The sequence below is a fragment of the Hordeum vulgare genome, chromosome 2H, assembly GCF_904849725.1.
Source record: "Hordeum vulgare subsp. vulgare chromosome 2H, MorexV3_pseudomolecules_assembly, whole genome shotgun sequence".
NCBI lineage: Eukaryota > Viridiplantae > Streptophyta > Magnoliopsida > Poales > Poaceae > Hordeum > Hordeum vulgare.
This window is the reverse complement of record NC_058519.1, coordinates 292,336,776-292,408,864: the sequence shown is the minus strand read 5'-3', so window position 1 is coordinate 292,408,864 and position 72,089 is coordinate 292,336,776.

Genomic DNA, 72,089 nt, shown 5'->3' with positions numbered 1-72,089 from the left:
AAAAATGTGCTTTTGATATTTTTGATCAAGCAAATAAAAAGTAGAACAAGTGAATGACAATTTGTATGAAGGATCCTGATGAGAATTTAATGATGTATCCCCGGCAACGGCACGAGAAATTCGTCCTCCTACTTGTAAATTGTGTTAGGTTTTTCCTTGAAGAGGAGGGGAGATGCAGTATAGTACAGATAAGTATTTCCCTCAGTGAGAACCGAGGTTATCAAACCAATAGGAGAACCAAGCAAACTCTCATTGTCAACACCTACACACACAGGACCAAACACTTGCTCCCAACGTGGGCAAGAGGATTGTCAAGCCCCTTGAACTCGCTACTTGTAAGGATTAATACCGATTGATAGATGATATAAATAAAAAAATTAAATAAATTTCAGCAAGGTAAATTGAGTTCTTAACAATAAGATTAAGTAGTCTCAGTAGCCATAGTTTTCGCTCGAGGCTTCTCCCCAAAATTTTAGATAGGGGAAAAAACTTACTATTGGGCAGTTGACAGAATAGTGTATAGTTATGACATGTGATTCACGACAATCATTATGTGTATATAGGCCTCACGTCCATAAACAAGTAGACCGATCATGTCCGAATCTACTACTATTACTCAACTTCAAGAGCGCTTCTATGCTTGCCTCTCTAGGTATTAAGTTCATTACAAACAGAATAATGCTTGGCGCAAGATGACATGATGTAGACAAAGTAAGAAAAACAATATGTTCGAACATCGTCATTTTATCCTTAGTAGCAACAATAAAATATGTGTCTTGTCCCCTTATGTCATTAGGATAAAGAACACTACAAGATTGAACCTACTACAAAGCACCACGCCCATTGAATATAAATTAATCTAGTTGGCCAAACCAAACGGATAGATCGGAAAGAAATATGAAGCTATAATAGTCATGCATAATAGAATTTAGAAAATACTTAGTTACTTTCAATGAACAATTTGATCATAAACCCATAATTCTTGGGATCCCAACAAACACACCGCAAAAAAGGATTACATCAGGATCACCGCGGGAATCGCGCCAAAAATTGTATTGAAGATCATAGAGAGAGAGAGAGAGAGAGAACATGTCCATGGAGGCATCAAGGTTGGTGTAGATGGCCTCCGTGATTGATTCCCCCTATGGTATGGCACCAAAAAAGGTCTATGCATGGGATCACAGCGGAACAGAGATTTACGACGGACGAAAAAGTGTTTCTGGTGAATCTTTATTGTTTTTTTTGATTTTAGAGAATTTATGGAGGTAGAATTAGGTCAGACGGAGCCACGAGGGGCCACAAGGCATTAGGGCGCGCCCTGTTGCCTTGTCGTCTCCTCGTTTCACTTCTGGTCTCCTCCCGAAGCTCCTAGCGTCTCTTTTGTCTAGAAAAAAAATCATCAAAAAGTTTCACAGCATTTGGACTTTGTTTCATACTAATTGCATGGAAAACCAAAAACAAGTAGAAAATAACAACTCCAACTAGGCATTGGATTAATAGGTTAGTTCCCAACAATGATATGAAATAGCATATTATTGCATATAAAGTATCTAAGATTGATAATATAATAGCATGGAACAATAAAAAATTGGCGTTACACTGGATACATATGAGCATGTAACGACCAAGATGCGGTCCTTTCCGATCTGGGGGTCGAGGCCCCCGAATAGGAAAGAAGCGCATCTAAGCGTTTCGCAAGCAAGTAACATAGCACAAATAATAATAAAAGTAGACAATTCGGGATTCAACTATCTTCTTTTTAATAACTCAGAGTACATCACAGATACAATCAAGGTAGTTCCTTTACGGACTACAAAACATGGAAATGCTATGCTACCCTGCCTGCAGGCCCACGATCACGACCACGCCTCAGTCCTCTGGATAGTTCAAGTAGAGGCGGTCTGTCTCCTCGTCGTACTGCCACGCCAGTTGGGTGCCGTCGGGATCATCTTTCTCTGGGGTACCTGTACCTGCTCGGAGTTTCGGAGGAATCCATAAGCCACGGGGACTCAGCAATCTAAGACCTTGGTGCCAGAACTAGTCATGTTATTAGGTAGGGTAAGGGTGAAGTGTTTAAGGCTGCAGCATCCTAGGCTTGATTAAGTGGCTAACTTACGCAGAGTAATTATGAAGGTGGTCTACACTAGCAGTCGGGACTACTTGATCACTAAGTGATCCTGAACACCTACCTACAGCATTCATAAGCCCACTGTGTTCCCGATCGAAGAGAGATCTCCGAAGGGACAGTCACGGTTACACACACAGTTGGCAATTTTATTTGTTTTTGTTTAAGTTCCCTAATACCGGAAGTTAACTAAATATTACAAGTTGCCACATAACCGCGGGCACGGCTTTCCGAAAGATTAAACCCTGCAGGGGTGCTCCAACTAGTCCATCACAAACGAACACAGGCCGCAAAGGCATCCTCTATCACGAATCTCGTGATCTCGTCGGATTCCTTAGAGGAAAACCTCAACTCTGTGGAGAACCAAAGCTTCACTGGGATTCCTATACGCAAGATATACAGCTAAGGTAAGGCAAGGCTAGCAGGACCTCCCGACGTGTCGACGACGCTGATAAGAGCCGCGTATCTCAGTCTCAGGACACGCTGGATGAGCGATGGTTACCACGCCAAAACACCGAGTTGCCCCGGGGAGCGTAATAAGCTGCTCTGGGTTGGACCAACACTCATGAGGAGCACTGGCCTGGGTTGATGATTAAAGTCCTCGAGGTAGCTACTCCCTATGCAGATTATTATTAAGTTATTAGCAAATTAACACCAATGTTGGGTCCTGCCGGACAAGCCTTAGCACTACGCGATCTATGAAGGGGGTCCCCATGACAACCCCGAACGTGTTAGGAGCGATCATTATGGAATCAAACACCGGTAACCGGTAACTAAGGCGGCAATAACGGAACAAAACACCCGGCAAAAGGCTAGGCCTTCCGTCATTTACCAAGTATATAGGTGCATTAATTAAATAACAGCATTTAAGATAATGATATCAAGCTCATGTTATCACATGAGGCAAAGCACCTGCATCTAGCAACGCTAATATTAGTAGCTGAGCAAAGGCTACTTAGCCATACAAGTCATGCTGGGAAGGGATCAGTGTAATGGGCTCATGGCATAACAAGAGGCAATTTAATTCAGTGGTAGGCAGCAAGCAATATGACATGGAAACAAAAACTAGCATAACAAGTCTAGAGATGGAATCAAGGTCATATCATCTTGCCTGTGATAACCTCAGCTTGGAATGGTTCTGGTTCGTCCTGCACGTACTCTCCTGACTCCACGTATTCGTTCTCCGATCCCGGTGCTACCCAACATAAGAATAACAGCCAATGAACAGAAGCACCACAAGATGCAAGAATCACATGATGCATGAGATGAAAAATGGGCATGCATCACTAATTCTATCACTAGCACAAGCAAAATAAACTACTGCAAGTTTCTGGGCAGAACTGTACACTAGGCTATTTTGACATGCATGAGAATGACATGAACAGATGCGGCTCGTGAAAACGATGCAAAACCATATAAAGAACATTGCAAAAGGACCTACGGATCAACGGGAACCAACGAAACAAGATATGAAGCTCTATGTGGAAGATTCAACACCACACTCACAATTGGCACAAATCTGGTATTCCCAGGTTTACAAGACATATAACAACCCAACATGAATGGATTGGAGCAAGGAATAACACCACAACATCAACTAAGCACACACATTGATCAAAATGACTATACTACATAATCTGCCATAATCTGCATCTTAGCTCTTTGGGAGCTACATGCAACATAGCTACAGGCCACCAAATATGACAAATAATATATGTGGCTGTAGCCCACCAAGAACACTACAAGAACCAGCAAGAATCACAGCAAAAGGAATTAAACTATAGAAGATACAAGGCCTCAAACTTTCCCAAAACCATCAGATCTCAGGGACTTAGTGAAAATTCCTGCACCTGAGTTTCTGCCTTTGTTCTGAAGTTTTTTGACAGCAATCAAAACACAACCTACTGGACTCCACATGATTTGTAATTTTACAGGGAGCTTCACAAACATACCAGGTCCAAATTCCTAGCACTGAAATAAGGCTAGATCTCAACACAATGACCAGCACATCCTCATCTATAAGAGAAGAAAATGTTTCCAGAATCCCAGACTTAGTGAAATTTCAGATTTCTCTAAGCTGGAATTTTCAGCCACATGCCCACTTTGTCTAGGCATAGTTTGCACACACATAACACCAAGTGATAAATGACACCACTATGGTGTAGAGAAAAACCCCTACTACTATCACACAAAAACTCATGCCCTTGGGCTCCACCTATTCGATGGAATCAAGGATCAAACTTGCAACAAATCTGAATATGTCAACTCCACAAAATTTCCTAATGGCAAAACAAACTTCACCACTCGATTCCTTGGGAGATTCTACCCCAAAATCATCTATAATATGTGGACACTTACTTGGAACAAGTGACCACAAATTAAGGAAGAGGAAACTACTCCAAATCATGCCTAGTAATTAGTGCATCATTTCATGTAGTTCCTACTAAGACAACAACTACAAAAGTTGAGCTCATGTGCACAATGACAAAGTGACATGGGGGTCTGAACCCCATGTTTGTGTCATGCACATCAACAACACAAATACTTCTCACTAAGACACCCCCCCACACACAACACCATGCCCTCTCACATATGGACATGCGAAGGTGCATAGTTTGCAAAGGTGGGAAGTTCCACACACACACATATATCATCACCACAAACCCCATCACAAGCACTTAAACCCAAGAACAACATGAAGGGTAAAACTACTATGCAAGTAACATGGAAGCATCACCTCTCAAACACTTCTAGTAGGTACCACATGTGGTGTGCACTTACTACAAATAGATCTCCATACCTACACCATCATCATCACTCACAACTCCTATACACACATGCCTACTTGCAATTACACCACCAACATATAATAGCAAGACCACATGCACACACACATCACTTCTCACAAGAACACACACATAAATACAATCTGCACCTAGCTACACTAGCAGGAAAAAGAACTAAAAGGCCACTTTGTCTAAGAGTTAGAAAAATAGAAATAGAAAATAAAAGAAAAGACAAAAAAAATGCAACAGGGGCTCCTGGGAATCGAACCTAGAACCTCTGGTGACCAGCAACAACACCAAGCCACTACACTACTGCCACTTTGTCGACAGGGTAGGGGAAGTAAACAGGGTAACCTGTTCCTGTGGCCACTGTGCAGTTAATTCAACAAAACAAAAGTGTGCCGAGGGGGGATCGAACCCGCGCCCTCTCATCAGGCAGCCACACACTACTACCACTAGGCTACGGATCGACACTTGACAGGTAAGAGGGAGTAACTCTGAAGAGTATTCCCTTCTGCATATCTGCTGCCGACGGCTTGCCGGAAAAGGGGAGGTGCTCGCCGGCGTTGTGCCGCAAATCAAACTGCGGGTCCTAGATAGAAGGTTGCTGGGGCAACCAGGGTTCCATTTCTAGCGTTACTACGGCCCGAGGAGCCCTATGGCGACGGATCCACGGCGAGCGGAGGCTCCGGCGACAGAGGTGAAGCACGCGTCGATTCTACTGCTACTGCGCTCGGTCTGGGACAGGGAGGAGGGAGGAGGAGCACTACCTCACGTACGGGTCGAGGAGGTAGACGCCCGTAGAGGAAGTAGTGGAAGAAGCACGCGGAGTGGAGGAGCTCGTCGGGAAGTCGCTCCGCCGGGAAGAAGAGGAAGCAGGGGGGTGATGAAGACGATCCAGCGGTGGGAATGGACTCCTGGAGATGCCCTCGAGCTGCGGGAACCTTCGGCGAGGAAGAAGATGCCCCACGACGACGGCGACGTCGAGCTTCATGGATCAGCCATGGCGGAGCCGATCGCTTCTTACCTTGCTGCGATGAGAGAGAGAGGAGGGAGAAGGGATCTAGGTGGAGCGGCGGCGGAAGGGTAAACACTAGCCGAGGCGCGGACGCCAAGGCTCTTTATATGGCGAGAGGGGAAGCGAGGGGCGCGCGGTGGCCATGTGCTCATGCTCTCTCCGGTGGAACAGAGGGAACGGGAGAGAGAGGATCACAGGAGGGTCCCACTGCCTCGCTGGAAAGGAAGTTGATGACGAGCGCGCGTGCGACGGGCTCGCGAGGGGAAAAGGCTGATGGGCTGCTAAGTGGGAGTAAGCCCACTTAGGAGCGCTAGATAGAAGGAAAGAGGAACTCCCTCATTTCCTAATACAGAAAAACACAGAGAAGAAAAATAAAGCACAGACTAAAATACTGGGGATAAAATCAAACAAAAATATCCCCTCATCATAGAAAAATATGACCTATTTAAATAAAACAAAACAAGATTTTTAGGAGCAAGTAATTATTTCACAAAACAAAATTAGATGACTGTGTTTTGTATTTATTGCACCTGTTTAAAACAGTTTTAAAATCACCAAACTTGCACAACTAAACACCCACAATATCCGCTAACTAAAAGACATTTTTTCAATTAGCTTAGGAGCAAGTAAATATTTGAACTAGGGAATAAAGGGAGAGATGGGTTTTGCAAACCAACTATCACCACAGACACTACTACTACTCACCCCATCACATATGCACCAACATCACATGAAATCACAAGACACCACACTAAGATATGGCAAGGTATAGATGCAAGCAAAACAAGGCATGGTAAGAATGGTATGACATGGATGCATGCATGCAAAAGAACAAACACAAGGTGAACACATGAATTCATACATGCATAGATAGCTCTCATGACAATGTCAAGGTGGTCCCACATGGAAGGTTACAAAAAGGGAAAGCTTTACTCTTGAGGCACTACAAATTCTCCCACACTACAAAGAAGATCTCGACCTCGAGATCTAAGACTGAAAGAAATTGGGAAATTCGGAACGGAGGTGATCCTCGCGTTCCCACGTAGCCTCTTTATCAGAATGATGTGACCACTGCACTTTGAGAAACTTGACAGTCTTGTTACGGGTCTTGCGCTCAGTCGCCTCGAGAACCGCAACTGGATGCTCACGATAAGAAAGGTCAGGCAGAAGGTCGATATCTTGAAGATGCACAGTGCGCTCGGGGGTCTTGAAACACCTCCAAAGCTGAGAAACATGGAACACATCATGGACATTTGCAAAGGTTGACGGAAGCTCGAGCTGGCATGCAATGCCGCCCCTCTTCCCAACCACTCTGAACGGGCCAACGAAATGAGGCGCAAGCTTGTGTTTGATGCCAAAACACTGCATAGCCTTTATAGGCGACACCTTGAGATAGACAAAATCATCAAGCTCATACGAAATGTCACGGTGCTTGCTATCGTAATAGCTCTTCTGACGGGACTGCGCTGCCCTGAGGTTGTCGCGAATGATTCGACACATCTCCTTAGCTTCTTCTATCATGTCATTGCCAAAGATCTGACGCTCGCCTGTCTGGGACCAGTTGAGCGGAGTACAGCACTTACTGCCATAGAGAATTTCAAACGGAGCCTTGCCAGAACTAGCACTTGGAAAACTTGGCATACAACTTGTATTCTCTCAGTTTATCAAGCACCAACCTGAGATGTCTCTCATGTTCTTCCTCATCCTCAGAAAAGACCAGAATGTCGTCGAGATAGAGCAAGACAAATTCATTCTTGTATGGTGAGAAAATATAGTTCATCAATCGACAAAAAGTCGGAGGAGCATTAGCCTGACCAAAAGACATGACCGTATACTCATACGAGCCAAAACTAGTCCTGAAGGCCGTCTTCGGAATGTCTTCCTCGCGAATGCGAATCTGATGATAGCCCATTCTGAGATCAAGCTTGGAGAATACTTTAGCACCTTTCAACTGCTTGAACAACTCAGTTATGTTCGGAAGTGGATATTTGTTCTTGATTGTCTTCTTGTTCAATGGGCGGTAATCGACACACACCCGGTCCGAACCATCCTTCTTCTTGACAAATAGAACACCACATCCCCACGGAGACGAGCTTGCTCTGATCAAACCCAAACGCTCCTGCTCATCGAGTTGCCTCTTGAGTTCCTTCAACTCTTCTGGACCCAGCTTGTACGGCCGTTTGCACACTGGCTCTGTGCCTGGCTCAAGCTCAATGACGAACTCAACTTCACGGTGCGGAGGCATGCCTGGTAGCTCTTCAGGAAACACATCTTGATATTCGCAGACCACTGGAACTTGCTCAATAGGATTGATCTCACCCTTTTCATTCAAGGAGAACAAACAGATTGTATCATCGCGCGCCGCGAATATAATCACATCCTCCGAAGAGTGGGTAAGCTTGACTTCTTTAGCTTCACAATCAATTGACGCCTTGTTCATGGCCAACCAGTCCATACCAAGAATCAAGTCGATGTCGGAATTGCCCAAGACAATAGGAGACGCCAGAAAAGAATAACTGCCCATCTTGACAGAAGCATCCGGAACCCTCATGTACGAACTCATGCGCATGCCCGGAGAAACCACACAGAAGGGACTATCCAAATGAATTGCAGGAATATCATGCTTAGCTAAGAAAGGCTTGGAGATGAAGCAATGCGAAGCACCAGAATGAAATAGCACTTTAGCAGGAATATCATTGAGGAGGAGGTTACCCATGATCACATAAGAGGAGTTGTCTGCTTCAGCTGCATTCACCATGTTGACTCGAGCTGATCTGGGGTTGAATTTGACAAGAGCATTGCTTGGAGGTTTGCCTGGAGGAGGAGGCGGCAAACGGAGCTGAGAAGTACATTTGTTGGCATAGTGACCGTTCTGCCCACATTTGTGACAAGTGACATCTGCTGGCTGCCGAAACTGAGTCTGAGGAGGCCCTTGCTTCTGATGCTGGTATCTCTGCTGGAAGCCAGGGTTGGGTGGGTGGGAAGAACCACGTCCACCTGAGTGCTTCAGCTACTGTGAGTGCCGAGGAGGAGGAGGAGAAACCCAAAACTTCTGTTGCTTCTCAACCACCTGAGTCGAGGAAGAGCTGGAATCTCTGAAGCGCTTCTTGGAGTTCTCCACCCTGAGCAAGGCTGCCTCTGCTCGGAGAGTTAAGTTGTAGAACTTTTCAAACTCCTCAGGATCGTGCAAAGCAAGCGCTAACTGCAAGTCCTCCATTAAGCCACCCCTGAACTGATAGATCTTGCTCTTCTGATCCGGGACATCCTACAGCGCGTAACGGGCCAGCTCGTGGAACTCGACATTGTACTTGTACACAGAATTGCTGCCCTGCTTCAAACGCCTGAACTTCTCACGCATCTCCTCAACAAAACTGGAAGGGATGTAGTGGGACGTAAAGTCACGACAAAACTCGTCCCAAGACATCACCCTGCCACCTCTGGAGTCCTTAAGCTGCTGCCACCAAATAGAAGCCTGCCCCTTCAACTGAAATGTTGCAAACTTGACATAGTCCTCCGGACGCACATTGCTACACTCAAAATGCTTGTTCATATCATGGATCCAATCTTCCGCATCAAACGGCTGGTCGCAAGAAGTGAATGTCTTAGGCTGGTTTGACAGAAACTGACTCAGACTGGCGAAGTGATAGCCACCCTGCTAAAAATTGCCCTGCTGATGATTGGCTCTCTCCTGGATCAACTGCAACAGCATCTGAGTGTTTGCATTAGTTGCTGCCATCATCGCCTGCCAGGCCTCTGCAGGAGGAGGCGGCGGCGGCGGAGGAGGAGGAGGTGGAGGCGGCACATCCTCACGACCTGGGGTCTGACGAGTCGGTGGAGCCATCCTGAAGACGGACAACATATTAGTCCACAGAATAATTGAAGATATTGCTGAATCAAAAGACAGGAGTATCTGAACAGAATTTAGCATTGCACTCGAACAACATAGCAAGAGTGCATCCTCAAAGTAACAGACGACAAAATTCCGATAAGGACCACTGCAAACAAGTGTGAGCTAGCACTGCTCGGAACAAACATATGACCGAGATTTCCCCAAACCTCAATCAAGCGTCTGTAGGAAGATAGTCCTATAAGATACTACTAGATATCCCACCTATGAATTCCCGAAATAACTGGTCATGCAATCAGGTACACGGATACAAGGAGTATTTCACACAACTCCTAAACTAACCCGTCACCTGTATCACATCCTTGAACACACAACCAGCATCTCGGACCTTCATCTACAACAGATCCTCGTGATCACAACGATACAAAGTGTGGTAATACCCCCGAACAATCTACACCAGTACTGGGGACATCGGGGTCATCTCACCACTACCCATATTGAAGCAATAACGAACACCCTCCGTTCTTAGATACTCAGAAATCTGAATGATGGCGATGTGCGCGATAATCCCTGGAGCTCAACTCCCCTCATACTTAGAGCAGATAGGAGGCACCAGGACATGAATCCGTCACATCGAAATCATATAGATTTCACAAATACCCGCGTGATCCTAAAAAAAAATTGAGCGAGAAAAGGAGTAGAGTTAAAGATATCCTAAGACGGGAACCTCACCAGAGCATAGAAGAGGAGAAAATAAAGAATCCTACTCTCCGATATAACTAAGACTCAAAACATTTTCTAGACTCGACCCGGCCAAGTACGATCACACAAAGGCTCCTATGGTCGTAAGGCTCTGATTACCAACTTGTAATGACCAAGATGCGGTCCTTTCCGATCTGGGGGTCGAGGCCCCCGAATAGGAAAGAAGCGCATCTAAGCGTTTCGCAAGCAAGTAACATAGCACAAATAATAATAAAAGTAGACAATTCGGGATTCAACTGTCTTCTTATTAATAACTCAGAGTACATCACAGATACAATCAAGGTAGTTCCGCTATGGACTACAAAACATGGAAATGCTATGCTACCCTGCCTGCAGGCCCACGATCACGACCACGCCACAGTCCTCTGGATAGTTCACGTAGAGGCGGTTTGTCTCCTTGTCGTACTGCCACGCCAGCTGGGTGCCGTCGGGATCATCTGTCTCTGGGGTACCTATACCTGCTGGGAGTTTCGGAGGAATCCGTGAGCCACGGGGACTCAGCAATCTAAGACCTTGGTGCCAGAACTAGTCATGTTATTAGGTAGGGTAAGGGTGAAGTGTTTAAGGCTGCAGTATCCTAAGCTTGATTAAGTGGCTAACTTACGCAAAGTAATTATGAAGGTGGTCTACACTAGCGGTCGAGACTACTTGATCACTAAGTGATCCTGAACACCTACCTACGGCATTCATAACCCCACCGTGTTCCCGATCGAAGAGAGATCTTCGAAGGGACAGTCACGGTTACACACACAGTTGGCAATTTTATTAGTTTTTGTTTAAGTTCTCTAATACCGGAAGTTAACAAAATATTCCAAGTTGCCACATAACCGCGGGCACGGCTTTCCGAAAGATTAAACCCTGCAGGGGTGCTCCAACTAGTCCATCACAAACGAACACAGGCCGCAAAGGCATCCTCTATCACGAATATCGTGATCTCGTCGGATTCCTTAGAGGAAAACCTCAACTCTGGGGAGAACCAAAGCTTCACTGGGATTCCTATACGCAAGATATACCGCTAAGGTAAGGCAAGGCTAGCAGGACCTCCCGACGTGTCGACGATGCTGATAAGAGCCGCGTATCTCAGTCTCAGGACACGCCGGATGAGCGATGGTTACCACGCCAAAACACCGAGTTGCCCCGGGGAGTGTAATAAGCTGCTCTGGGTTGGACCAACACTCATGAGGAGCACTGGCCTGGGTTGTTGATTAAAGTCCTCGGGGTAGCTACTCCCTATGCAGATTATTATTAAGTTATTAGCAAATTAACACCAATGTTGGGTCCTGCCGGACAAGCCTTAGCACTACGCGATTTATCAAGGGGGTCCCCATAACAACCCCGAACGTGTTAGGAGCGATCATTATGGAATCAAACACCGGTAACCGGTAACTAAGGCGGCAATAACGGAACAAAACACCCGGCAAAAGGCTAGGCCATCCATCATTTACCAAGTATATAGGTGCATTAATTAAATAACAGCATTTAAGATAATGATATCAAGCTCATGTTATCACATGAGGCAAAGCACCTGCATCTAGCAACACTAATATTAGTAGCTGATCAAAGCCTACTTAGCCATTCAAGTCATGCTGGGAAGGGATCAGTGTAATGGGCTCATGGCATAACAAGAGGCAATTTAATTCAGTGGTAGGCAGCGAGCAATATGACATGGAAACGAAAACTAGCATAACAAGTCTAGAGATGGAATCAAGGTCATATCATCTTGCCTGTGATATCCTCAGCTTGGAATGGTTCTGGTTCGTCCTGCACGTACTCTCCTGACTCCACGTATTCGTTCTCTGATCCCGGTGCTACCCAACATGAGAATAACAGCCAATGAAAAGGAGCACCACAAGATGCAACAATCACATGATGCATGAGATGAAAAATGGGCATGCATCACTAATTCTATCACTAGCACAAGCAAAATAAACTACTGCAAGTTTCTGGGCAGAACTGTACACTAAGCTATTTTGACATGCATGAGAATGGCATGAACAGATGCGGCTCATGAAAACGATGCAAAACCATATAAAGAACATTGCAAACGGAGCTACGGATCAACGGGAATCAACGAAACAAGATATGAAGCTCTATGTGGAAGACTCAACACCACACTCACAATTGGCACAAATCTGGTATTCCCAGGTTGCCAAGACATATAACAACCCAACATGAATGGATTGGAGCAGGGAAGAACACCACAACATCAACTAAGTACACACATTGATCAAAATGACTATACTACATAATCTGCATCTTAGCTCTTTGGGAGCTACATACAACATAGCTACAGGCCACCAAATATGACAAATAATATATGTGGCTGTAGCCCACCAAGAACACTACAAGCACCAGCAAGAATAACAGCAAAAGGAATTAAACTCTAGAAGATACAAGGCCTCAAACTTTGCCGAAACCATCAGATCTCAGGGACTTAGTGAAAATTCCTGCACCTGAGTTTCTGTCTTTGTTCTGAAGTTGTTTGACAGCAATCAAAACACAACCCACTGGACTCCAAATGATTTGTAATTTGAGAGGGAGCTTCACAAACATACCACGTCCAAATTCCTAGCACTGAAATAAGGCTAGATCTCAACACAATGACCAGCACATCCTCATCTATAAGAGAAGAAAATGTTTCCAGAATCCCACACTTAGTGAAATTTCAGATTTCTCTAAGCTGGAATTTTCAGCCACATGCACACTTTGTCTAGGCATAGTTTGCACAGACATAACACCCAGTGATAAATGACACCACTATGGTGTAGAGCAAAACCCCTACTACTATCACACAAAAACTCATGCCCTTGGGCTCCACCTATTCGATGGAATCAAGGATCAAACTTGCAACAAATCTGAATATGTCAACTCCATAAAGTATCCTAATGGCAAAAAAAACTTCACCACTGGATTCCTTGGGAGATTCTACCCCAAAATCATCTATAGTATGTGGACACTTACTTGGAACAAGTGACCACAAATTAAGGAAGAGGAAACTACTCCAAATCATGCCTAGTAATTAGTGCATCATTTCATGTAGTTCCTACTAAGACAACAGCTACAAAAGTTGAGCTCATGTGAACAATGACAAAGTGACATGGGGGTTTGAACCCCATGTTTGTGTCATTCACATCAACAACACAAATATTTCTCACTAAGACACCCCCACACACACAACACCATGCCCTCTCACATATGGACATGTGAAGGTGCATAGTTTGCAAAGGTGGGAAGTTCCACACACACACATATATCATCACCACAAACCCCATCACAAGCACTTAAACCCAAGAACAACATGAAGGGGAAAACTACTATGCAAGTCACATGGAAGCATCACCTCTCAAACACTTCTAGTAGGTACCACATGTGGTGTGCACTTACTACAAATATATCTCCATACCTACACCATCATCATCACTCACAACTCCTATACACACATGCCTACTTGCAATTACACCACCAACATATAATAGCAAGACCACATACACACACACATCACTTCTCACAAGAACATACACATAAATACAATCTGCACCTAGCTACACTAGCTGTAAAAAGAACTAAAGGCCACTTTGTCTAAGAGTTAGAAAAATAGAAATAGAAAATAAAAGAAAAGACAAAAAAATGCAACAGGGGATCCTGGGAATCGAACCCAGAACCTGTGGTGACCAGCAAAAACACCAAGCCACTACACTACTGCCACTTTGTCGACAGGGTTGGGGAAGTAAACAGGGTAACCTGTTCCTGTGGCCATTGTGCAGTTAATTCAACAAAACAAAAGAGTGCCGAGGGGGGATCGAACCCGCGCCCTCTCATCAGGCATCCACACACTACTACCACTAGGCTACGGATCGACACTTGACATGTAAGAGGGAGTAACTCTGAAGAGTATTCCCTTCTGCATATCTGCTGCCGACGGCTTGCTAGAACAGGGGAGGTGCTCGCCGGCGTTGTGCCGCAAATCGAACTGTGGGTCCTAGATGGAAGGTTGCTGGGGCAACCAGGGTTCCATTTCTAGCATTACTACGGCCCGAGGAGCCCTACGACGACGGATCCACGGCGAGCGGCAGCTCCGGCGACAGAGGCGAAGCACGCATCGATTCTACTGCTATTGCGCTCGATCTGGGACAGGGAGGAGGGAGGAGGAGCACTACCTCATGTACGGGTCGAGGAGGTAGATGCCCATAGAGGAAGTAGTGGAAGAAGCGCGCGGAGTGGAGGAGCTCGTCGGGGAAGTCGCTCCGCCGGGAAGAAGAGGAAGCAGGGGGTGATGAAGATGATCCAGCAGTGGGAATGGACTCCTAGAAATGCCCTCGAGCTGCGGGAACCTTCAGCGAGGAAGAAGATGCCCCACGACAACGGCGACATCGAGCTTCACGGATCGGCCATGGCAGAGCGGATCGCTTCTTACCTTGCAGCGGCGAGAGAGAGAGGAGGGAGAAGGGATCTAGGTGGAGCGGCGGCGGAAGGGGAAACCCTAGCCTAGGCGCGGACGCCAAGGCTCTTTATAGGCGAGAGGGGAAGCGAGGGGCGCGCGGTGGCCATGTGCACGTTCTCTCTCCGGTGGAACAGAGGGAACGGGAGAGACAGGATGACAGGAGGGTCCCACTACCTCGCTGGAAAGGAGGTTGACGACGAGCGCGTGCGCGACAGGCTCGCGAGGGGAAAAGGCTGATGGGCCGCTAAGTGGGAGTAATCCCCCTTAGGAGCGCCACATAGAAGGAAAGAGGAACTCCCTCATTTCCTAATACGGAAAAACACAGAGAAGAAAAATAAAGCACAGACTAAAATACTAGGGATAAAATCAAACAAAAATATCCCCTAATCATACAAAAATATGACCTATTTAAATAAAACAAAACATGATTTTTAGGAGCAAGTAATTATTTCACAAAACATAATTAGATGACTCTGTTTTGTATTTATTGCACCTGTTTAAAACACTTTTAAAATCACCAAACTTGCACAACTAAACACCCACAATATCCCCTAACTAAAAGACATTTTTTAAATTAGCTTAGGAGCAAGTAAATATTTGAACTAGGGAATAAAGAGAGAGATGGGTTTTGCAAACCAACTATCACCACAAACACTACTACTACTCACCCCATCACATATGCACCAACATCACATGAAATCACAAGACACCACACTAAGACATGGCAAGGTATAGATGCAAGCAAAACAAGGCATGGTAAGAATGGTATGACATGGATTCATGCATGCAAAAGAAGAAACACAAGGTGAACACATGAATTCATACATGCATAGATAGCTGTCATGACAATGTCAAGGTGGTCCCACATGGAAGGTTACAAAAAGGGAAAGCTTTACACTTGGGGCACTACAGAGCATCCCCATGCTTAGTTCATGATCGTCCTCGAGTAGGTAAATGGTAAAACCCAAAAATTTGATGTGACATGCTACCCAACATGTAATACCTTTTAGGTATGATCGTTGGGAAACAATGAACTAATTGATATAAACATAATAATATACATAAACATAAGAAGCTTAAGCATTCATATTCAAAATATACGATCCTTAAAGAATGTTATTCCCTACTCGTTTTATCATATTAGGATGGCATCACTCCATCTTTGCCGCATAAGTGTAAGTCAAGAGCGACTCGTTGACAACTCACACAAGTGGATCGTACTACTAACGTGCTTCAGCATTTTCAACTTCACTCAACACATGAGTGTGAACCATGGATATAGCATATGGGTGGAATAGAGTATGGTTGTAGAGATCAAAAGGAGTCAAAGTGGAAATAAAGTCTCGCATCAACTAGGCAGGCCAACGGGCTATGGAGATACCCATCAATCGATATCAATGCGAAGAGTAGGGATTTCCATGCACTAGATGCACTAGTGTAGTATCGAAAGTATGTCTAGAAGGGGGGTGATTAGACTACTTGACAAGATAATGTTTTTGCCTTTACAAAATTTTACTTGAGAGGCAGCTACGACAGTTATGACAAGTCAAGTACACCCTACACATGCAATTCTAATAGTATAGCAGCGGAAAGTAAACATGCAAGTGTAAAGTAGAGGAGTAAGGTAGGGAGATCAAACTCATGAGGTTGACACGACGATTTTTGGCATGGTTCCGATAGGCGGCGCTATAGTACGTCCATGTTAGTGGAGACTTCAACCCACGGAGGGTAACGACTGTGGGAGTCCATGGAGGGCTCCACCCACACAGGGTCCACAAAGAAGCGGCCTTGTCTATCCCACCACAGCTTACGTCCACACATGACTAGCCTTACTCACGGTAGATCTTCACGAACTGGCGATCTCCTTGCCATTACAAACATCTTGGTTCAACTCCACAACACAAAGTAGGAGGCTCCCAAGAGACAGCTAACCAATCTAGGAGGCACTACCCTCCAAAAGGTAATAGATGGGGTAGATCGATGAACTCCTTGCTCTTGTTCTTCAAAAGATAGTCTCCTCAACACAAATCACTCTATCACAGAATATGCATGGGTAGGAGAGGTTGATTTGGTGGAAAGCAGTTTGGGGAGGCTACAGATCAAGTTTAAAATGATTGGATTGGAATATTTTGGTCTCAACACATGAGTAGGTGGTTCTCTCTCAGAAAATGGATCTGGAAATGAAGTGTGTGTTCTGACTGCTTATCCAACGGATGAGAGGTGGGTGAAGGGGTATATATAGGCAGCAGCCAAAATTGAACCGTTACACACAAAAGGGCAAACTCGGTGACACAAAAGTGGACAACTCGATGGTACCGACTAGTACTAAAACTGTGAACTTCTGAATCTCTGTTAGACCGATATATAGAACTTGGTTGCACCGAAAAGGTGACTAACGGTCAGATGGCCAAAATCGGTGGAACCGATACTCAAACTCAAAAATTCCGATTTTTTGTATCTTGGCAACAGAATGTTGGTCACACTGAACTCGGTAGCACCGATGCAGTTTTGGTTGCACCGATTTGGTGGGAATGGATAGGGTTGTGTCTCAGGTTCAAACTCGATGGGTCCGATGTGGAAATGTTGGTGACACCGAATTTGTGAATGTGGAACTTGACAGAGTGGATATGTGGGAAAAATGACTGAGTGTTTTGGCGGCTAACTTTGAACATTTGAGCAATCAGTTCATTTTACTACCTCACCCCTTTTCAATAGTATTGGCTTTCCTATGGACTCAAAAGTGATTTCTCACAAATGTAAAATGAAGGGTTTTCTAGCTTGAAGCTTGAGCCAATATTATTCCTTTCTTGCATCCACGGGTATCGCCACATAAACCTTAAGCCATAGCAGCTTTTGAACTTTTCTGAAATATACTTGGAAAACACATTAGTCCAATGATGCATATGTTGTGATCAATTATCAAAAGCACCCTATTGAGCAATTGTGCTTTCAGTCTCCCCCTTTTTGGTAATTGATGACAACATGTAGAGCAAAGCTTCGACAACATATATAATCAATGATTAGCATTGACGCTGTGAGACGTATGTGAAAAGAAAGAGCTCCCCCTAAATTTGTCCATTATTTAAAATTTGCGTTTGAGTGCAAATGCACACTCGATTAGGATCATGGGTTACTCTTCCATGTCACATACATCTTGGTGGTGCGTAAAAATAATAGCAATGCACTTGACACCAACAAGATAAGTGAGTGATCATCACAAGGATAGCTAAAAGATGATTTCATAGCATCACACAGGATAAAGCCTATGATAGATCACACAGATAGGATAAAGTCATCCAAAAACCAAAGTTTTTAAAACCAAACGAGAGCAAATAAAATCAAAAGCTCTCTCTCATGCGAAGTCAATGATCTATACATTTCTCCCCCTTTGGCAACAAGTTACGAAAAAGTTTAAAAGTATAGACCTACTCGTCTCTGTGGGAAGCTGATGATGGAGTTGAGAGAATAGCATCCGTGAAGGCTTCTGCTGAATGTCCTGGAGATGGAGGAGTTGATAGTGAAGGAGCTTGAGTTGGAGCTGGTGCTGAAGGTGCTGAAGATGTTTGTCTTGTCTCCTGAGCTGGAAAAGCAGCTGACCGAGGCCTGGTCCTGAACCTAGTAGTAGTGGGAGGAGGAGACTCATCCTCGTAATCATCATCATCTTCATCTTCATCTTCTTCCTATGAGCGTGGAATCTCCATAGAGTCAACTTCATGTTGAAGCTGTCTGACAATGGTGGTCAACTCAGTAACCTTCACATCCATGTTATGGAATTTTGTCTCCACAACTCTCTCAAGACTCTTCTGATTTTGCAAGATCTCTTGGATGTTCGTCTCCATGCCTTGAAGAGTGCTCACTAGAAATGTCATTTGCTCACCTTGAGTTTTGATCTATGGAAGTGGAGGTGGCCTATTTCTAGCGGCTTCAGCCTCTGCTTCCATTCTTGTTGCAGCTCAGTTGGGATCATTGTCATCCATCACAACCTCATTATCTTCAACTTCAGGCTGAAGAGGTAGATGGGGATGATCAAGTAGATATGCATGCTTGCCTAGATTGGCATTGATGAGCATATGGATGTAAGGTGCATATCCATAGGATCTCTTCTAATCCGTAGCAGTCCTTCGAATAGTCTCAACTATCAAATCCATCACTCGAAATCGGGTATGGGTATCAAGGAGGTGCAGGAAGTTGATAGAATATCCTCTAATCATCTTCTCATCTCCTGACTTATGCATGAGAGTGTATCACAGTATAGTGTTCGTCATAGGAATGCCAGCTTGAAGAAAGTATACTGAACCAAACTTGTGATTGGCCAAGTACTGGTGAAGAATGGTCTTGTACATGTTGGCCATGGAGTTGTGATTCTGCTTAGCTTTGGCATACACATCTACATCTCATCTTCCTGCTTGGGGACACCAATTATAGCATCCCATTCAGCAATTTTGGCTTCATACTTGTGACCATCACTCATCCAGACTAAAGATTCATCATAGAAGTGAACAATTGCATACAATTGCATGATTAGCTTGTCATTCCATGGGGTCATCTCTTTCCCAACAAGTTCTTTTATGTCAACTAGCCTGAAGTTCTCTTGAACATGTGGAAAGAAATTCTCTTTTTCCTTGATGTATGCCCAGTCGACATACCTCATATCACCGACAGCAGGACTCTTATCATACAAGACAGTCTCATAAAAATCTTGTTGTTCCTTGGTATGAAACCTTGGATCAATAGCAGTTCTTCTTCTGACAGCATATGGATCAATAGCTCTCCACTTTCTTAGTCTAGCATCCTTCCTCTTCTTCATATCTTCTGCTATAGGATGAGCATCATTGTGGAGTGGAAGGGTTGGTCTGAGCTTCCTGAGAATTGGAGCATTCTCATCTTCTTCTTCCTCTACAGCATGGGCACTGGATGTAGGGCCTTTGCTCTTAGCAAATGCGGGTATATCTTTGGTGGTCTTCCTGGAATCTGGAGCCTTCTTTGATTTAGCAGCAGGCTTAGGAGCAGACTTCATTGCATCACCCATCAGCTTCTTCTTCTTGGGAGGAACTGGGATCTCCTCAGGAGCTTCTTCCTCAGCTTCTTCTGGATCTTCAAACATAGAAGTCTTTCTGCCAACAAGATGGATAGTTCTCTTCCTGGGCCTTCTCACACCAGCCTTCTTTGCAGGTGCATCCTTGGAAAGTGCTTTGCCCTTCTTGGCATATTCAGGTGCTCTTAGATCAGCAGCACTAGAAGATATCTTCCTGACAACTTTCCTTGGAGGAGCCTTAGGAGGAGCTGAAGTTTCATATGGCATGACGTCTGAGTCCTGTTCATCAGAAACTATCTTCCTTCTTTGCCTGGTGGCTGCCTTGGGCAAGCCATAGGAACTGGGAGAACTTGGGTCTGAGGCAGTCTTCTCTGGACTAGTGCCTCAGTCCATCTCGACACTCTGCTCTCTAAATCATTCTGACTATCATCTGATCCTGACATAATGACAGACACGCTCAACGGCAAACAGCAGAACCTGTGAAGTGGATATAGGAAAGACAGAACGGATGAGCATCAAAAAATTCATATGTTTTGAAAATTTGAAGTTTGAAACTTAGGTTATGATCTTCTGTAGGATGTAAATCGGTGGCACCGAGTTGGCATTTTCGAAGTCACCGAGAAGGCTTACTCGCTTAAGAGAGACTTGGGAGTCATTTTCGGTGGCACCAAAAAGAGATACTCGGTCTCACCAAGTTGCTTCTGAGGAACCCTAGATCAAGAATCGGTGGAACCGATTTTGCGAACTCGGTCTCACCGAGTTGCATGTTGTGGCACATCAGATCCAAAATTTCTACTTCTCATATACTACGAGATTCATCTCGTGGAAGGAAGGGTTTGCACATGGTGGCTCGAAGAATAACTTTCCCAATGTGTAAGAATCATACGGGTAACGCAAAAGGAAACCGGATCCATACCCTAACTTGGTGGCGATCCGGCTACGACGACGACGGTAGAGCATATTGCGTCGCCCGCGGCGAATCCTAGAGGCGTAGGTGCTCGGGGAATCAAGGGCGATGACCTGGGGTCTCGGAGGCAGCGAGGGTTTGGTGAACGAAATGGTTTTGACGAAGTGATGTCAAAGATTCCCTCCTCGGATATATATACCCGTGCGTTGTCGGTGTCACCGAGATGGCAAAATCGGTGGCACCGAGTTCCTCAACTATCAGTAGATAGGGAAACTCAGTGTAACCGTGTTGGCGATTTCGGTGGTACTGAGATGGGAAAGCCTGGTCAACTTTGAAGAATCGATGGCGTCGAGTTTGTGGAGTTGGTCACACCGAGTTTTTCAAAGAGGTTTTGGAAGGCAGCCTTCGACGATACGGAACTCCGAGTGCGCCTTCACAGAGAGGGACCGACAAGTGCTTGTTCAAGTTTTGTGATGAAGCATGAATAGAACTTGAGATGAGATAGCATAGATAGCTAGAAAAGGGTCGTATGCATTCTTGTCCATCCAATTGGCAAAAGATAAATCAAAAGCCAAATAACAACAATTGGATGTCCTCGAATGATCAAATACATGCATACCAACATGCTCACACAAGAGGAATGATGAATTAAACATGGTGAACATGCACAAACATCCTAGCAGCTATCAAGCACTTGGGAGATGACGGAGTCATCTATATATGAGTATATTGACATAGGAGCCAAGTAAGAATACTTGATCATAGGTCTTACTCATCGTTAAGCACGAGCGGGGTTACCACTTTTACATAAGCATTAATGTGTTCATATCCTTAGGATATGCTTACACTCAAGACTTAGAGTAAAGCTCCCCCTTGATATGATATCCCCACTAAGAGGGATCAACTAACCTTGGGTTTTGTCATAGAAGACTTCAAGTAGGTGAAGTAGTGGTGATGCTCAATGTTGATGATGATCATCTTGAGTTGGGAGCAATCCTTGTTGTTTTCATACTCTTCTCACCTACATGGGTTAGTCCCAAAGCAAAAGGAACATATGCAAGAATATCTATGGATATGGAGTGAAGCACACATGGGATAATTTCCAAAGATGCATTAATTACCTTGTTCCTTGCTTACCTTTGAGGGAATGTGTGACTCCTTGAACTAATGCATATGGTTGAGGTTGATTGCATATAGTTCTTGCCAAAATGAATAAGAGTGAATTTCATTGGTAGAGTCACCCCTCAAGAACTTCTAGTTCTTCCTCTTGGGAATCCACACCAAATTGATAGGAATCCTTGGAGTTCTGGTAGCACTTGTTGAGGTAGAGCTAGTAGCATCCTTGGGAATCCACTTGGCCTTGGCTTGGGGTTCTTCTTGAAATAGGTCAATGTCATATTGAATCTTTCCCTTGCCTTTGCGGTCTTGTGGTAGAAGGCCATCTTGTGAGCTTGTTCCTTCGGAAGGAGTGGAATCACACTTCTCTTCTTGGGGAACAAACTTGGGAGTGGGATATCACCCATCTTCCCAAACATATCCGTTGACGTTGAAGTAGCCAACACCTTGTTTCTTCTGATGTCCTCCTTGCTTGCGCACAATTTCCTCAAATTGCTTACTTCTCGCAAGACTCTCGAAGACACCTCTCTCTATAATTTCTTTCAATAGATCATTTTCTTGCTGAAGTGTTACCTGGCTAAGAGAATCGTTAGTGGAATCAATAGAGGTACTAGCAACATCATTATTGGATTTAGCTTTAGCGTTGTTGTTACTAGATGAAGAAACTTTCTTGCCTTTGTTACTAGTGTTCCTAGGTTTAACTTGTGGAACATGGTTAGACAAGAATAATAATTTGGCTAGATAAGAAGAAGTCTTCTTCCAAAGATCATCATTGATTGCTTTTAAGAACTCATGCTCTTGCTCCAAGTTGAGCTTATCGAAGCGTAGCTTCTCATGGGTTCTTGCAAGCTCTCTAAGATCTTCTAGAGTAGTCTCATGAGCTAACTTCAGAGTTTTTAATTCTTGAGTTAGTCGTTCAGTTTGTTTCTTATCATCATCATTCGATTTCTCTTGACTAGCATGATAAATAGCAAGTTCATTTTCATTGTATTAACTAGTTTTATCTAGAAGCAAGTCATCTTCTCCTAACAAGTCATCCTCATCACTATTGAAATCAAGATACTCAGGATGTGATACCTTGGGGACTTTAGCCATGAAGCAGTTCCTAACTCCCTCATTTGGTCAATCAAATAAGTCGTAGGAGTTGGTAGAAACAAGCGATATCCCGACAACACCTTCATCTTGACTATAGTCGGAGTTGGAGTGATAGCTTCTCTTGGAGTGGTGATCAGACTCGGAGCCAAAGACCCACTCACCAACATGAGCTTGATGTGTTCTTCTTGAATTTCTCCTGGTGTATTTGTCCTTCTTCTCCGATTCCTTGCCTCTCCGTGAGTGTATTCGTTCATAGTGATCTTCTCTACTTATTATCTCTCTATTTGGTGACTCATCTCTGGAGGTTTGTCTTCGAGGTGACTCTTCTCTTTGTTTGTAGGGAGCTGAGCAATCATTTGAGTATTGTCTGGCTTCCCACAATTGTAGTAGTTTCGGTACCGACTAGACAAACGCTTCTCATCATGTCTTGAACTTGAGCTTCTATCTTTCCTCTACTCTTGTAGAACTTGTTGAATTTTCTGACCATGAGGTTTATCTCTTCATCAGTGACAAGATTGTATTTTGAAGAAGCGGGAGCATCACATGAAGCTTTATAAGCATCGCTTAACTTGTTGTGCATCTCATCTTTGTCCTTGAGTGACATCTCATGAGGAACAATCCTACCAATGACTTCAGTTGGCTTGCGATCTTTGTAATTTGGCATCATTTAGATCAATGTGCACACCGTGTTATACTTGCCATCAAGAGCTCTAAGTATCTTCTTGATGATGAACTTGTCGGTCATCTCTTCGCTTCCTAAGCCGGTAATCTCATTGGTGATGAGATCTAGCCTAGAGTACATTTCGGTGACTCCTTCACCATCCTTCATCTTGAACTTGTCAAGCTGACTTTGGAGCACATCCAACTTAGATACTCTGACAGAATCGGTACCTTCTTGCATATCAACCCAAGTATCCCAAATTTCTTTTGCATTCTCAAGACGACTGATTTTGTTGAATTCTTCAGGGCAAAGGCAGTTGAAGATCATATCACAAGCTTAAGCATTAAGTTGCAACATCTTCAGTTCATCAGTTGTCGCATCATGATCTGGTTCATGCCCTTCTCCAAATAAGTTACCTTGCACACCAACACATATAACAGCCCAAACATGAGAATTAAAGCCAAGTATATACATTTTCATTTTATGCTTCCAACTAACAAAATTAGTGCCATCGAAGTAAGGACCTCTATGATGATAATTTGTTTCACTAGATGCCATACTCTCCTAGGTTGCTAAACCAATATAATGGAGACCAAAGCTCTAATACCACTTGTAGGATCGAAAGTATGTCTAGACGGGGGTGATTAGACTACTTGACAAGATAATTTTTTTGCCTTTCTCCCAATTTTACTTAAGAGGCAGCTACGATAGTTCTAACAAGTCAAGTATACACTACACATGCACTTCTAATAGTATAGCAGCGAAAAGTAAAGATGCAAGTGTAAAGTAGAGGAGTAAGGTAGGGAGATCAAATGCATGAGGTTGACACGGTAATTTTTGGCATGGTTCTGATAGGTGGTGCTATCGTACGTCCATGTTAGTGGAGACTTCAACCCATGGAGGGTAACGGCTGCGAGAGTCCACGAAGGGCTCCACCCACGGAGGGTCCACAAAGAAGTGGCCTTGTCTATCCCACCACAGCTTACGTCCACGGAGGACTAGCCTTACTCACGGTAGATCTTCGTGAGGTAGGCGATCTCCTTGCCCTTACAAACATCTTGGTTCAACTCCACAACACGAAGTAGGAGGCTCCCACGCGACACCTAACCAATCTAGGAGGCACCACCCTCCAAAAGGTAATAGATGGGGTAGATTAATGAACTCCTTGCTCTTGTGCTTCTAAAGATAGTCTCCTCAACACAAATCACTCTCTCACAGAATATGCATGGGTAGGAGTGGTTGGTTTGGTGGAAAGCAGTTTGGGGAGGCTAGAGATCAAGTTTCAAATGATTGGATTGGAATATCTTGGTCTCAACACATGAGTAGGTGGTTCTCTCTCAGAAAATGTATCTGGAAATGAAGTTTGTTTTCTGAGTGCTTCTCCCACAAATGAGAGGTGGGTGAAGGGGTATATATAGGCAGCCGCCAAAATCCAACCGTCACACACAAAAGTGCAAACTCGATGACACCGACGTGGACAACTCGGTGGTACCGACTAGTACTAAAAGTGTGAACTTTTGAATCTCGGTGAGACCGATATATAGAACTCGGCGGCACCAAAAAGGTGACTAACGGTCATATGGCCAAAGTCGGTGGCACCGATTCTCAAACTCGGAAATTCCGATTTTGTGTATCTTGGCAACAGAATGTTGGTCACACTGAACTCGGTAGCACCGATGCTGTTTCGGTTGCACCAATTTGGTAGGAATGGCTAGGGTTCTGTGTGAGGTTCAAACTCTTTGGGTCCGATATGGAAATGTTGGTGACACCGAATTTGTGAATCTGGAACTTGACAGAGTGGATATGTGAGGAAAATGACTGAGTGTTTTGGTAGCTAACTTTGAGCATTTGAGCAATCAGTTCATTTTACTACATCACCCCCTTTTAATAGCATTGGCTTTCCTATGGACTCAAAACTGATTTCCCACAAATGTAAAATTAAGAGTCTTCTAGCTTGAAGCTTGAGCCAATATTATTCCTTTCTTGCATCATGGGGTATCTCCACATAAACCTTAAGCCATAATATATTTTGAACTTTTATGAAATATACTTGTAAAACACATTAGTCCAATGATGCATAAGTTGTGATCAATTATCAAAACCACCCTAGGGAGAAATTGTGCTTTCAACTAGAGCTATATTGTATGAAATCTCAATGGAAGCTAAGTGGGCATGAATACAACTTGCTCGCTCATGAAGACCTCGGGATTTCAAGAAATCCGTCATAAGAATATACAAGCGAAGTTCTATAACAAAAAAGTTCCCACTAGCATATGAAAGTGATGACTCAGAAGACTCTCTATATCAAGAACATGGTGCTACCTCTAAGCACAAGTGTGGAAAAATATAGTAACACTACCCTCCTCTCTTCTCTCTCATTTCATTTTTTTTCTTTTGTTATTCTTATTTCTTTCTCTTTTTATTGTTATATTTTTCATTGTGGGCTTTTCTATTTCGCCTCCCCTGTTTCTTTTTTATTTTTATTTTATTTTTGTTCGGAGTCTCATCCTGACTTGTGGGCGAATCATAGTCGTCATCATCCTTCCCTCGGTGGGACGATGCTCTAATAATGACGATCATCACACTTTTATTTACTTACAACTCGATATGAAAAATATATAAGATGGCTCTATATGAATGCCTCTCGCAGTGTACCAGGATGTCCAGTGATCTAGTGTAACATGTAGGTAATGATTAATGGTGGATGTTCCACAAATACTATGTCAGCTACATGACCATGCACAACAATATGATGATGAACACGCAAATCATGTGAAAGAATGGTGGAAGTTGCATGGAAATATATCTCGGAGTGGTTATGGAAATTCCACGATAGGTAGGTATGGTGGATGTTTTGATGAAGATATAAGATGGCTTATGTGCGACGAAGTATATCATATCACAGGGTTTGGATGCAGAGACGATGGTTGCGCGGACTCTGTGGGTGAGAATGGGCAATGCACGGTACCGACGAGGCTAGCAATTATGGATAGGTGAGAGTGCCTATATCCATGGATTCACATTAGTCATATAGATCTCACGTAGTTATTTTAAAGCCTTATCATCTCTCTTGAAGCAAAGTACTAATGCATGCCCCTAGGGAGGAGGTTGGTGGGAGTTGACTATCGTGCGCCCCCAAATCGAACAACATGATAGGATTTCAATCAAGTATAAGAATGCTCACACATCATAACCAATATTCAGATGAAATAAAAATGATAAGCTTTAATAGCAATATTTCTACTAACCAATGATCATCTACTCATGACCTTTCATATTACTACATCAATATAATGAACCCACATTTCTCTTTTATGATGAGCTACATGGAAGTTTTTATTGTATCCCCCTTGAATACCTATCTTTTTTGCACTACTATAATAACATGTGCACATTGCCATTCCCATTCCTAAGACTCTCAACAATATTTAAGTGACTCATGAGAGTACAATTATTTCTCTAAAATCTGTACACCACCATGCTCTAAAAGATATAAGTGAAGCACTAGAGCAACTACCTAGCTCAAGAGATATAAGTGAAGCATATAAAGTATTCTAACAAATTATGATGCGCATGTGTGTCTCTCAAATAGGTGTGTCCAGAAAACCATGATTGTGGCAAACTAAAACAAAATCAAACTATAATGCACGACCCTCCACGAAAAACTAATATCATGTGATGAATAAAAATATAGCTCCAAGTGACATACTGATAGAATAGTGACGAAAGACGGGATGCCATATCGGGCATCCCCAAGCTTAGACGCTTAGGTATTCCTTGAATATTACCTCGGGGCTCCTTGGGAATCCCCAATCTTAGGGTATTGTCGCTCCTTATTCCTTCATCCATCATTATCTCTCCAAAACTTGAAAACTTCAGCACAACAAACTCAATAGAAACCTCGTGAGACCCGTTAGTATAATAGGCAAATCATAAACTTTACATATTGTTATAAATTGATTATTCCTTAATTATTCCATAATGTACTGTGTTATAATTTTTCCATGGCTTATAATCCTGATATAATCCGTAGCATCATCAAAACAAGTAAACTATACAAGCAATGAAACATAATGTCTCTAAAACAGAACTATCTGAAATGATCATTACTAAAACCATACTTCTGTTAGTCCAAAAATTCTCAAAAAATAGGAAAACTTGGGAAATTGGCATACAAAATACTGTGTAGAAAATTCATAAAGAAAATATGTTCTAGTAAAATCATAGAAATTATGGAATGTATGTAAAAGTTTTGGTTTTTCCATAGGATCAATTCTACTATCATCCAAATGATCCCAAAGACTCTACTTGGAACAAACACTAATTAAAATGTAAAAACACAATCAGTATAGTATAAATAATCATGTAAACACACTAATAGGAAAGTTAAACAAAAAAATTAAGATAATTGTTGGGTTGCCTCCCAACAAGCGATATTGTTTTATGCCACCCAGCTAGGCATAGTGTCAAATGTTGGCATCCTTCATGTTCAATCCATAGGTGGACCTCATCATAGATTCATAAGGTGGTTTAATTATCTTTATAGGTAAGTTTTTCATCTATTTCTTTATTGGGAATTGGAATCTTATGTTTCCTTCCTGCGTATCAATAATAGTACCTATAGTTCGTAAGAAAGGTCTACCAAGTATTATTGGACAAGACGGATTGCATTCAATATCAAGCACAATGAAATATGCATGCACATAATTTCTATTAGCAATCATAAGCATATCATTTATTCTACCAAAAGGTTTCATAATAGTGGAATCCTCAAGATGCAAGTTAAGGGAACATTCATTCATATCGGTGAGACCTAGCACATCACATAGAGATTTGGGTATTGTAGAAACACTAGTACCAAGGTCACACAAAGCATTACATCAATAATCTTTAAGCTTGATTTTAATAGTAGGTTCACATTCATCATGCAATTTTATAGGTATTGAAACATCTAGTTCAGTTTTCTCCTCATGAGCTTTTTACCATAACTTGTACCATATGTTGAGTAAAAACGTTATTCGTTCATAAGCATTAGGTGAGATAATCATGGATTGCAACAAAGAAATACATTCAACTGAATAAAAACATTCATAAGTAAAGTCCTTGTAATCCAAAGTAGTGGGTACATAACTATGTAAGGTTTTGACCTCTCCAAACCCACTTTTTTCATTTTTATCATTGGGATCCTCACCTTTCGAAAAAGAGGGAACGCTTTTAGCTAAATTTGACTCATGTGTAGTCCCTTTATCATAAATTTTCATATTAGTAAATAAAGATTCAATAGGATAAACACCAATTATGTTAATATCTTCATCATGATTATGGTAAAAATCGGGTCGAAGATCCTTTTCTAGGAATTCTCGCTTGGCTCTCAACCTAGAGGTCCTCTCCTTACTTTCAGTCATAGATATTTGAATGGATTTTATGGAATCATTAATATCATGTTCACGTTGAAAAACTTGACTCTTAAGAGTATCCACATCAAGAGCAATCAAATCGATGTTTCTAGCAATATCGTCAACTTTATGTAGTTTTTCCTCTATGATGGTTTTGAAAATCTTTTGAGGATTAATTGCCACACCATGTTTTCACTTTATTTCTACTATAGTCTTTTCAAAATCTGAGTTTACTAAAACTTTTTCAGCAAGTGCTATGAGTTACATGATTACCATTGTTTGTGTGTATGCTTGCGTGAGTGGATCCAAAGACAATATTTTTATAACATGTTATTTCCAAAAAGATCCTTTTCTCATTTTGATTTATTCAAACCTTGCTTTGGGGGTTTGCACTACAAGTCCTTGACTCCAAGGGAGTGCCCTCACCCAAAGATTGTATTCTGATTTTGGCGCTATTATAACTCTCAAAAATCATAAAATGATTATTTTATAAAATAATTTCCTATTCTATTTGCATGTCCTTTTTTGAGGCCACAAATGATATTTCTGAATGGAATATTATTTTTCTGCCTTAGAAAAATCTGAGAAAATTTGGAGATACTCCAAGCACATATATTTTTCATACATAAGATTTTAAACCCCTATTTATGTTCAAAATATTTTAGCAAATCCTTGAAAACATATTATGTCTATTTTGACCTTTCGAAATATTTCCAAAGGAAATATTCTCAATAAATTCTTAGAAAATTCTAGCATGTTTCCCAAGCTATATTTGGTGATCGTGCCAAGTTTCACCTCATTCCAAGGTGATTTGATTCACCAAATATTCCTAAAACCTTCCCTGTCCAGGATCAAGTTGTAGCTAATCTACAAAGCAAAGTTTGTCCAAATGGCCTCAAACTTTGTAGCAGTGCTCAATACCCCAAATGAGGAGACCCTGCCAAGAATTGGATTTGTGGGGATTAATTTACCCACATTCTCTTCTAAAAAGATAGAATTGCCCATCTGGGGGTATTTTCAAGTTTACACTATCAAACTTGTCCAATGGAGCTCAAATTTGGTAAGCATCCTACTTTTTCCTAAAACCCAATACTGTTAACTTTCAACATCATTGGTGGAGGTTAGCTACCCCAAGCCCATATCAAACAGCTTGAGCCAGAATGGTCAAACGGCACTTAACACCCTCTACACCCACTCCCTTCCAATTAAACTCTTAGTGCAAACTGCCAGCACCACTCCTCAACTGTAGGCAAGTGGGCCCTCTATGGTTCCAAGGAGGTAGACCAAAATCCTCAATTTAGTCTCTGATTCAAGGCTGAAAGCTTCTCCTAAAGAATTTCCTTTGACCAGGAGTGGGTCCCTCGGCCCCCAAGCAGCTAAGGAGCATCTAAGCCAACCCTCGGACACGCCAGACAGGGCCAAAGCACCCCAGAGCGCGCTAGCATGCTGTGGCATGCCAAATCTACGCTCTCGCATGCTACAGGGCGCACCCGAGGAAAAGGAGGCCAGCCCCGGCCGGTTCTCACCTCCCCACGGTATCCCTCTGTGTCCCCAACAAACCTCCTGACTCAGGGCAGCCCTAGGGCCCCTTTTACCGCTCTCTACTCACTCAGGCGACGCGTGCCCACGCGCGCCCGATTCGCTTAGTCGTGCGCGGCCCCGCAACACGCGTGCATTGAGCCCCCCCCCCCCTCTCTCGCTGAGTCTCTAGGGTCTCAAACCACGTCTGTGAAACCGTGGTATCGACTATGAGCCAAATCTACGCTCTCGCATCCTACAGCCACGGCGAAACCACCGGCGCTCCCCCGCTCGGTGCACCATTTTTGGCCTATAAATAGGCCTCCCCCTTAACTCGAGCACCTCACACTGACCCTCAATCGAGCCCCTAGCCACTCCATTCGAGCAAAGAGAGCTCTCGTGCTCAAGATCGACTGAGGCCCCAACACTTTAGAGCTCCATCGATCTCGGTCTACAAGCCAGCTCTCACACTCCTCTCACCTCCTCCGTGACCGTAGTGAGCTCAGCGAGCCTCTCCACCTCTTCCCTGAGCGTTTCCCTGCCCGTAGCACCCATCTCCACCACCACCAGAATCACCTCCGCCGCGGCCACATCATCAACGGTGACCCAGGGCCTCCCTGTCGTTCATTCAACCACCACCAGGTAGGCGACGATGCCATGGTGTCGTTCCTACCATCACCTCGCCACGAGGGCATCGGAATCGCTGACGACGTGCCTCCCCTCCCCTCTATCCACAGGAGGAAGACAACCCCGACAAGCAAGCCCCTCATTTCGGTGGCCAGTCTCTCCCCCTCTCTCCTCTCTCTGCCGCTGACCTGATAGGCCCGCGCATCAGGTTTAAACCTGACGGCGCGCGCGCACCTGGGTTGCTGGCTGGTCGGTTGGCCAGCTGGGCCGGCCCAACCACTAGTCGAGCCAGGCCAGGGTTGATCCCTTTTCCTTTTATTTTAATTCTAATTATAAATAATTTTTGTAAATTTAAAAATTAAATCAAATTTAAATATTTTTCCACCACAATTCTTCTAAAAATGTGTAGAATTTATTAGTGCTGCTACAATAATTTTTGTAAAAACTTTTATACATGGCTTTGATTAAAATGCCTAGTTTAAATACTTTATCCCTTGTTAATTAGGTTTTAAAAATACATTTTTGCATCAAAACTAGAGACAAACATTTTTAAAACTATAGTTAAGATTTATCAGAATAGGTTAACATTTTTAAAGTGAGATTGTGCTCTGTTTTTGAATGTGCTTCTTATTATTATTACTATTATTACAACTATAGATTCCGCGTTCGACGAAGGACTTGGGCCCGAAGATCCCGAAGACCCCGGATACCTAGTTGATCAAGGCAAGCAGCCCTTTGACCATGTCTAAGAAAATACTTCTATGCACGACACATTGGTTACTCTACTCCGATGCATATAGTTAAGGATGATTGGTGCACGCCAGCATGGTGTTTCCGATAGCTCCTCTAGAGCACTTGCATTGATCATGACCCTATCATCTTTGAGGGTCACGCTGATAATATGTTGACAAGTAGACAGTAGTGTTACGCAGAGAAAGAGCATGTGCATGATGATGGTAACACAATGTTGATATCAAAGGTTTTACGAAAACCCCGTCGGGTGCAACTAATGCCTGAGGGTGATGATGTTGAGTTGTGTGACGACTTGTAAAAGAAGTGGTGCACCGGGAATATTTTCTGTGAGTGGTTTCGGAAATGGGATTAGATTTATGATGTGTCAACCGTCCCAACCTTACATGAACGACAACCATACCCCTTTATGGGACGGGGCTTTATTGATTACTTTGGTCGGTGCTAGCAAAGAGCCACATTACTAGTGGCGGGAGTGATATGTGGTCACTCTCGTGACAGGGTCGTACCAGGTAGGTCAACCATAGCGTTTTTACATGTTCCGGGCACACCGATGGTCCCCGCATGGATGATATGGTCTAGAGTTGATGCTCGTAAGACCTACATCATGTGGGCTGGGTACCAATCGAATGACCTCTTTGTCTAGTGTCGTCATGGGAAAGGCAATGGTCGGGTACTTACCTCGGGTATGTTATATACTACGAGTCGTGGATGACACGGAAGTTTCCCGGATCTTGTGGGTAGAGCGTACAACCTCTATAGAGTGTTAAACTATTTGAATAGTTGTGTCCACGGTCAAGGACAGTTGGGTAATCCTGCTTAAACTACGTCCAATCATTTCCGCATAAACCAAGTGTGTGTGTGTGTGTGTTCATAGTGTGCTATGAAAGAGTTGACATGGCCAAGTTTGGTGACTTGGCATATCGGGTGAACCCGAAGTGTTCAGCAGATATGTTGATATATGTAATATGTTCTTATGATTACCATCTAGCTTATGATGCATATCCTTGCAAGTAATTGACCATGCATATTCTTAAGTAAAAACGTGCTTCCCGCAAAAGCTGCATATTACTTATTATCGTACCAACTGCATTATCCACATCATGGGTTGTTTGTGAATACATTCAAAGCACTTACTAGCTTGCCACTGGTTATGTTATTGACCACACATGGAAGAACCGGAGTTCGGAGAAGAATTCGTCGTCAGAGACGGACATGCGAACTTGGATGCTTCCCAGTCAAAATGCTTGCTGGTGAAGGCTAATGGCATGGGTCCCCGTTTATTGCCAAGTTTTTCGCTAGTAGATATATTGGTGTGATTGGCCTTATAGGCCCTACCTATGTGAGACTCGACCATGATGGTCATTTGTTGTACCAAACGGTATGTAAGGATCTGAGACTCTTAATATTCAGTATATGTGTGTTCAGTGAGCATTCATCTCTGGGATCACTGAGCACGATAATTTGGCGATCTCGACTCGTAAGTCGGGGTCCCCACAGAGCTGGTATCACAACCATCCTGACTGTAGGAAGCCTTAGGTAGCATGGATGATAGCCAAGACGAGTAGCACACTTAGCCCATACACTTGATATTTTCTACACCCTACTACCATTTCATACCATCCACAAAATATCTAACCCTCTCCTAAAAACCTTGTAGATGGTCGTTGTACCTCAGACGCTTCTAGAGACCGGCTTTCCCCTGCTTTTGGGAGACAGCCTGGAGAAGTGTCAAGTACGCCGCACGCCCATTTTCCTCTACCACGAGCACTGGGTCAACACCGACACAAAGGAATATCATGTAGATGTGATAGTGTAGGCAAACGGCTCCCCAACTAGTTGGTTCTTTGAAGCACCACAAATGGAGAATCTGGTGTTGGAAGTGGAGACAGCAGCACGAGAGGCGCTTGTGCATCTCTGCGATATCCTTCCTTACATGGCCAACGAACCGGCTAATCATCACCTGCCTTTTGTTAAGGACGAGTTTGATGGGAGCTGGACACTCAACCCATCCCCGGAAGACGGGACGTCACTCGAGCTTCAGACCTACTACCGCCTCTCCGCCAACACCCTGACTCACCTTCTGATCAAGGAATCAGTGACACTTCACCAAGAACTACACTAAGTCAAGGACCTACTTTGCGTGGAAAAGATGAAGACATGCGAGGTCAAGAAGGAAGGAGCACCCGGGGGGGGGGGGGGGGGCAGTCTAACATTGCCTTCCGAGGAGGAATGCCACCGCTCCAGGCCACACCTACACAGAGTTGTCGTGTGACCGCAGAAGAATACACTGAACTCCTCACCGCTTCGCCGACAAAGCGTTGTCGTGATGGATCTTTTCCTTTCCCCACATCTCTGAAGGCAGAAGGCACTGACGAGGACGAATAAGAAGACCTTGTAGAACCTGCATATGAGACCGAGAAGTCTGCCGCTTAGAGGAACGTCTTAGCCAAGTTAGGAGTCTCCCCTACGAGGTCGAGTCCGTGTATCGGTTCATGAGAACCACGAGTGTTGTGTGCTTCCTGTTCATGTTTCGATGCAAGCCAAATTTCTGCCTTAGGCAGCATATAAGCAACTACATCACCTATTTTAATTCAGTATTTGCATGAGGTTCTTCAAACCTTTTTGTTTGTCTCACACACTTGCACTATACCAAACCCCCTTATCTAGGCGCATCATCCCTTTATGATTCCCCTGACCACTTCGGAATATTGACCTATCTGCTCCAAACAGGATGGTGATTTCTACTCGCACCAGTACCTTCGGCAACCCCAGCACTGGCACTTCTAGCCAGCAGCCAGGAACCGGTGGGTCGGCCCAAGCTGGAGATCACCCCGAGCAGCAGTAAGATGACATTCCCCCACCACCGCCTCCTCCGAAGAGCATGACCGTGGCTCAGTTCCTCCAGGATCTCCGAGAGGAACGTCAAGCCAACAACGCTGCCATCCAACAGTTGGCTCAAGTCTTAGTGAACAATCCGCCGCAAAACGGAAATGGCAACGGTCACTCCATTCTGTCTGAGTTTATGAGGACTACGCCTCCCATATTTATGGAGACAACTGAACCCCTGGATGCCGATGACAAGATCCGCACCATTGAAAACCTCCTCCACTGGTTAAATGCACCGACGACCGCGAGAAATTCCTTTATGCTTCTCACTGTCTTCGAGGCACGACCAGGGCTTTGTGGGATGGGTTCCAAATTATGGGGGAAGGGCAGGCTATCACTTGGACTGTCTTCAAGGAAGGATTCCGCGCTGCTCACATTCCCCCTAGAATGATGACCATTAAGAAGCAGGAATTCCGAGCTCTAAGGCAAGGCAACGGAATAGTCAAGGAGTACGTGCAGAAGTTTAACCTTTTGTCAAGATATGCACCAGAAGACATCAACACTGAAGCCACAAAGGTGGAATGCTTCATGGAAGGACTTCAGTAGTCGCTTCAGTATCAGCTTGTTGTATGTGAATGTCGGACCTTCTACGATCTGATAAATAAGTCCCTCATGCTGGAGTTTAAGCGTCGTGCGATCGTTGACACCCGCAAGCGTAAGATGATGGACAATGGAGGTTCCAGTAACTAGAAGGAACGTTCATGGCAATCCGCCCCGGCAAGACCTAGCTATCAGCAACAGTAGTACAAGGCACCTACATTCCGTCAGAACTATCAGTCCCAGTAGCATGCCAACCCCAAGCCAATGATTTATCTGCCCAACAGCAGTGGGGTCAAGCCCAACAAGCCAGTGCAGGTTACCTGCTTTGGATGTGGTTAGACTGGGCACTACTCCACGCAATGCCCCAACAAGAATCCCGATGCACCGCGCCCAGTGCGCCTAATCAAGGAAAAGGTCATGGAACACCAAGGAGGAACCAGGCTCTCCGCAACCAGCAGTACCACAGCAGGGGACGTGTGAATCACAACTCCGTAGAAGAAGCTCAGGAGGACCTAGACTGCATTCTGGGTACGTTCCTCGTCAACTCCACCCCAGAAACAATATTGTTTGATTGTGGTGCTTTGCATTCCTTTGTCACCCAAAAGTTTGCTGAAAATGTGGTTTGAAGACTACTCTCTTTAACGGACAAATGGCAGTACATACCCCGGGAGCAGTGCTAAGGACCAACCTAGGATGTAGAGGAGTTGGGATCAACATCAATGGGATAAGCTTCGTAGCAGATCTTGTCGTTCTTAAGTCGCAAGGTTTGGACGTGATCCTTGGTATGGATTGGTTGGCCAGGCACCAAAGCATACTAGACTGCGCCAAGAGGGCTATTACCATGACAAGTGACAAGGGGTCAAACTCAAGCATGTCCCTGAACCTACCACCACTCAAGTCCCTCAGGTTAATTTCCTTTCGGAGGAAGAGTTGGACTGAGTACCAGTAGTCTGTGAATACCCGGACGTCTTCCCTGATGAGCTGCATGGTATGCCTCCTAACCGAGACATCGAGTTCATCATTGAGCTCATGCCCGGATCAAGGCCCATCTATAAGAATCCCTATAGGATGGGATACGAAGAGCTAGCAGAAATGAAGAAGCAGTTGGATGAGCAACTCAGAAAGGGATTCATCCGTCCAAGTGCATCACCTTGGGGATCACATGTTCTATTCGTGTCCAATAAGGATGGGACAATCAGGCTCTGCGTCGGTTACCGTTCCCTCAATGAAGTCATGATAAAGAACAAGTACCCACTCCCCAAGACTGAAGACCTATTCGACCAATTAAATGGTGCCAAGGTATTTTTCCAAGATCGACCTCAGATCTGGATATTACCAACTGAAGATTCGACCCGAGGACATACCTAAGATGGCATTTGTGACACGGTACGGTCTGTACGAGTGCACAGTCATGTCGTTTGGATTGACCAATGCCCCAGCCTATTTCATGTACCTCATGAACAAAGTCTTCATGGAATACCTGGATAAGTTTGTTGTCGTCTTCATCGATGAAATACTAATCTTCTCCAAGTACGAAGAGGAACATGAGCAACACTTGAGGCTAGTGTTGGAAAAGCTTCGAGAGCACCAACTTTGTGCCAAGTTTAGCAAATGCAAATTCTCGTTGCATGAAGTTGGATTCTTGGGTCATACCATGACGGCAAACGGATTGGTAGTCGATCCTTCCAAGATTACCACGGTAACCAACTAGGAGTCGCCAATTGATGTGAAGGAAGTTAGGAGCTTCCTCGGATTCGCGGGGTACTACCGCAAGTTTGTGGAAGGGTTCTCCCGCATTGCCCGACCAATGACTCGGCTCTTGAAGAAGGGAAAAACGTTCGAATGGACGCCGGAGTGCGAAGAAAGCTTCCAGGAACTGAAAAAGAGATTGACCACCACCCCGGTACTAGCTACTCCAGATATCAACAAGCAGTTTGTGATATACTGTGATGCCTCAGGAATCGGGCTCAGTGGTGTCCTAATGCAAGATGGCAGGGTCGTGCCTTACCTGTCATGGCAACTGCGCCCACGTGAGGAGAACTACGCCACTCATGACCTCGAGTTGGCAGCCGTAGTGCATGCCCTGAAGACGTGGCAACATTACCTTCTGGGGAAGCGATGTGAAATATACACCGACCACAAGAGTGTGAAGTATATTTTCAATCAAAGGGAGTTGAATATGAGGCAGGAAAGATTGTTGGAACTCATCAAACACTATGACCTCACCATTCAATACCACTCCGGTAAGCCAACATGGTGGCTGATGCCTTGAGACGGAAGGCCTGCACCTTGAATGATATGATCAAGGAAAGGCTACCCACCCTATATGACGAGCTGGAGAGCTTCGGGTTAGAGCTGGTTGAACCGGGATTCCTAGCTAACCTCGAAGTCAAACCCACTCTGGCCGACAACATCAAAGAGGCCCAGAAGGGACACGAGAGCATTGAAGGCGTCAAGAAGAAGATCAAGGAAGGCAAGGCCCCAAAATTCTCAGTGGTTGAACAACGAGTTGTGTGGTTTGGGAAACGTTTATGCGTACCCAACAAGGCTGAACTCAAGAATTTAATCTTGCAAGAAGCCCACGACACACCCTACTCAATTCGCCCCGGTGGGACCAAGATGTATCAAGACCTCGGGAAAAGATTCTGGTGGCATGGCATGAAGAGGGAAATAGCTTCCTATATCACCAAGTGCGACGTATGCCAGCGGGTCAAGGCAGAGCATCAGCAACCTTCTGGGCTATTGCAACCACTTCATGTGCCCGAATGCAAGTGGGTTAGAGTCGGCATGGACTTCATCACCGGTCTACCTAGGTCCAGCAGAGGCCATGACTCCGTATGCGTCATTTTCGACCACCTGACCAAGGTATCTCACTTCATTCTAGTCAGCACCACTTATGGTGGTGACAACCTCGCTAGCCTCTACATTGAGCGTATTGTGAGCCTTCATGGAGTTCCCAAGGAATTGTGTCCGACCAGGCACGCAGTTCACCTCAAGATTTTGGAAGAAGTTCCAAGAAGCTCTGGGAACCAAGCTCTCTTTCAGCACCGCCTTCCACCCGCAGACGGGCAGACAAACGTGGCGCATAAATCAGATACTTCAGGATATGCTCCGCACTTGTGTCTTAGCACATGGGACAAAATGGGAAGACTGTCTGCCATTCGCTGAGTTCTCATACAACAACAGCTATCAGTCCAGTCTCTAGATGGGCCCATTTGAAGTGCTATATGGATGAAAGTGACGCACCCCGCTCAACTCGTCCAAAACTGGTGAGGGATTGATTTTTGGGCCACACGTTCTTCATGAAGTAGAAGACAAGGTGCAACTTGTCAGGGAACACCTGAAAGCAACCAAGTCGCGACAGAAGAGCTATGCAGATTCTCACCGCAGACAAGTGGAGTTCAACCCAGGAGACTAGGTGTACCTCCGCTTCAAACCTCTCAAGGGAACTAAGCGTTTCCACGTCAAGGGGAAACTTGCTCCAAGATTCATTGGACCTTTTAAGATCACCGCAAGGCATGGAGAAGTTGCTTACAAATTGGAGCTACCTCCGAAACTTTCGGGTGTGCACAACGTCTCCCACGTGTCACAACTTCGGAAGTGCCTTCAAGCGCCAAACGTCCAGCTCTTTGTAAGGACATCGACCATCAAGCATTGACCTTCAACCTGACCTCACTTCAAGGTTCAGTGGAGCGTTGTACCAAAAGCCGCACCATCAAGTACTTCAAGGTTCAGTGGAGCAATCACACCGAAGCAGAAGCAACATGGGAGTGTGAAGACTATCTCCGATCCGAATTTCCGTACCTTTTTAGAACCTAGCTTAGGAATCTCGGGGACGAGATTTGTTGTGGTTTTGTCACGGCAGATGTCCTCGTGAAAGGACTTAGTATTGGAGCCATCGCACTTTGGTGGAGACTCAAAGGGGTTGAACGGGAGTAAGACGGCGATTTACCCAGGTTCGGCCCCTCGTGAGGAGGAAAAGGCCTACGTCCTGCTTTGAGTTGTATTGATGGAGTTTCGATTACAAGGAGGGCGTAACTCGCCAGACCTAGCACTCGATGATTTCTAACCTGCCCTCTTCTTCCCTGGGACTCGCCTTTATATACAGGTCGAGTCCCTAGGGTTCACAAGGGTACTTTCCTTTCTACAAAATGTGACTCTTACGATCTCTATGTCGCCATCCTTCCAAAGCTTGGAAACCTTCCAGAAGTTGTAAACCGCCATACAACCTTCGGTCTTGCCAGGCCAAGGCCCAAACCATGCTTAGATGAGTCGCCAGATTTTGTGACCCGGCCCAACTAGGGCGGGTTATCAATAGATAATATCCCCAACATTAGGCCCCAGATTGACTTGAATTTTCTTCACGCCAATATTCTTACTCAATTAAGGGCGATTCATTTTTCGTCCTCTTCTATATGCCATGAACTTAACCCGCCATCTGTTGCGGAAAGACTTAAGTCGCCAAACCATTTCTCGTTGGTACCTTCTTATCCCTTGATTTCCGGAAAAGATAATGACATAATCCCAATGGATCCTTCGGTATCGTTATCCCAAAATTTTCGGAGCGCCATCATGGCGAATCTTTATCTTTTGGTGGTTCCCGCTCATGGCGCCTCAATTCCAGCGCCTGCCCTGTTAAATAGGTGGGGGGAGAGGACTGGGCGCATTCCACCTACCATTGTTGTCGCCCTTCTCCCCATTAACGTAGCGAAAACCCTCATCGTCTTCCGAGAGCTCCGCCACCAACCGTGGTCCTCGCCGTCGTCCGAAAACTTTGGCACCGCCTGAGGACCTTGTCGCCGCCAAGCACTTCGTCGTGGCCGAGCAGTCCACCGTTATTGACCGTCTCGTCGTCGTCGTCGAACACCTCATCGCCGCCGAACACTTCGTCGCCGCCCAAGGTTTTTGCGCCCATCCGCAAGCCTTCATCACCTTGGACCATCTCCAGCCGAATCCACCAGGTTAGGTTTCCATTATTCAAGAGCAGATCCCAGTTCTCTTTCGAAGTTCATCACTGCCTCGTTCTTGGCGTTTCCCAAATAGTTGTTACTTGTTCCTGATTAATTGATGGCGATGATGACGAGAAAGCCAATGTCTTTGATACCTTTATCTGTCCGCTCTCGATTTGCATACTTAGAGTAGTACTTCACCAAATCAACAGTATTATCCCATCTTAGTCGTCGGTTGCCGTATCCGGTCATTTTCCGTGTTCATTTCCATCTGTCCAGTAGATCCATAATCTACCGCTTGTTATGTGAAAACTGTTTGTAGTCTTCATACTTCGACATTTTTGGATAAATGCCTCTGACGTCTTGAAACACCGCTCCCTTAAGTAGTCAAAGTTTCGTAAGTCGCCCTAGCAACCTGACCCGGGCCTTCATTGGCGGATCAAAAAATTTCCTCAGCCAGCGGACAAATTACTTGGCGAGTCAAATGAAATCGTTTCACCTCTTACAGTAGATGTTTTGGCGTGTCAATTCACCCGTACTTTATCCCTTTGTAGCATGGGCGTCGTCTTCAAAAGTGACTGGCTCCCTACCAAGGTTAATGATGCCATACTAGAGGATTATGTGAAAACGGGAAATTTGGACCATCAGGATGTTATCGGTTGGCGTACCGGGTTCGGAAAGAAATCCCCAATCCCATAGAAGGGGAAATAGTTGTTTCCGTTGAACACCTTGAGCGGGGTTTTAAGCCGCGTGGATCGAAGTTCCTCAGAGACGCCATGGCTTTCAGGAATGTCCGCCTCCAAGAACTAGGGCCCAATTCGATAAGCAACCTATGCCAGTTCCAGGTGTTTTGTGAGGCTTACTTGCGGATGGAACCCTCAGTTCCATTATTCTGGTATTTCTTCCACTTAAATCGCCAAACAGAATTTCACAATGGCCCCAGCCGGGAGCTCGCCAGTGTAAATGTTCAGCGCCGCAGGGGTAGCCCATTTCCATCACTCGCCATGCCAAGCCACCCCAAAGGCTAGGGCGAGTCTTGGTTCTATTGTCAAGAAACCTCGCCTGTAGGTGAAAACAAACTTCTGGGTTATAGGGAAGATCGCCTTCCAACGAATTTCAAGCTCCCGTACAAGCTCACCGAAGAGGAGGAGTCAGATTTTATCCCAGTATTGTCCGAGTTAAGATCTTTGACAAACAACGGCCTTACTGGAGTTGACTTGATTCGCTGCTGGGTCGAATGGCACATCCTCCCTTTAAGTCGCCGGGACGGGTTAATGTGTGAATTCGACGGCACTCTAGATCATCCTCAATGCTACTTCCACACGGCTCTAACGGAAAGTGATATTGTCACCATCATCAAGAAGCTGACCGGCGAGCCCGCGGGAAAATGCGGCCAAATAGGTCTCAAATCTGGCACCCAAGGTAAACAACTTTGACCCGTCTTTTGTCTTTTACTTCTTATGTCTCATTCGGACTATGGCCTCTTATAGAATATGCCATTTCAGAAAGGTGATAAATTTTGGTCCAAGAGGCCAAAAAAGTCAGCCATGAAGCAAGCTAGGCCACCTTCAAAGAAGAAATCGAAGGGCAAGGGCAAAGCTGTTGTGACTGAACCATTCGAGGCCGATGAATCCCAAGTCGGCGACGCACCTTCGGAGGTAAAAACCTATCCTTTCTTAACTCGCCATTCATTACTGATAACTTTGTATTTATACCTCTACATCTCTTGAATAGAACGAAGACAACGAAAGCCAGGAGGATTCCGTAGAGGTAATTTCTGTTTCCTCCGATTCATCTCCTTCTCCACCTAAGCCGGCCAGGCGAATTTGTGGGAAGTTCCCTTCTCACACCCAAATGCTTGTTTGGACCCAAATTTTCTTCTGAAGAAAGCACAACACACTTCAAATCGGAAGACCCGAAGTCATTCCGGCGATCTGGTATCCTTTAACAACACTTCTTCACGTCTTTTTGGATCGCATTTGTAACCTGCTTATATCTTCGACATACAATTCTTGCACAGTTCTCCTCCTACATCTGGCAACTCAGTAATGTCGGCACTTCCGCCAATGATCCGTGTCCCTGGGTAAGTCTTTTGATAAATTTTACTTTGAATCTGATGGTGATAAGTTTTCAGTCCTTTAAACGCACCCCCTTCTCCTTTCAGGGCACAGGCGAAGAAAAGAAAAACTGGCGGGTCAATCCCATCATAATCTCGGAGCCTATCAAAAAGCCGGCGCCGATCCAAGACAACCCGGACCAAGACAAACCTGAGGATCAAGTGGATCTCCCTAGCTCTCCCAAGGAAACAATGCATGCCCCCAAGCCGCCAAGTCCATTGACAACAGCAGAAGACCCGGATGCTGTAATTATCAGTGGTACTAGCTTCTCTAAACCGGCCACAGCGGTTTTATCGAAGCATGTATCATCATCCGCTCAAACTGTTCTTGAGTATGAACTCTCCAAGGCTAAGCTCTCTCAATATGAACATATGGAATTCAAAGAACTTTGCTCTGGTTTTGCAAGTCGCCTGGAGGCGAGTTATGAGATGGAGAAAAGCCTGCTTCGGATACTGAAAAACAAACATGAGGTGCGTTTTGTTGTATACTATCTTATCCCCATTAACCCCCAAGGGTCGGGTCATCAGTAAAAAGATGAGTCGGGTCTTGATGATTTGAAAAACTTTCGACCAGTAACCCCCAAGGGTCGGGTCATCAGTAAAAAGATGAGCCGGGTCTTCATGACTTGAAAAACTTTCGACCAGTAACCCCCAAGGGCCGGGTCATCAGTAAAAAGATGAACCGGGTCTTGATGACTTCAAAAAATTTCGACCAGTAACCCCCAAGGGCCGGGTCATCAGTAAAAGATGAGCTGGGTCTTGGTAACTTTAAAAACTTTCGACCAGTAACCCCCAAGGGTCGGGTCATCAGTAAAAAGATGAGCCGGTCTTGATGCTGTATAATTTTGTCTGAAAAATTTATACATTAGCCCCCAAGTGTCAGGGATGTTGCTTGCAATAGTTCTGAGGCTTGCCCCTTAACCATATGCTTCAATAGGAATCTCTTATCCAGGCTAAATCAGCACTTGGCGACTTCAAGAAAAACTTATCTGATCAGCAGGATGCCCGGGCCAAATCAGAGAAGTATCAACTGGTCTTAGCTGAGATAGAAAAGCTAAAAGCCGATTTAAAAAGGGCTCAAGCTGACCAAGATGTTTTAACAAAGCGAGCAGAAAAGGCTAAAGCCAAGCTGGTTACTGTGCAACAAGAGATGTCCAGCTTAAAACGACATATCTCAAACATGGCACAAGCCGTCTTTGGTAAAAGACTAACTCTTGACCTTTGTAAACAAATAACTTCTAGAGTCGCTCATTATCATTATCCCTTATACAGGTCCGAGAGCCGCCAACCTTCAAGATGATTGCGTCCTGACGCTGAAGGCGATTTACACGCTGACGGAGCAGCTATATACCGGCAGCGTACTGACTGTGAAAGCGGTGATGGGCGCCAAGGAGCCTATAACATCAATAACGAAGATGTTTGGCTGCATATCCACGCTTCCTCCCCAAATTGGCGAGTTAGCTCGGTCAGCCGCCCGGAAAGGAGTGCTGACTACACTAAGTCGATGCTTAGCATATGCTCTAGAGATAAACCCAGAAGAAGTAGCGGCGGGCTTTCCTCAACTCAAGGATGATGGGTCAGAATTCGCAGAAGAGGACTACCAGCGTGTTGTCAAGGACTCCCGTCTGGCGGCGACTCAACTCGCTGCAAGCCTGGACTTATCAAAATATCAAGCCGCCTATGACAATAAGAACAAGAAGGTCAACCCGCCAACCTTTGTGACTACCAGCTTAACTCCGCATCGACCCAAGAATCCTTTTGACTTGGACGCGGACCTCTCATCAATCCTGACCGATGAAGATGAATTTGCGGCTCTATCCAAGTGCAACTGGGTACTGGGCGACTTGCAGATTGAGGTTGGCCAAAGCTCGTAGCAGGCTGATCCAAGGGCATCAGCAGAATAAAATTTCATTGATTTTGCCATGAGAGCCATGTAATAGGTCTCCTTTAGAAATCGATACTGCTTTTGTGGCACCTTTAAAAAATCCTTATGTCGCCCTTAAGGTGTTTTGAAATGCTTGATCCGCCATTTGAGGCTTTTTTATCATAATACTTGACCCGCCATTGAGGCCTTTTTATGATGCTTAATCCACCATGGATAGAGTGATTTTGATCATCAACCTGTTCTAAGCTTGAAAAACATATATGAAACCATCTCAATGAATAATAAGTGATAACAAATAGCAGTCGCCCCAAAATATTTTGAGACGAATCATAAAAAAGTCTGAAAAACCTTGCGGCAGTGCGAGGAAGGTAAAAAATAACAATTTTGTCGGCTCATAAGGTCGCGACAGGATAGGGCGAGTCAAAAAAGCTCAAGCGCTACCCAAAATAGCAGTTTCGTCGGCTCATAAGGTCGCGACAGGATAGGGCGAGTAAAAAAAGCTCAAGCGCCACCCAAAATAATGATTTCGTCGGCTCATAAGGTCGCGACAGGATAGGGCGAGTCAAACAAGCTCAAGCGCCACCCAAGATAATGATTTCGTCGGCTCATAAGGTCGCGACAGGATAGGGCGAGTCAAACAAGCTCAAGCACCACCCAAAATAATGATTTCGTCGGCTCATAAGGTCGCGACAGGATATGGCGAGTCAAACAAGCTCAAGCGCCACCCAAGATAATGATTTCGTCGGCTCATAAGGTCGCGACAGGATAGGGCGAGTCAAACAAGCTCAAGCGCCACCCAAGATAATGGTTTCATCGGCTCATAAGGTCGCGACAGGATAGGGCGAGTCAAACAAACTCAAGCGCCACCCAAGACAATAATTTCATAGGCCAAATGGATAATAAAATTGATCTCAATGAGAGGAAGCCCCCAAGTCGGGAGGCGTTTTAATTTTATTGCTTTATAATAAGAACTGAAAAACTTACAAAATGCAGAGCTTAAAAGCTCAAGTGTAGTGAGGCCGCAAGTGGGCAATATTCCAGGGGCGAGTCGACTCAGCCTCCGTGGTTGGCCGGTTAGGCCGGAGATCCAACAGATAGTAAGAGCCGTTGTGAAGATTTTTGCTGACGACGAACGGTCCTTCCCATGGTGGTGATAACTTATGCATGCCAGCACGATCCTGTATCAGCCGAAGCACTAAGTCGCCTTCCTGAAAGGTTTGGCTCTTGACCCGGCGGTTGTGATAACGCCGTAAATCCTGTTGATAAATGGCCGATCGAGCCGCAGCCAAGTCACGCGCCTCCTCTAAGGCGTCCAAAGAGTCTTGACGCGTCAGTTCATTGTCCTATTCCACATAAGCGGCGACTCTTGGCGAGTCATGCCTTATGTCAGTGGGAAGAACAGCTTATGTTCCATAGACCAGAAAGAAAGGGGTAAAACCCATGGACCGGTTCGGGGTGGTCCGGATGCTCCATAACACTGAAGGCAACTCCTCAACCCAACATCCCGGGGTTTTTTCCAAGGGAACCATGAGCCGGGGCTTGATTCCCCGTAAAACTTCCTAATTCGCCCATTCCGCCTGCCAATTAGATTGCAGGTGAGCGACCGCAGAAACATCAAGCCGGATATGCTCTCGACGACAAAACTCCTGCATCGCCCCTTGAGACAGATTAGTGCCATTATCAGTAATGATACTGTGTGGATATCCGAACCGGAAGATCAGCTTTTTCAAGAATTTGACTGCCGTCTCCGCATCGCAAGTTCCAACAGGCTCTGCCTCAACCCACTTGGTGAACTTATCAACCGCCACCAGCAAATGGGTTTTCTTGTTGGATGACATTTTAAAGGGGCCAACCATGTCTAACCCCCAGACCGCGAAAGGCCAAGTGATGGGAATCATTCTTAGTTCTTGAGCCGGCACATGAGCCTGTCGTCCATAACGCTGGCATCCCTCGCATTAACAAACTATCTCTTCTGCATCTGCATGAGCCGTCAACCAGAAGAAACCATGACGGAATGCCTTTGAAACCAAAGAGCGTGACCCAGCGTGATGCCCACAATCTCCGGAATGAATGTCATTTAGGATTATGCATCCTTCTTCGGAGGAAACACATCGTTGAAAAACCCCAGAGGCACTCCGCTTATATAATTCGCCATTGATGATCACCATGGATTTGCTTCGCCGAACAATTTGACGGGCCAAACTTCGTCTGTTGGTAACTCGCCCCGGGCGAGATAGGCCAGATAGGGAAGAACCCAATCTGGCGTGACGTGGAGAGCCGCCACAAATTGAGACTCAGGATCTGGTATCGCCAACTCCTCCTCTGACGGCAAACTTACGGAGGGATTATGCAAAATATCCATAAAAACATTGGGGGGAACCGGCTTTCGCTCGGAACCAAGACGTGAAAGGGCGTCAGCTGCCTCGTTAAGGCGCCGGTCAATGTGATCAACCAGATAGCCATGGAAATGACCCGCCACATCGGACACAGCTCTTATGTAAGCCGCCATCACGGGGTCTCGAGAATCCCAAGTGCCTGAAACTTGCTGCGCCACCATATCAGAGTCGCCAAAACATCTGACCCGCGTAAGGTTCATCTCCTTGGCGAGTCGCAAGCCGTGAAGCAAAGCTTCATATTCCGCAGCATTGTTAGTGCACGGAAACATGAGTCGAAGGATATAACAGAATTTATCTCCTTGAGGGGACACCAGTACCACACCAGCCCCCGAGCCTTCCAGTTGTCTGGATCCATCAAAATAAATAGTCCAGTATGTAAGATTAGGCATGTCTTCCGAGGCCTGCAACTCCGTCCAATCATTGTCGAAATAAACTAAGGCTTGAGATTTGATGGTTGTGCGAGGGGTGTATCGTACGTGATGCGGCCCAAGTTCAATCGCCCACTTGGCAATCCGCCCTGTTGCCTCCCGATTCTGGATGATGTCCCCGAGGGGGGCGGAACTAACCACCGTGATGGGATGTTCCTGAAAATAATGCTTAAGCTTCCGACTCGCCATAAACACCCCATACACTAACTTCTGCCAATGTGGGTACCGTTGCTTGGAAAGAGTTAGCACTTCGCTGACAAAATACACCGGGCGCTGCACTGGGTATTCCTTCCCTTCCTCCTTCCTTTCAACGACCACCGCCACACTTACTGCTTTAGAGTTTGCCACAATATACAAAAGCATGGGTTCTTTCTCAGCCGGGGCGGCCAAGACCGGCGGGTTGACCAGTTGCCATTTCAAGGCTTCGAAAGCTTCATCTGTCCAAACAAAATGGTCAGATTTCTTTAGTAATTGATAAAGGGGAATCGTCTTTTCTCCCTGACGGCTTATGAAGCGACTTAAAGCCGCAATGCGACCCGCCATTCGTTGGACTTGGTTAATATTTGTCAGTTTTCCAAGGGACGTAACTGCTTTGATTTTGTCCAGGTTAGCTTCAATGCCACGCTCAGACACCAGGAAGCCCAACAATTTCCCTGCAGGAACACCAAAACACACTTGGTGGGATTCCGCTTCATCTGATACACCCGCAGATTATCGAAAGTTTCCTTGAGATCCTCCAGTAGCGTCTCCCCCTGGTGGGTTTTAATGACAATGTCATCGACATAGGCGTGGACGTTGCATCCGATTTGGCTGCAGACGCAATTCTGGATGCAGCGATGATAAGTCGCCCCTGCACTCTTGAGTCCAAACGACATGGACACATAGCAAAAAGCCCCAAAGGGGGTTATAAAAGTTGTTTTCTCTTGATCCTCCATGGCCATCTTGATGTGGTTATATCCAGAGTAGGCTTCCAAAAAGCACAAACGTTCGCATCCCGCCACCGAGTCAATAATCTGTTCGATGCGGGGAAGAGCGAAAGGATCTTTTGGACAAGCTCTGTTGAGGTCTGTGTAATCAATGCACATACGGAAAGTACCATTCTTTTTTAGTACCAAGACCGGGTTAGCCAACCATTTGGGTTGGAAAAGTTCTACGATGAATCCGATGGCTAAGAGACGGGCAACCTCTTCCCCGATTTCCTTGCGCCGTTCCTCGTTAAACCCGCGAAGATACTGCTAGATAGGTTTTGCCTTTGGGTCAACATTAAGATGGTGCTCAGCGAATTCTCTCGGCACACCAGGCATGTCAGAAGGTTTCCATTCGAAGATGTCCCGATTCTCACGGATGAATTCGATGAGCGCGCTTTCCTATTTGGGATCCAGACCCGTCCCAATGGTGAACTGCTTGGATGAATCGCCAGGAACGAAATCAACTGTTTTAGTGTCATCCGTTGGTTTGAACTTGAGGAGCGGCTCAGCATCTGTTGTTGGCTTCTTTAAGGGTGACATGTCAGCCAGATCAACATTGGCCCGATGATATTTCAGCTCCTCTGCAGCGTACGCGACTTCCGCATAAGCCGCGTCCCCTTCTTCACATTCCTTTGCAATCCTTCTATCACCGTCAACCGTGATGGGTCCCTTAGGACCAGGCATCTTGAGTTTAAGGTAAACATAGCATGGGCGAGCCATGAACCGGGCGTAAGTCGGCCGCCCAAATAGCGCATGGTAGGGGCTTTTCAATTTGACCACCTCAAACATCGGCGACTCACTCCTGTAGTTATATGTTGTTCCAAATGCAACTGTGAGTATGACTCGGCCTATGGGGTACGCCGACTTGCCCGGGACGATTCTGTGGAATACCGTGGTTGAAGGCATCAGATCCTTTTCCAATAGGTTCATCCTTTGGAAAGTGTCAAAATACAAGATATTAATGTTGCTGCCACCATCCATTAGTACTTTTGACAGGGTGTACCACCCAACTTGGGGAGCTACGACCAACGCTAAGTTGCCAGGATTTTCAACTCTTGGCGGATGTTCCTCCCTACTCCATGATATGGTCTGTTCGGACCAGTGGAGGTACCTGGGAAGTGCCGGCTCAGACACACTGTACGCCCGGTGACTCACCTTTTTATCACGCCTGCAAGCATTGGTGGTGAAAACGTGGTACTGCTCGTTGCTTAACTGTTTGGGGTTGTTGCGAAAAGCGTCGTTGTCATCCTGGCCCTACGAAGCCCCCTGTGGGGGCGGTTGCTGAAAAACTCCGGGCGGGTTATACCGCCGCTGGTGATGCACCGGATACTAGCCGTTGCTCGGCTGTTGGGGATATACCCCGCTGTGTAACCCGGCTTGGAGTATGACCCGCCAAGGACTTGGCGACTCAGCAGTGACCTGGCGGGCGACTCATACTTGTCCCCACAGACGACTTAGATAAATGACGAAGGCCCAAGGCCCGGCGTACACCCTGGCATAAGGCGACTCATAGAGAGGCCAGGAGGGTCGACTCACATAGAAGGCCCAAGAAGAGGAGAGACTCCCTCACAAAGGAAACAAGACCCGGATTGGGATTCAAGAGAGACTAGTCCTATTCCTACTCCTAGTCGGACTCTACATGTAAACCTACCCCTTCCACCTATATAAGGAGGGGTAGGGCGCCCCAAGAGGGACAAGATTCACAACTTTGGTCTAGACAAGACAAATCATGGGATAGACAGATTAGACACCCACAAGATTAGAGGTGGCGAGTCTGCACCCTTGTAATAAAGATCATCATCTCCATCAATGGAACACAAGCAGGACGTACGCTTTTACCTCCATCTGAGGGGCCGAACCTGGGTAAACTCGCGTCTCTCGATTCCGACCAACCCCTTCAAGCCGCCACATGGTTGCGATGGCCTCACACCTAAAGTTATCTCACGAGGACATCTGCCGTGACAAAACCACGACAGTTGGCGCCCACCGTGGGGCCGATCGCACGGTAGAATTGTGTTCTTGGAGGAAAAATGTTAAGGATCAAGATGCTCGCGATGCATCGGATGAAGAAGAACTACTGCTGGATCAAATTCCCGGATTGAATATGTGAGTCGCTCGTGGTCAAAATACACAGTGTTGCAAACTCACGTGAAGGCTGGATCAAGAAATAAACTACCACCGAACAGGAGAATCGCCATTGATCAAATGAAGAAGAACCGTCATGAAGCAGTCACACGAGATAACCTCACATTGGATGACCTTGGACAGAGCGGACGAGCCGACAAATTCATCACTTTGTGATGAAAATATGAATCACACGACTCTTTTAGAATTCAGCTGCCTGTCGGGTTAATTAAATTCTGCTAATTAAATTTCGAGCTGGCAGTACAAAATTTGAGCTCAAGAAAAATTAAAGATCGTTGCTTGTTCATTGGTGCGTGTGCGATCCGTCAACTCACAGACCCTGCCAAAGATCTGCAGTTGTTTGTTTCCTCCACTGGTTCATCAATCCGAGCAACAACCGTATGTTACTGCAATACCAACTGAAACAAAGCCAGCTGACGGATCAAGTCCCGAGGATCGATCCGGGTTACTCATGGCTGATGTTTCACGGTGCTACAACCTCATCAGGAGACCGAATCCCGTTCAAATTGCTTGGTAGTTCCTGGGGATAGATGTCGACGCGGACCTGGCTCCGCCCCCGGTGGCTCCGCTCCGTCTTCATCCACGCCTCTGCGCGCTTGCGGCTTCACCACCTCACGTCGGCCTCACTCCCCATCGCACGCGCGTGCCGGCTGGTCACCTTGTCGCCGCCGTCCGCCTTAGCCCTGCCTCTGTTGTCGCCATGCCGCACGCCTCCATAGACGCAACCTCACCACAAGGTGGCCTCGCCTCGCCATGGCCGATACACCATGATGGAGGGAACCGGCTACAATTTCCAGGAGATTGACGCCAACGTGGACTCGGTCTTTCCCCGCTCGCTCATTACTTCGCTGCCGTCCACCCGCGCTGCCTGAGATCAGTCTCATCCGGTGGAACTGTTGTTTGCTGTTGGAGATAAGAAATAATATGTGAATCAAGAAGATACACCCACGTGAGGTCTCCAGGACCACCTGATAAGTTGTCACTTTACTCTTGCGCGTCCAAGGCAGAACAAAATCATTGAGGAACAAGCGGGTTGCATCACCGTGCCACGCAAGCCGCCGGTCACCTCGCCTGGTCGACGCAACCCCGTGAGCCGCCGGCCACGACGCGCTGCGGTCGTCCTGCGCCGCTCCGTCATCACCGCGCCGTGCAAGCCGCCGGTCACCTCGCCTGCTCGGCGCAACCCCGCGAGCCGCCGGCCACGACACGTCGCGGTCATCCTACGCCCGTCTGTCATCATCGCGCCGCGCAGGCCGCCCGGTCGCCTCACCTGGACGGAGCAACCACGTGAGCCGCCGGCCACGACCCGCCGTGGTCGCCCTACACCGGTTCTCCACCGAGCCGATGTGCCAATCCACCATGTTTCTTCTGTTACACATGCTGCGATGAGCATGACCGCTTAACCAGAGGCACTATCAGTCAAGGACAATCTAGCTGCTGAATTTCACGAGAAGGAAGAAATACAAAGGAAGATCACGTGGTGTTTGGAGCTACAGAAAATCGGCCAAAAGGTAGACGTACATATACTATTTGTCTAATTACGTGTCGAATTGACCAACACCAGCTTTTCCATTGCATCCCACAAAAAATATATCAGGTGATATCTTACCATATATTTTGTTATACATTTTAATTTCCTTCGAGAACAATTACTCTCACCTGTGATGTTTTACTACGCATGACAATTACTCATTATAAGAGCGGCGTCATATTGCGAGTACGAAGCTCATGTCAATCAAACGGGCGACTCCTCCGCGCCAGTTTACAATGACACCGTCAATTCTCACGTCCGCGCACCAAGGCGGTTTACAATGCCACGGTTGATTCTCGAGTCCATGCCAAAACGCCAGACAACTCTCGCACTCAAGTCACCACCCTCACGGCCCGGATTACATCAAACTGCCGGTGCAGTGCTCGCCTGTATGAGCCGCCCAACAAAAGGACGCAAGTCGCCGTCCTCACGACCCGGATTACATCAACCTGTCAGTGCAGTGGTCGCCTGTATGAGCCGCCCAACAGAAGGACGCAAGTCGCCGTCCTCACAGTCCGGATTATATCAACCTGCCGGTGCAGTGCTCGTATGTACGAGCCGTCCAACAGAAGGACGCAAGTCACCACCCTCATGGTCCAGACAACATCAACTTGTCGGTGCAGTGGCTTTATATCTCGGAGATGGAGCAAGTACCAGTATCTTTTCTCTGTCGGTTTATGCCACAATCAAGTATGGAGACTCTCAAGCCGCCTCCTTCAGTCGACTTAAGACTCGGGGGCTACATGGACATGGCTCGGCAGACTCAACTGGGATGAATAATTCAAGAACCACAGGTCATTACAGAAAAATTATCATCTTAGGGTGGCGCTTGAGATTTCTGACTCACCCCATCCTGTCGCGACCTTATGAGCCGACGAAACCTGCATTTTAGGGTGTGTGCTCGAGTTTTTTGACTCGCCCAATCCTGTCGCGACCTTATGAGCCGACGAAACCTGCATTTTAGGGTCTGTGCTTGAGCTTTCTGACTCGCCCCATCCTGTCGCGACCTTATGAGCCGACGAAACCTACATTTTAGGGTGTGCGCTCGAGCTTTCTGACTCGCCTCATCCTATCGCGACCTTATGAGCCGACGAAACCTGCATTTTAGGGTGTGTGCTCGAGTTTTCTGACTCGCCTCATCCTGTCGCGACCTTATGAGCCGACGAAACCTGTATTTTAGGGTGTGTCCTCGAGCTTTCTGACTCGCCTCATCCTGTCGCGACCTTATGAGCCGACGAAACCTGCATTTTAGGGTGTGTGCTCAAGCTTTCTGACTCGACTCATCCTGTCGCGACCTTATGAGCCGACAAAACCTGCATTTTAGGGTGTACGCTCGAGCTTTCTGACTCGCCTCATCCTGTCACGACCTTATGAGCCAACGAAACCATCATCTTAGGGTGGCGCTTGAGCTTTCTGACTCGCCCCATCCTGTCACGACCTTATGAGCCGACGAAACCTGCATTTTAGGGTGTGTGCTCGAGCTTTCTGACTCGCCTCATCCTGTCGCGACCTTATGAGCCGACGAAACCTGCATCCTAGGGTGGCGCTTGAGCTTTCTGACTCGCCCCAACCTGTCGCGACCTTATGAGCCGACGAAACCATCATTCTTGGGTGGCGCTTGATCTTTCTGACTCGCCTCATCCTGTCGCGACCTTATGAGCCGACGAAACCATCATCTTAGGGTGGCGCTTGAGCTTTCTGACTCGCCCCATCCTGTCACGACCTTATGAGCTGACGAAACCTGCATTTCAGGGTGTGTGCTCGAGCTTTCTGACTCGCCTCATCCTGTCGTGACCTTATGAGCCGACGAAACCTGCATCCTAGGGTGGCGCTTGAGCTGTCTGACTCGCCCCATCCTGTCGTGACCTTATGAGCCGACGAAACCATCATTCTTGGGTGGCGCTTGAGCTTTCTGACTTGCCTCATCCTGTTGCGACCTTATGAGCCGACGAAACCCTCATCTTAGGGTGGCGCTTGAGCTTTCTGACTCGCCCCATCCTATCGCGACCTTATGAGCCGACGAAACCTGCATTTTAGGGTGTGTGCTCGAGCTTTCTGACTCGCCTCATCCTGTCGCGACCTTATGAGCCGACGAAACCTGCATCCTAGGGTGGCGCTTGAGCTTTCTGACTCGCCCCATCCTGTCGCGACCTTATGAGCCGAAGAAACCATCATTCTTGGGTGGCGCTTGAGCTTTCTGACTCGCCCCATCCTGTCGTGACCTTATGAGCCGACGAAGTTGCTATTTTTTACCTTCCTGGCACTGCCACAAGGTTTCATAGTTTTATGAGACTCGCCGTGAATCACTGAGCTCGTCCTACCCGCTGTGACTCACTGAGTCCGCTTATTTAAAATAGCTTGATGCCATACTTATCATATCATATACATGCATCATATTGCATTGCATCATACATCATACATACATATCATTCCGGTCTTCAAACCGGGTCAAAGCATAAATTCTTGCAGGTGCAAATAAATCTTTTAATAGCCAATTTGGCTGGATTTTCATAACCAGTGTTAAATGATTGGGGGTTTTTAAAGCCAGCTCGGGAGAATTGACTATTGTCAAAGAGTCGTCCTATCACATATAATGCCGAGTCATCTAATTGACCGGCCCTTGGATTTCTTCAACTTGTGTTCTGTAGTAAACTACAACACTTATGGATTTCTCCAACATATGGATTTCTCAAGGATATATTTGCCGGGTTACATTGCAACCACGGTCAAGGATTTCGTTTATCACAAAGGCATCATCAGCTCACAGAGTGGATATGATTTTATTCTACAATGGAAGGAATAACCCCGAGTCGCTGCAGGCACACAACCCGACACTTGGGGCAACATTATTCAAATCAAGATTACATCAATGTATGAAAGTCCAAGGTCGTTGCAAGCATACACCATGACACTTAGGGGCTAATGCAATCCCCTTTTCAAATCATCACATCATCAACAGACCCGGCTACCGCAAGGAGATAAGCCGGCCTTGGAAGGCTACGTACCGCTCTTTATTCAAGAGAAGAACATGGAAGTCCCGAGTCACCGCAAGCAATCGACCCGTCACTTGGGGGTTACACTATTCAGATCATAATTCCAAAAGTTCCAGGTTGTTGCAGGCAAGACAACCCGGCCCTTGGGGGCTACAGCACTAAGTTGTTTCATAGATCATGAGGTTCAAATTGAAGACCCGGCACATCACACACTGATGACCCGGCCCTTGGGGGCTACAGTTAATATGGATATATCAAAAAATTGAAGAGCACATTTCATTCTGTCATGGAGGTGAAGTATTGGGAGACCGGTTCAGCATATTTTTATCTAGTTGAAGCACTGAAAGACCGGCTCAAAACAGCACACGGATTTGTCAATTGGAGTTCAGTTGTTTGACGGGGCACTACTAATAATGATGACCCGCCATTATCAATCATGACCCGCCATTGTCAATTCTAACCCGCCGAAGCAAGAGAAGCTAGTCCAACATTGTGTGGATTTCTTATTTCCCAAATTTTCATCAAGCCAAAGCATTGGAGGCCGACTCAATGGCATATGTATTTTATTACAAAGGACACGTACCTACGAGATGATTAAAGGCGGTTCGAAGAAACCCAGATTTTTCAAGGAGCCACTTCAGTAAATCAAGCCGGGCAGAGGAGCAAGCCGGTCCCTTAACTTATTTATTATTCTTATTTCAGGAGCTTACCATGAATAAATTCAAGCTAACCTTGGGGGCTAATGTTGGGGATATACCCCGCAGTGTAACCCGGCTTGGAGTATGACCCGCCAAGGATTTGGCGACTCAGCAGTGACCTGGCGGGCGACTCATACTTGTCCCCACAGGCGACTTAGATAAATGACGAAGGCCCAAGGCCCGGCGTACACCCTAGCATAAGGCGACTCATAGAGAGGCCAGGAGGGCCGACTCACATAGAAGGCCCAAGAAGAGGAGAGACTCCCTCACAAAGGAAACAAGACCCGGATTGGGATTCAAGAGAGACTAGTCCTATTCCTACTCCTAGTAGGACTCTACATGTCAACCTACCCCTTCCATCTATATAAGGAGGGGTAGGACGCCCCAAGAGGGACAAGATTCACAACTTAGGTCTAGACAAGACAAATCATGGGATAGACAGATTAGACACCCACAAGATTAGAGGTGGCGAGTCTGCACCCTTGTAATCAAGATCATCATCTCCATCAATGGAACACAAGCAGGACGTAGGCTTTTACCTCCATCGGAGGGGCCGAACCTTGGTAAACTCGCGTCTCTCGATTCCGATCAACCCCTTCAAGCCACCACATGGTTGCGATGGCCTCACACCTAAAGTTCTCTCACGAGGACATCTGCCATGACAAAACCACGACATCGGCTGCGAGCCCCCCTGAGCCCCCGGCTCGGGAAAGCCGCCAAAGGGGTTCTGAAGTTGGTTGGGTGCAGCAAACTGCTCCTGCCGTTGGTCCGAGTCACCATTTTGCCCTTTTTTATCTTCTCCTCCCGAAACTCCCGCATCACGTAACAGTTCTCCCAGGAATGAGTCGCCGGTCCGTCTGCCATGGCATGGTGCAGGCAAGGGCCCTTGAGTAACTCTTCATAGTTACGCGGCTTTTTACCACTGTATCCCCTGTTTTTCTTCTGGCGTTGGTTGCCATTGTTGGTGTTGGTATTGGCGACTAAATCCGAAGATTCCTCCTGTTGCCTTCTCTTGCCATTGGCGCCCTGATTGTGGCAGTTACGTCCTTGGAACCGGGTATGATTTTTGGATGACTCGCCCTTCCTTGGCGAGTTAGCTTTACCGTCCACACCGGGATCTTTGGTGTCGTCCGCTTTAGCGTATCTAGTGAGGGTATCCATTAGCTCCCCCATGTCTTGGACCTTTCGCTTGAGTCGCTCCAACTTCTGCACCAGAGGTTCGTAATGGCAAGTCTGCTCGAGGATCAACACAGCCTGAGCCGCCGTAATACCGTCTGATGAATGAATAATTTCTGCGACCCGCCGTGACCAATGGTGGGCCGACTCATCGGGGCGCTGAACGCAGTGCTGCAGATCGACAATCGTCATTGGACGTTTGCAGGTTCCTCGGAAGTTTTTGATGAAGAGCTCTTTCAATTCAGGTCTAGATGGAGTTGGGGGGTAAGTTTTTTAACCAAGTACGCGTTGTCCCTTCGAGCATCATCGTGAATTATCTGGCGGAAACTGCTTCGTTTACGTCGAGCATGTCCATGGCGATTTCATAACTCTCGACCCACGATGCCGGCTCAAGGTCCGGGGTGTAGTTAGGCACCTTTCTTGGTCCTTTAAAATCCTTGGGCATTCGTTTGTTGCGAAGGGCGGGGGCCAAGCACGGCACCCCCACTCGTCCACCGCTCCCGACGAGAGGGGCTGGGGCGACTTGGATGTCCGGGAGATCCCGGCCCGGCGGGTTTTGATCAGGCGGGTTGTCCAGGGGGATGAGTCGCGGTCCGCTGTTTACAGCGGGCTGGTCCTCTGGCCGACTCCTGGTGTGACTCGCCTGGGGAGTGGAATGCAGCATATCTAGGCTATGTGAGAACTGGGCGTTTTGAACCACCGCCGTCTTCAACATCTCAATGGCGTTCCTTGCTTCTATCTCGGCAGGAGTATTGCCATGAATCGGAAGAGATTCCAAATGGCGAGTTGCGGCGAGGACGTTGTCCACTGGGTTGGAAAACTGACCTTGAGGTTTCCGGAATCGGGGAATGTGATCCACAATTGGTTGAACCGGCGGGTTAGGCGGTTGGCCCGGTCCACTCCCTCAAGCGGCTCCCGCCCTGGGAGTTCGCGGAGTATCGAACAGGCGGGTCGGGGTGAGATCAGGGGGCAGTCGACCCTGGTGCCTCCGCTGATGGACGGCGTCAGATGCGCGCTGGTGTCGCCAGTTGTCAGTATTTAAGTGAGTTATCTCGGCTGTAATTTGAGCTTGCCGGGTCTCGATCCTGGCGGACTCCACCTCGGCATCCTGATGAACCTTTGCCACTGCTTCTCTTAGTTTTGCCAATTCCGTGTTTACTGCCTCCTGGTTTTCCGGTGTGATGGGGGTCGCCATAAGCCTTGTAATTTCCACTGCTAATTCCACCAAGACAGCGGCCGGGCTTCTAGATGTCTCGCCAGTTCCATCCCCGCCTGTCGGGTTTGGCAAGGGTTGTGTCGCCCCAGCCATGTAAATGGCGATCTGATGGCGGGTTCGGTCAAGGACTTCGGGGTCCATGGCCAGCGACAAGCCCCCAAGACAATCCCCATGTAGAGACCGGATTGAATCTGAATCGCCCATGGATGATTCGTCATCAGTGTTGATTGGTGTGGTTTCCTGGGTCGCTGAGTGTTCTGGTTCCTCCGATCCCTACGTGAACCCAACAAAGACTGGGCGAGTTAGATTTGGCGTCGTTACTGGGCGGACGTACCTGGCCGGCTCGACGATGTAGGTGGAGATGTCCGGCTCAGGCACGGATGATCCAATCATGCCGATGAAGACGTTGATCTTGCCGAAGGGGACCCTGTAACCAGATTCGATCGAATCCGCCTCGGGCCCCCATTGTAGGTTGTCGATGTAGTACTTCCCACGGCGGCTCCGAGTCATGAGCCCCGTCGCGTAGCTCCCAAACCCTGGTAGGGCTCCCTTTGAGAACTCAACTACACCGTGCGCAGGCCCCACGGTGGGTGCCAACTGTCGTGGTTTTGTCACGGCAGATGTCCTCGTGAAAGGACTTAATATTCGAGCCATCGCACTTTGGTGGCGACTCAAAGGGGTTGAACAGGAGTAAGACAGGGATTTACCCAGGTTCGGCCCCTCGTGAGGAGGTAAAGGCCTACGTCCTGCTTTGAGTTGTATTGATGGAGATTCGATTACAAGGAGGGTGTAACTCGCCAGACCTAGCACTCGATGATTTCTAACCTGCCCTCTTCTTCCCTGGGACTCGCCTTTATATACAGGTCGAGTCCCTAGGGTTCACAAGGGTACTTTCCCTCCTACAAAACGTGACTCTTACGATCTCTAAGTCGCCATCCTTCAAAACCTTGGAAACCTTCCGGAAGTTGTAAACCGCCATACAACCTTCGGTCTTGCCAGGCCAAGGCCCGAACCATGCTTAGATGAATCGCCAGATTTGGTGACACGGCCCAACTAGGGCGGGTTATCAATAGATAATATCCCCAACAAGATTCTTGTAAGGGGGATAGGTCTATGAGACCCTATTTTCACTTTATTTCAACAGTTTTCTTTTCAAAATCTGAGTTTATTAAAACTTTTTGAGCAAGTGCTATGAGTTCCATGATTGCCATATGCTTGAGTGAGTGGATCCAAAAACAATATTTTTATAACATGTTATTTCCAAAAAGACCTTTTTCTTATTTTGATTTATTCAAACCTTGCTTTGGGGGTTCGCACTACAAGTCCTTGACTCCAAGGGAGTGCCTTCACCCAAAGGTTGTATTCTGATTTTGACACTATTATAACTCTCCAAAATCAAAAAATGATTATTTTATAAAATATTTTCCTATTTTATTTGCATGTCCTTTTCTGATGCCAGAAATGATATTTCTGAATGGAATATTATTTTTCTACCTTAGAAAAATCTGAGAAAATTTGGAGATACTCAAAGGACATATATTTTCCATACATACGATTTTCAACCTCTATTTCTGTTCAAAATATTTGAGAAAATCCTTGAAAACCTATTCTGTCTATTTTGACCTTTTGAAATATTTCCAAAGGAAATATTCTCAATAAATTCTTCGAAAATTCTAGCATGTTTCCCAAGCTATATTTGGTGATAATGCCAAGTTTCACCTCATTACAAGGTAGTTTGGTTCAGCAAATATTCCTAAAACCTTTCCTGTACAGAATCAAGTTGTAGCAACTCTACAAGGAAAAGTTTGTCCAAATGGCCTGAAACTTTGCACAAGTGCTCAATACCCCAAATAAGGAGACCCTGCCAAGAATTGGATTTGTGGGGATTAATTTACCAACATTCTCTTCTAAAAAGACAGAACTGCCCATTTGGGGGTGTTTTCAAGTTTACACTGTCAAACTTGTCCAATGGAGCTCAAATTTAGTAGAGCATCCTACTTTTGCCTAAAACCCAATCATGTTAACTTTCAGCATCATTGGTGGAGGTTAGCTACCCCAAACCCATATCAAACACCTTCAGCCAGAATGGTCAAACAACACTTAACACCCTCTACACCCACTCACTTCGCATTAAACTCTTAGTGCAAGTTGCCAGCACCACTCCTCAACTGCAGACGAGTGGCCCCTCTCTAGTTCCAAGCAGGTAAGCCAATATCCCCAATTTAGTCTCTGATACAAGGCTGACATCTTCTTCTAAAGCATTTCCTTTGACCAGCAGTGAGTCCCTCGGCCCCCAAGGAGCTAAGGAGCATCTAAGCCAACCCCCGGACACGCCACAGAGGGCCAGAGCACCCCATAGCGCGCCAACATGTCGTGGCATGCCAAATCTATGCTCTCGGCGCGCTAGAGGGCGCACCCGAGGCAAAGGAGGCCAGCCCCGACCGGTTCTCACGTCCCCTCGGTGTCCCTGCGCACCCCGACAAACCTTCTGACTCAGGGCAGCCCCCGGGGCCCCTTTTCCCCCTCTCTACTGACTCAGGCGACGCGTGCCCGCGCGCGCCCGATTCGGTCAGTCGTATGCGGCCCCGCAGCACACGCGCACTGAGCCCCCTCTCTCTCGTTGAGTCTCTGGGGTCTCAAACCACACCCGTGAAACTATGGTATCGACCCTGAGCCCTCTCTCCCTCTCCTGCAGCCATGGTGAAACCACCGGCGCTCCCCCGCTCAGTGCACCGTTGCTGGCGTATAAATAGGCCCTCCCCCTTCACTCCTCTAGACCCTCAATCGAGCCCCTAGCCACTCCATTGGTGCAAAGAGAGTTCCGGTGCTGGAGATCGACCGAGGCCCTGCCGCTTTGGAGCTCCGTCGATCTCCGGCTACAGGCCATCTGTCACGCTCCTCTCACCTCCTCCGTGACCGTTGTGAGCTCAGCGAGCCTCTCCACCTCTTCCCCGAGTGTTTCCCTGCCCGTAGCACCCATCTCCACCACCACCTGAATCACCTCCATCACGGACACATCTTCGTCGGTGACCCATGGCCTCCCCGTCGTTCATTCGACCACCAGCAGGTAGGCGACGATGCCACAGTGCCTTTCCTGCCATCACCTGGCCACGAGGGCGTCGGAATCGCCGTTGTCGTGCCTCCCCTCCCCTGTATCTAGAGGAGGAAGATGGCCACGATAGGCATGCCCCACCTGTCGGTGGCCAGTCTCTTCCCCACTCTCCTCTCTTTATCACTGACCATAGGGGCCCGTGCGTCAGGTTTAAACCTGACGGCGCGCGCGCACCTGGGTTGCTGGCTGGCTAACTGGTCGGTTGGCTAGTTGGGGCGGCCCAGCCACTCGCCGAGCCAGGCCAGGGTTGAGCCCTTTTCCTTTTTCTTTTAATTCTGATTCTAAATGATTTTTGTAAAGTTAAATATTAAGTCAATTTTAAATATTTTTCCACCACAATTCTTCTAAAAATGTGTAGAATTTATTAGTGCTGCTAAGCTTATTTTTGTAAAAACTTCTATACATGGCTTTGATAAAAATGCCTAGTTTAAATATTTTAGCACCTATTAATTAGGTTTTAAAAATACCTTTTTTGCATCAAAACCATAGACAAACATTTTCAAAACTGTTGTTAAGATTTATCAGAATAGGTTAACATTTTTAAAGTGAGTTTGTGCTCTGTTTTTTAATGTGCTTCTTATTATTATTACTATTATTACAATGATAAATTCCGCGCTCGACGAAGGACTTGGGCCCAAAGACCTCGAAGACCCCAGATACCTAGCTGATAAAGGCAAGCAGCCGACCATGTCTAAGAAAATACTTATATGCACGACCCATTGGTTACTCTACTCCGATGCATATAGTTAAGGATGATCAGTGCACCCCAGCATGGTGTTTCCGATAGATCCTCTAGAGCACTTGCATTGAGCATGACCCTATCATCTATGAGGGTCACATTGATAATATGTTGACAAGTAGACAGTAGTGCTACGCATAGAAAGAGAATGTGCCTGATGATGGTAACACAATGTTGATATCAAAGGTTTTACGAAAACCCCGTCAGGTACCACTAATGCCCGAGGGTGATGATGTTGAGTTGGGTGAGCACTTGTGAAAGAAGTGGTGCACCGGGAATATTTTGTGTGAGTGGTTTCGGAAATGGGATTAGATTTATGATGTGTCGATCGTCCCAACCTTACATGTACGACCATGATACCCCTTTATGGGACGGGGCTTTGTTGATTACTTTGGTCAGTGCTAGCAAAGAGCCACATTACTGGTGGCGGGAGTGATATGTGGTCATTCTCGTGACGGGGTCATACCAGGTAGGTCGACCATGTCGTTTTTACGTGTTCCAGGCACATCGTTGGTCCCTGCATGGATTATATGGTCTAGAGTCGGTCCTCGTAAGACGTTCAACATGTGGAATGGGTACCAATCGAGTGAACTCTTTGTCTAGTGTCGTCAGGGGAAAGGCAATGATCGGGTACTTAGCTCGGGTATGTTATATACCGCGAGTCGTTGATGACATGGAAGTTTCTAGGATCTCGTGGGTACAGCGTACAACCTGTGCAGAGTGTAAAACTATTCGAATAGTTGTGTCCACGATCAAGGACTATTGGGTAATCCTACTTAAACTACGTCCAGTCGTTTCCGCATAAACCAAGTGTGTGTGTGTGTGTGTGTGTTCTTTCACAGTGTGCTATGAAAGAGTTGATATGCTCAAGTTTGGTGACTTGGCATATCGGGTGAACCCGAAGTGTTTAGCCCTAATCAGATATGTTGATATTTGTAACCTGTTCTTATGATTACCATCTTGCTTATGATGCATATCCTTGCAAGTAATTGACCATGCATATTCTTAAGTAAAAAACTTGCTTCCCACAAAGGTTGCACATTACTTATTATTGTACCAACTGCATTATCGACATCATGGGTTGTTTGCGAGTACATTCAAAGTACTCATTGGCTTGCTACTGGTTATGTTATTGACCAGACCTGGAGGAACCAGAGTTCGGAGAAGAATTCATCATCGGAGACGGACACACGAACTAGGACGCTTCCCAGTCAGCATGCCTGTTGGTGAAGGCTAATGGCATGGGTCCCCGTTTATTGCCAAGTTTTCCGCTAGTAGATGTATTGGTGTGATTGGCCTTATAGGCCCTACCTATGCGAGACTCGACTATGATGGTCATTTGTTGTACCAAACGGTATGTAAGGATGTAAAACTCTTAATATTTAGTATCTGTGTGTTCGGTGAGCATTGATCTGTGGGATCACTAAGCACGATCATTCGGCGATCTCGACGCGTAAGTCGGGGTCCCCACATTAATAAAGTCTTTAATTGTGTTCTCAAGATCATAGGGTATTCTATTATTATTAATAAATAATTTATATATTAATTATTGTATTTGTTATAGGTATTACCGGGATATGGTCTCGGATTTAAATTTCCTCTATAAGCATTGTTTTTGAAATTATTTCGAGAACCAAAATTCACATCAATAGCATCATTATTTTGTTCAAGCAAATTAGATACTAGCACATGATTAGGATCAACATGTGCCAATAAGAGAGTCCATTTTATCACTCAACATAGCAATTTCTTTGACGAAGTTTATCTTCTTACTAGTTGGAGCTCACTCGGTATGCCATTGAGAATAACTTGTCATGATATTATCCAGAAATTTTGTAGCTTATCCCAAAATTTTGTAGTTCTGTGTGCCATTGAGAGTGAACTAAATAATGAGAATGTGGAGTCTCTTAAATATGCAACTGATTTCATATTGAGCTTCACTTAATCTGTAGTATTTGATCGTTGTGTTTGCCATGTTATGCATTATTGAATGGACATGCATCATATTTGATTTTGTATCATAGCATGCATATGTTGTGGTGTTTACTCTGGCATTTGTTTGTTTCTGGATGTGTATCTCCTTCATGGATTCACAAGTGTTTAGGAGTGTGAGGATCCATTAGACTACGTTGGCTTATCTTCTTCACAGATTCAGTCTTCTTCCAAGCGGGATTTCAAGCAAGATGACCATTACTTTGGATATCACTACTATCATTAATATGCTAGTTTTCTCGCTTCTATCTCTATGGTGTGCTACCTATCACTTGTTTGTCAAGCCTCCCAACATGCCATGATAGAGTCTCTAACCATCACTTCCTAGCAAACAATTGTTTGGCTAAGTTACCACTTGCTTAGCCCTTCTTATAGCGTTGGTAGTTGCACGTGCATGTTGTTCCATGTTGGCACATGGATATATATAGGATATCACCATATGATTGTTATTTAAATTAATGCATCTATACACTTGGTAAAGGGTGTAAGGCTTGGCATTTTGCTTGGTTATTTGTTCTACTCTGGTTGCCTTAGTTTCATCTTTACCGGTGTTATGTTCCTTGATGAGCACTGCTAACTTGTTTGGGTTTTTATGGGCCCCCCTTGATAATTTATTTTTGACTAAAACTCTTTCAACAAGGCCAAACTTTGGTTTTAACATTTGCCTAACTAAAACTTGCATAGGGAGTAATTCACTCATGGATTTTCATCAACAAACCAGGACAGTGCTCCTCATGAGTCTTGGCCCCCCTACCTAGCACTCGACGTTCCCGCCTCGGGGCAACTTGAGGTTTTTTGTATATTTCCCACTATGCATAGGCGAATGAGCTCGTAGATAGAGAGCACACTGCTCTGCACACGCATCTGGCTCACTGGGAGGCCTTGTTGGTTTTGTTTTACTGTTAATGGAATATCTTGTGCACCGGGATTCCGAGGACACCTCGGGCTATATCTAGGTTGAGGTCATCCACCGCAACTTGTGGTTAGTTTTTGATGGATGAGTTGGAGGAGCATTGCAGGGTTAAATCTTCTAGAAAGTCGTGCTCGCGGTTATGTGGAGACTTGGAAATTTATATTCTCCCGTTGTTGAGAACTTTATACTAAATCTAATTAAAATATACCAACCATGTGCGTAATCGTGACTCTCTCTTTTCGAGGGAGTTCACGGAGAGAACACGGTGGGGTTATGGTCGACTCGTAAGTAGGTGTTCATGATCACTTCTTGATCATTACAAGTTCACGATCGTTTATGATAGATCATTCTTCTTGTTATTGTACTCATTAGTTAGCCAGATACATATGCTTAATGTCATTGCAGCTTCACTACTTAACCAATCGTCACCCATTAAGCTTTGCTAGTCTTCTACCCTTGGTAATGATATTGTTGAGTCCCCATGGCTCATAGATTACTACAACAACAGGTAGAGATACAATTAATGTGATCCTTTGATGTGAGAGCGATGCATGTTCTATTTTGAGTTCCTATTCTTCTTCACTGAACATAGGATGGGTTCCATGTCAGGTGAATAGGAATAGCGGGATGGATGTCATCTTCTTTCGTTTGATTTCATCCATAGTCCGATCCTGCTCTTCTGTATGATGATTGATATGTATTGATGTATTGAGATATTCATGGTGTAGCTTGTGCCGAGTGGATGCAAATAGCTTGTATACTCCTCTCTTCAGTACATGTACTTGTGATGATATCCACCTTGTTAAACCATCTCCAATATGTACTTCTATACTTGTTGAGACTTCCAAGTTTCCGCAAGGATAGGACCGCATATTGGGCGTACAAACATTCTTGTCATAAGTCACTTGTTCAGTAGAAATACAACTCTCTTTATCAACAGCCTCAGCGGTATTTATATCTATGTCTACACCTATTCTAGAGGCTACATAAATGAAAGATAGGTTGTTAAATTTTGAGAAACTCGGCACAAGATTTGTTTTTTCACCTTGTTGTTTGGGCACCTCCACTTAGGATATCTTTGAGTTGGTGGGCCTTCTCTATGATAATCCTTGTATCTCCCGCTTGTCTGGCACTCATTCTGGGAGCTTGCATTGGTCCCCATTTCTCCATGTGACTTCTTGTTTGGAAGTATTGGAAAGTCAGTTTCAACTGCATTTGGGATTCTTCACCTTCAAATCTTGTCATATTCTCATCTATGGGTCTCCCTTGTTCTCCTTTCAGTTCATCCCAGTCTTCCACTGAATCAAATTCATCATCCTTCCAGTTCTTCGTTTCTTTAAGCAAGCCAAATCCATCGTGAATCATCCCATTGTCACCCAACACTCTATCCAGAGACCTTGCTTTGGTGTTCTCTAGATCTGTAGGCATTTGGCTTTTGAGTAGTGAGGTTGGGGTAGGGGGTCCAAGTTGTCCCTTCATTGGTTGCCTGTAGGGGTTTTGGAGATCCCACCTCTTGAGGAATTGATGGGGCCTTTCCTAAGGAACTTTTAGTGTTTTTTGTTAGTCGTTAGTTGTAGATGATGAGGCATCTCCTTTGTCAGTTTCCATGGAGACTTGATCACTAGAAGATGGTTTTTTTGGACAACTACCTCATTATCAGCGATTGGAGGTCCCACTTCAACCAAGATCATGTAAAGTTGTACGTTGATACCAACCATTCTTTCACCTCACATTCTGCTATGATCTTTACAAGAGATTTTTGACCCTGAATGTCTCATGGAAGCTTTGGAAGTTGTGTTGCCAATAAATAGCTATCAACACTCCAAAGGTGGAGGTGATCTGATCAAGGAGAGACCATTCACACCACTTGGGGTTGAGTTTCCTCAGTTTCAGCCATATCACTTGGAGATCTTCCTCGGAAGTGACATTTCCCAAACAAACTTCCACTTTAACAATGGTGTTTTCCTTTGTCAGACCAAAACAGGGGTACCCAGCTACTTGTTTCACATTGATCTCTGGGGGGAACTTGACCAGGAAGTTTGAGTCGTCCAGGCCATTGATAGGCCATGGCCAATTGGTTTTATAAATGCTACTAAATTCCTTGGAGAGCTCTTGCTTGGTGACATCTCCTGATTCTACAAATACTATCCCCAAATTCCTCAGCAACCCCTGGTGTTAGTCATTGACATCATGGGCATCCAGGTGGTAAACCCGTAGTCTAGGAGCAACACTCCCAACAAACTTAGCTGAATTGTGAGGTTTCCTTCTTACTGAGCAGTCATCAACCTTGCGACTGGCCATCTTGTAGATGAATCAACATTTTGGCTTTCCACACTTGTCCTTGTGATGCCCAAGGTCACCGCAGTCGAAGTAGGTGACATTGGAGTAAGCCATCAACCCTGTATTTGTCCCTATACCTTTTTGAACGTACTCTTGTTTATTTTTATGCCAGTTCTTGTTCTCACTCTTGTTGTGTTGTTGATTTCCTCCTTGTTCACCTCGTAGTCCCCCTGCTGATTTTGTAACCATGGGGGCGGGCCATACCACTGTTGCTGCCCCTACCCATTGTTGTTGAGGGAAAGGGCCAGAAAAATGGCCGGGGAATGCCCGTGGAGGTTGTGGACCTTGAGATTCGTAGCCAAAGAATGGGTGTTGAGGTCCCATACCTTGGTTTTGTTGTTGATCATGCGGTCCGCCGTTGTAGTTCTGTTCTCCCGCTTTTGTTTCTTCCATGGCCCTGGCCATGGATGACATCTGCCATCTTCCCTAGATCGCCAGTGTCAGTGGCGGAAGGGTGGGGGAGTGAGGGAGGAAAAACCCTAGCTTTTGGGTCCTCTTCACCATTTATACAGCTCCACACTTGAGTATATTTGTCTTTCACCCTATCACCACGGTCTAGCTAGAAAGGTGATGATCTGGCGCCAACATCAGCTACCTTTTGCTTTTTATTTCTCGCGGGATTTTCTCTCTGTTGGACTCAAAAGCCACCTGAAACCTCCATGACCAACAAAGTTTTACTCACACTGCCAATTAGCGCTATTGCTTCATCCAGCAGGATGAGGTGATTTCCAATGCCATGGCTCTGCTTTCGGGTGGTTGCATTCTCAAGAATGCCTTCAACTTCACAAGCATGTCTTGCCGTGGTGAATCCTTTGTAATCATCATGGAGGCAATCACCTGTTCCGGTGGCCTTGATCTGCCTGTCAGAATCAGACTCATGTGTACCTTCAAGGCCTGTGTCAGAATTCGGGGTACCAGATTCTGGATTGAATCTGAGCCCCTCCTTGGCAGCTTCATTGTTGATTGCATCCTCGGCATGTGCTCATGGATGAGTTCTTCCTCTCTAACATGATCCTGATTTTGGGGTCCATGGCTTCACTCGTGATGGTGGTGGTAGCTAGAGTAGTGGGGAGGCATATGCATAGTGGAATGCATGGGCTCTCCCTAGGCGCACTCTAATGAATAAATCTCAACTCCATTCAGCCCATTCAGATGATTCATCTGTTTGTGCCCACGACTGCAGTGATTCTCAAAGGTAATAGAGTGACCATACCTCTGAATCTGAATTTCACTAGAGCAATTGACCCCATCCACATCGATTTGAGTCTGAAATTGGTCCTGGTAGGCATGACACCAGAGGGGAATCAGTCTGTTGGTAGCGTTGGTGACACGCACAGTCTAGGATCCACCTCCTCTAGCTCCGGTGGCGTTTGTACGGGCATCCTACCAGAGAGGCACTCCCATCGCGACTTGCGCAGTGCAATCCCAAAGCTCGCTTCCTGCTTTGCCGAGTTGACGAAGGCTACTGGTGGAGTTGTCGGGTACGACATCCTTCTCTTATCCTCCCTGGTGCCTTCAAAGTAGATGGGACGAGCGAGGCTCTAGAGTTCTCGATCTGCTTGAATTTTGTAGGTCTTTGAGCACCTCGCCTAGCTGGGTCTAGAATCTGGATTGGGATCCTCCTCCACATACCTCAGCACCTCCCTCCAGTCCTTGACGCACATGGTCCACGAGTACGTGTCATCGAAAATCCTTGTCACTCGCTCCATCCAGCACCTCTCCCTAGTCGCCCACAACATTTCCAGCAACACGGAGCTGATTGGGGACAACAGCCCCAGGATGGGCTGGTACACGAATGGGAGGGGCATTCGTGGAACCATCAATCCGAGAGGGGTGGGGAGCAGATGGATCTCGTCGCATGTGTCATGGTGCACGCAAGCAAACGAGATAGTAGCGACGATGGTGGGTAGAGGCCCGGGGGCGTGGTAGGTGGGGGTCAGTAGTGGGGGAGCTCATGCACCTAGCCCCTTATACGCCTTCCTACTACTCACTCATCGATAGGCAGGGTTTATATATAGGAGATAGAGAGGGATCCATGGAATCGATGTTTATTACTTGAGCCTTGTGAGCACATATATAGTAGTATATAAGCTTTGAGTAAAACACAAGTGAGAATAATTTCTAGTCTATCTTGTATTTTCTAACTAATCACGATACTCAATAGAGACGATGGACCGATGAGAGGAAAGGCGTCGAGAGATAAGACGAGGATGTTGACGTGCGGGTCAATACATATTGCAAAGTTGCCTTCGTAGGGAAGTAAACAACGTGAGGAAGCTTCCTAGAAATTCATTGGCCATGACCAAACCAATTGCTTTGTTCTTTCTCTCTCTATTATTTCCAATGCTACACTCCCAGCAACTCGTTCTTGGGAGAGTGTGATGTGCATGTTAGCAACCCGGGCGACATGACCCCACCTACAACCAATGAGAAGCCTAGTCGTACAAGGCCCAACCATGCACACAAGGCCAACCCCAGGTTCATTGCGCCTGAGTGGGTGAGCTGGGCTACACACTAGAGTTAAGGGAATGATCTCCCTTGGTTGGGGGCATCAAATGTTGGGGAACGTCGCATGGGAAACAAAAAATTTCCTACGCGCACGAAGACCTATCATGGTGATGTCCATCTACGAGAGGGGATGAGTGATCTAAGTACCCTTGTAGACCGTACAGCAGAAACGTTAGTGAACGCGGTTGATGTAGTGGAACGTCCTCACATCCCTCGATCCGCCCCGCGAACAATCCCGCGATCAGTCCCACGATCTAGTACCGAACGGACGGCACCTCCGCGTTCAGCACACGTACAGCTCGACGATGATCTCGGCCTTCTTGATCCAGCAAGAAAGACGGAGAGGTAGAAGAGTTCTCCGGCAGCGTGACGGAGCTCCGGAGTTTGGTGATGACCTTGTCTCAGCAGGGCTCTGCCCGAGCTTCGCGGAAACGCGATCTAGAGGAAAAACCTTGGAGGTATGTGGTCGGGCTGCCGTGGAAAAGTCGTCTCAAATCAGCCCTAAAACCTTGCCTTGCGGACCTTGCCTTGGGGCTCAAGGAGCCCCAAGGGGGGACCTTGCCTTGCCTTGGGGCTCAAGGGGGTCGGCCGAGCCAAGGGGGGAAGGTCTCCCCCCCCCAAACCGAGTTGGACTTGGTTTGGTGGGTGGGAGTCCTTCCTTCCCTTCCCACCTCCTCTTTTTTTTCTCTTTGATTTTTCTTCCAATGCGCATAGGGCCCTTTTGGGCTGTCCCACCAGCCCACTAAGGGCTGGTGCGCCACCCTTAAGGCCTATGGGCTTCCCCGGGGTGGGTTGCCCCCCTCCGGTGAACTCCCGGAACCCATTCGTCATTCCCGGTACATTCCCGGTAACTCCGAAAACCTTCCGGTAATCAAATGAGGTCATCCTATATATCTATCTTCGTTTCCGGACCATTCCGGAAACCCTCGTGACGTCCTTGATCTCATCCGGGACTCCGAACAACATTTGGTAACCAACCATATAACTCAAATACGCATAAAACAACGTCGAACCTTAAGTGTGCAGACCCTGCGGGTTCGAGAACTATGTAGACATGACCCGAGAGACTCCTCAGTCAATATCCAATAGCGGGACCTGGATGCCCATATTGGATCCTACATATTCTACGAAGATCTTATCGTTTGAACCTCAGTGCCAAGGATTCATATCATCACGTATGTCACTCCCTTTGTCCTTCAGTATGTTACTTGCCTGAGATTCGATCGTCAGTATCCGCATACCTATTTCAATCTCGTTTACCGGCAAGTCTCCTTACTCGTTCCGTAATACAAGATCCCGCAACTTATACTAAGTCACATTGCTTGCAAGGCTTGTGTGTGATGTTGTATTACCGAGTGGGCCCCGAGATACCTCTCCATCACACGGAGTGACAAATCCCAGTCTTGATCCATACTAACTCAACTAACACCTTCGGAGATACCTGTAGAGCATCTTTATAGTCACCCAGTTACGTTGTGACGTTTGATACACACAAAGTATTCCTCGGGTGTCAGTGAGTTATATGATCTCATGGTCAAAGGAACAAATACTTGACACGCAGAAAACAGTAGCAACAAAATGACACGATCAACATGCTACGTCTATTAGTTTGGGTCTAGTCCATCACGTGATTCTCCTAATGACGTGATCCAGTTATCAAGCAACAACACCTTGTTCATAATCAGAAGACACTGACTATCTTCGATCAACTGGCTAGCCAACTAGAGGCTTGCTAGGGACAGTGTTTTGTCTATGTATCCACACATGTAAATGAGTCTTCATTCAATACAATTATAGCATGGATAATAAACAATTATCTTGATACAGGAATTATAATAAGAACTATATTTTTTATTGCCTCTAGGGCATAATTCCAACAGTCTCCCACTTGCACTAGAGTCAATAATCTAGCCCTCACATCATCCTGCGAATTACATTGTAATAAATCTAACACCCATACAGTTCTGCTGTTGATCATGCTTTGGCCGTGGAAGAGGTTTAGTCAGCGGGTCTGCTACATTCAGATCCGTGTGCACTTTGCATATATTTACGTCCTCTCCTTCGACGTAGTCGCGGATGAGGTTGAAGCGTCGTTTGATGTGTCTGGACTTCTTGTGAAACCGTGGTTCCTTTGCTAAGGCAATGGCACCCGTGTTGTCACAGAACAAGGTTATTGGATTCAGAGCGCTTGGCACCACTCCAAGATACGTCATGAACTGCTTCATCCAGACACCCTCCTTAGCCGCCTCCGAGGCAGCCATGTACTCCGCTTCACATGTAAAATCTGCTACGACGCTTTGCTTGGAACTGCACCATCTTACCGCACCCCCATTAAGAATAAATACGTATCCGGTTTGCGACTTAGAGTTGTCCGGATCTGTGTCAAAGCTTGCATCGACGTAACCTTTTACGGCGAGCTCTTCGTCACCTCCATACACGAGAAACATCTCCTTAGTACTTTTCAGGTACTT